The sequence below is a fragment of the Bidens hawaiensis genome, unplaced genomic scaffold, assembly GCF_021521415.1.
Source record: "Bidens hawaiensis isolate Kalapana, Puna unplaced genomic scaffold, B.hawaiensis_p1.1 tig00002323_1, whole genome shotgun sequence".
NCBI classification, from domain to species: Eukaryota; Viridiplantae; Streptophyta; class Magnoliopsida; order Asterales; family Asteraceae; genus Bidens; species Bidens hawaiensis.
Window position 1 is genome coordinate 908,558 of NW_027491125.1, and position 72,089 is coordinate 980,646.

Consider the following 72,089-nt stretch of genomic DNA (forward strand, 5'->3'; position numbering starts at 1 on the left):
AATAAAGGGTGTAACCCTTTAGCCGATTACGTTAAACGCTTAAAGTGCCGGTCACATGACAATTTCCACCATGATAGGGAATCTTGTCACACTCCCTAGTTTTAAATGAAAATGAGAAAAAACAAAGCTAGTAAACTCTTAAGGAATTTTCCAATAATGAATAACAATTAACTAACATTAGAAAAAAAAATTTGAGAATGAGACGTTGTACCGGAGTAATAAAATATTTTGAACGTGAAGCGTAGCTTAGAAGTTGTGTGTACATAACAATAAAATAAACAATTAACCAAGCAGTTAAACAAGTACAACACATCATGTAAACAAATAATCACGTATGGGGCTCTTAACCATGTTGCTAAAGCACCACTAATGACCTATCTTAAACCTGGCTCTGATACCAATCTGTCACGCCCCAACCTAATGCGGAAATGCCGGGGCGTGAGCTGATTGCTCACAGCTCTAGGTACTATCATGCATTAATTTAAGTTATAATATCTATTATTTCAAATTAAATAATCCAACCATTTTCAAGTACCACAATACATAGTCTATCAATAAAATAAGTAAAGAAAAAATAAAATCTAAATTCTTGTTTCTTCTCTCTTGCATGCGATCCTAAGTGTCTTTAAACAACTTGAGAATCCCATCACGTGATAACCTGCATATGGGTTAAAAATACAATAGTTTTATCAGCACTAGGTTGAGTGAGTATAACACTAGATTTAAGATACTATAATAATAATAATAATAATAATAATAATAATAATAATAATAATAAAAGTGCGAACAGTTCCCGTGAGATAAATAGTTAAGCAACAACACATAAACAATCAATCAAACCATAAACAGGGGCTCAATCATTTCCGTATAAATGGATATTGGTTACCAAGCAAGTACTAAACCGTTGTCATAAAAATGGACATCGGTTGCCAAACAAGTCGTATGATCATACTATAAATGAGGAACTTCACCAAAATGCGTTCAAATAAAGCAAGTAAACAAATAGCAAGTTAGGCAGGCTGATATACACAAAAGGATAAACAAATGCGGTTTATTACTATATAATATAAAAATAGCTAGTTACGTATATGTCCCCAAAAGATAAAATAAGTAAAAGAGGGGAGTGAATACTCACCTGATCGGATGAACGAAATATAAGTGATGATGTGAGAGAGATGAACTCTTCGGGATATACCGTTAAGGATTCCTAGTTAAATAATATAATATTAAATTTATTATAAGAGATATAACATGATTTGATGAATTAAGATTTTGATGTGATTAAGTTAGGTTTGGGATTAGAATGTTTATTAATTGATCGATGTAACTCTACGACGACTGTTATGGGGAACTCATTATTATTAGTTTAAGTATATATATATGAGTTGAAATAATTATATGATTGTTTAAATAATATTTAATTAATTATAATGCAATTATAGATGTGTACATATATAAATATAACTCGTAATATAATAAATAAATTAAGACAAGCGTTAAAATATGTATATATTTATCATACAATATATATCTTGGACTAAGTAACGAAAATCTAAATTTATAAATATAATTAATACGTATAAAACACAATTGTTATAATTTTTAAAAGAATGATACACATATATTTATATTTTTTATATACAATTAATATAAGCAAATTTATAAAGATGTTCAACGACAAGGAAAATACAATAAGGGTGTCAGGTTCAAATAACGATGATTTATTATATGTATATATATATATATATATATATATATATATGTACTTATAATGTATTACTATATATCATAGATTTAAAAGAGCGAAAATTAGAATGTTGAAAAATAAGACTTGTACAAGTATTTTTTACATGTGATACCAACCCATGTTGCATAGGAAATGTTGACCTCCTTGAAAATTTGAACAGAGCGCCTATTTCCATCGCTTTCTTGCTTTCAAAAACCACGGTCACTCTCCATTTTCCTTTGTTACTTACTTCCTTCAGTTCATATCATCTAAGTTTGGAAACTCATAACTAAAATCCCACATCAACTTCTAAGAACTCGATTTTAAGCTGTGCTTCAAATCTCGCTCATGACTCTTTCATCCTAAATCTCAATATTTGTCCATTCTTGAAGAATTTCTGAACTGAAATCGTTTTAGGTGGTACAATCAAACGAAAAAAAGGCTGAGAGGTCTCACTTTTCGAATAACTGAAACAAGGATGAAAAGATTGGAGATTCAAGGGTAAGTTTTTTCAATTTTCTTTTGCCTGTCGACTTTCTTGAAACCCGAATCCTTATTTTTAGTTATGGTTTTTTTAATAATCTCTCAAAAACCACTTTAAGCTTATTCAGTTGCAGGTCTGTAACGTATTCAATTAAATGTTTTTACACTTTATTTGTGTTAGTTTTGTGAAATAATATTGTGTCCAATAATGATTGTTACAAAGATTTAGCAATGGAATACACCACCAGAACCATGGGCATGCGAGCATGTCGTAATCGATGAATCTTGGCATCTGGTGAGTCTCTCAGTTCTAATCGTGATTTTAATAACATTTATAATGATACGCTTTTGATAGAAATATGTGTGTTTTCATTTATTTTATAAGATTTTTTTACAGATGTTTATATAAGACAAAAAGACCTTTAGATGCAGATAGTAGTTGGTGGTCATTGTTTCTTTCGCGCAGATTCATGGGTAGCAGCTACTGATTCGGAAAGAAATATTGCATATCAAATTGAGTAATGTTTTTAGTCTCCTCTTGTTTAGAAATATTACTTAATGTTTTGTAAGAATAAAAAGCTAGAAGTTCCTAATGTCTTTTAAACACAAATTCGTACTAACCTGATATGTTTACCAGTTTGATGGATTTTTGTTTATATCTGCAGATGGAGGTTCAACTTGAGGAAATTGGGTCGTACTGCTGTTGGTATCATTAAATACTTTTTGATAGTATGTTTTGAGTTTCTAAGTTGATAGTTTGTTCTTTATTTGCAATCAGATTTCTAACCAAATAGTTAATATTGCTACAGGTTGTGACCTAACGACTTGCTAACAAGAAGAGAAACATAGTAACACATATAGAAGTAATACTTTTTTATATCAAAGTAATAATTTTATATTTGCAGTAATTTTTCAGTTTTGATTGCGAGGTTTACAATTGTTATATGTTTGTGCAGAGTGAGTACCGTTTTTTGTCGAGGCTAAAGTGAGATTACAAATTTAAGCTGAGTTAGCAAAGTTTTTCGGCTCATATCAAGGTACAAAGTCGTGAGGTTTACGATTGCTATCAGTTTTGGTTCATATTAGAATAATAATTATTTTATATATGTCATGATAAAATTAAATAAATGATAAACGAGTCGGATTCGAGCTTTTGTAAGTTAAATGACCCTGGCTCAACTCAAGCTTAAAAATTATTAATATTTTATACTTTAAGTGCATGTTTACATAATAATAATTATTATATATAAATTATGATAAAAATTACTAAATGATAACAAGCTGAACTGACTTTTTTAAGTTACGCAAGCTTGGGCTCAACTCGAGCCTAAAAATAAGTTGTTTAACAAACGTGCCTTAGATTCACTTATTGAGCTTGAGTAGGATCACGAGCCTAAATGAGCCAATTTATATATATAACTATTGTTTAATGTTTTAAGTATTATTTTTGAATAGTAATAATTATTATGTATAAATTATAATAAAAATAACCAATGATAATCAAGTCGGATTCAAATGTTTGAAAGTTAAATGAGCTTAGACTCAGCTCGAGCCTTATAAAATAAGCTTGTTTAATAAACAAGGCCAATTACAGTTTAAACGGGTTATTCTGGTACAGTTTAAATTGTTTTAATTGACTCGTGGTTACTGAGTCTTGATAAATGAATGATTTGTATCTGATCAAGAGAATAAAAATGTTTTGAGTGTATAAATAGATCTTGATTCAAAAGTGATTTAGGAAGTAACAATTGATTAATTGCATAACCAAATAATAGAATAATTGAATAATTAAATCAAATCATAAATTGTTTCGTATAAAATCAAATAAATAAACAAATAAACAAATAACGAATGTTCTTCGATGTGTTGGGTTTCTCATGAGCTTTCCATGTCATTTTGTTTCCCCAAATTATTAGCATACCAAAACCAAAACAAATAGGTGAGTTGGCCTCCCATAAGCGTTACATGGCAATTTGAATGGCCCAACTTAGCTAATGAATTAACGAATCAATTGAGTTTGTCAGCCCATGAGTGTTACATGACGATCTAACCGACCAAACTAAGTAACGAATGAACGAACTCAAGCATAAGTTGTTGGAACATCTTGTGTATCACCACAGATGATATGTTCCAACAAAGTATCGCAAATATAACAAATTGTGCAAATGTACAATTGGCGTGTCCATGGCGTCCCATGGGTTTTACACCCGACTAGAAATTTTAAAAATAATAAAACCCAATAAAGGGTGTAACCCTTTAGCCGATTACGTTGAACGCTTAAAGTGCCGGTCACATGACAATTTCCATCATGATAGGGAATCTTGTCACACTCCCTAGTTTTAAGTGAAAATGAGAAAAAACAAAGCTAGTAAACTCTTAAGGAATTTTCCAATAATGAATAACAATTAACTAACATTAGAAAAAAAAATTGAGAATAAGACATTGTCCCGGAGTAATAAAATATTTTGAACGTGAAGCGTAGCTTAGAAGTTGTGTGTACATAACAATAAAATAAACAATTAACCAAGCAGTTAAACAAGTACCACACATCATGCAAACAAATAATCACGTATGGGGCTCTTAAGCATGTTGCTAAAGCACCACTAATGACCTATCTTAAACCTGGCTCTGATACCAATCTGTCACGCCCCAACCTAATCCGGAAATGCCGGGGCGTGAGCTGATTGCTCACAGCTCTAGGTACTATCATGCATTAATTTAAGTTATAATATCTATTATTTCAAATTAAATAATCCAACCATTTTCAAGTACCAAAATACATAGTCTATCAATAAAATAAGTAAAGAAAAAATAAAATCTAAATTCTTGTTTCTTCTCTCTTGCATGCGATCCTAAGTGTCTTTAAACAACTTGAGAATCACATCACGTGATAACCTGCATATGGGTTAAAAATACAATAGTTTTATCAGCACTAGGTTAAGTGAGTATAACACTAGATTTAAGACACTTAATAATAATAATAATAATAATAATAATAAAAGTGCGAACAGTTCCCGTGAGATAAACAGTTAAGCCACAACACATAAACAATCAATCAAACCATAAAAAAGGGGCTCAATCATTTCTGTATAAATGGACATTGGTTACCAAGCAAGGACTAAACCGTTGTCATAAAAATGGACATCGGTTGCCAAACAAGTCGAATGATCATACTATAAATGAGGAACTTCACCAAAATGCGTTCAAATAAAGCAAGTAAACAAATAGCAAGTTAGGTAGGCTGATATACTCATAAGGATAAACAAATGCGGTTTATTACTATATAATATAAAAATAGCTAGTTATGCATATGTCCCCAAAAGATAAAATAAGTAAAAGAGGGGAGTGAATACTCACCTGATCAGATGAACGAAATATAAGTGATGATGTGAGAGAGATGAACTCTTCGGGATATACTGTTAAGGATTCCTAGTTAAATAATATAATATTAAATTTATTATAAGAGATATAACATGATTTGATGAATTAAGATTTCGATGTGATTAAGTTAGGTTTGGGATTAGAATGTTTATTAATTGATCGATGTAACTCTACGACGACTGTTATGGGGAACTCATTATTATTAGTTTAAGTAAATATATATGAGTTGAAATAATTATATGATTGTTTAAATAATATTTAATTAATTATAATGCAATTATAGATATGTACATATATAAATATAACTCGTAATATAATAAATAAATTAAGACAAGCGTTGGAATATATATATATATATATATATATATATATATATATATATATATATATATATATATTGGACTATGTAATGAAAATCAAATTTTATAAATATAATTAATAGGTTTAAAATACAATTGTTAGAATTTATTAAGAATGATACACATATATTAATATATACTTTTATATAGTTAATATAAGCAAATTTATAAATATGTTCAACGACAAGGAAAATACAATAAGGGTGTCGGGTTTAAATAACGATGATTTATTAATATATATATATGTGTGTGTGTGTGTGTGTGAGTATACATATATGTAAACGAATGCTTTTAACGAGATTTAACCAGAAACATAAACTCCAAGACGTCGGCGTTAATAAAATAATATTTTATTAATGATTACTATTATGTAATATTGATTTAAACAACTTACAACAATTAAAAAGAAATAAAAACTAAAACTGCCATGGACAGGACTCGAACACGCACCATTTGGCCGGCTCAATGGTTTAACATACACACATGCAACCAACTGTGCTACCAAGTCAATTGGTTATCATCTCAGAAGAATAATTTTTATTCAGACACTCAAAATAACCCTAATTAACCAAGAACCATAGAAAATAAATTGCTTGATCCCGTTTGTTTTAGATCGATTAATCAAAGGGTTATTGGAGCAGACATTAAGACGATCATATTGGTATAACTAATTACCTAATACATTGCCGAATTGTTGTTGAACCATAAACGAACCCGATGCCCTGAATGAGACCGTGGTTAAAGGTCTGCACCGCTTGATTAACCCATTTGATTGAGGGATTTACATCGTGGCATGGTGAAGAAGGTGCAGGTTGGTTCAATTGAATTTTGATGATGTCTAAATAGTATAAAACGAATTTAGTTTAGGCCTGTTTCATTAATCTGTAAATCAGTATAGTTTTAGATATTATTCCTAAATTAACTATGTCACTAAAGTTCGTTTACGCTATACAAACGATTTGGTGAATCATATTGTCACACCCCATCTTAGGCCTGGGTGTGTGACCAACAGTTGGTACCACATTTGTAAATTATATCAGAGTTAGCGGATTAAAGCAGAAAATATATTTGCGTGGATTAAAATATTATATATACATTACAAAAGACAAGATTATAAAAATACCCGTTTAATGTTATTACAAAATATTACTTGTTCGTACAAACCACCATTTATATATTTTAAAGTTTTATCAAAAGATCTGAGCCATCAAATCATCTACCATCACTTCGTCCTTCCAAGCTTCTAACCTTTGTTACATGTAAAATGTTTAGAAAATACGTCAGCAACACATGCTGGTGAATAAGATGACGCATAAAAATATTTTATTTACTTGATTACCCTCGAGAAATAACTTATATCCGGCCCATCGTGGCTTAGGAATAATCAAGTTTTAAAAAAAAACACAATTATAAATTTAAGTTCTACACAAACCACTCAGCAAACACCGCAGCGTTTGATATTACTTAGGTACCATACGTATACACATGATCACCCTCACTCTGACGTGACTTAGGTCCGGCCCATCATGGCGGAGGCTCATGACCAGGTGTGGCACGGTGTGCCCACCGAATTTTACCACATATGTAAGGATCCAACAAACGTACACGACAGCCTGAGAGCAAGCGATTACCTTTGTTTAAAATGTTTTAAAGATACGTAATCTCATGTAATCGATTTGTTTAACACGTTTAATTATACAAGTTAAAAGTTAGGCGTATTCACCTTTCTTTTGAAATGATCAGCTTCAATACACTGATCGATTCTTCATTTCTTTGGTATCTCGCACCTATAGTACGAGTATAACCTTTTGTTAATACCAGATCTTTAATCAGGCTTAAGATCTCTAGTCACTTTTGTATAATTTTTACTATTTTCTTTGTTATGTTTTCTTTTCGTTTATTATCGAGGCGTCAAGTATATCATTGACTTTAGGTTTAAAGCCTTTTAATATTTTATTATTATTGTATTCAGGCATTATGCCTACCTTTCTTTGCCTATAAAAACCCTAGATACTTTGGGCAGCACTTCGACGCCGCTTTGTTTTCTTGAGCTTCTTGATCAACACCTCCTTGGCATGCAAAACAATGTTCGCCAGTCTTCAGTACTCGTCGGCATGCTTATCGAGATGGAACTTCGGGTCGTCTCGGGATAGCTCGGCCTTCAATATAATGTTGTCAGTTTATTGAACGTACTTCGAGGTATCGTCGGTTTGTGGCATGGTTTACGAGAAAGGTCAGGTTTTTGGCATGAATATCGAGGTAGAGCGAGAGTGAGATATCTAGAGAGAGAAAGAGATGTGTGAATTTGGTGTGATGAAATGAGGGTTCGTTTCCTTCTATTTATAGGCTGACTCGCAAGACCATCGCCATACGCGATGATCACAGGACTCCCCCGTCGCGTATCGCGACGTAAGGTTGCTAAATCACCACTATCCTTGCCACGTGGCGGACGCGGTGCCACGTGCTGACACGTGACGGACTTTGTGCCACGTGGGGACACGTGGTGGGACACGTGTCCCTGTGTCAGACCACGTCATCGCGATACGCGATGACGTTGGTTTTCGATCCGTCGCGTATCGCCCTCAGCCTGTTTATTGGGTTTTGAAAACATTCCCACCGCGATACGCGATGGGCTTCCTTCTGATCCGTCGCATATCGCGACAGGACAGGAAAAACATAATTTTACATTTTGGTACTTGGACTTTTGGAACTTGGTATTTTTGACCTGATATTTTCAGGATGTTACATCCCCCCACCTTGGAATGAATCTCGTTCATGAGATTCACTTCTTAGAACAAGTGAGGATACTTTTTCTTCATTTCGGATTCAAGTTCCCAAGTGTATTCGAGGCCTCTTCGTGAGTTCCACTTTACTTTGACAATTTTCAAGCTTCGTCTCTTGAGTTTCTTTGTTTTAGAATCTTTGATTTGTATTGGTCTTTCTAGAGATTTTAGATTTTCATTTATTTCGACATCTTTTAGTGGCATAGACAAAGATTCAATGGCTAGACATTTTCGCAAATTAGATACGTGGAATACATCGTGTATCCCGTTCATTTCTTTAGGGAGTCGCAAACGGTATGCGACGGTACCAATTCTCTCGAGTATTTGGACTTGTGAGCTTCGCATGTTATTTTCTTGCAAGTTTCCAACGATTGGTACCCAAATCCTGTTTCCCAGTCTATGTATACCATCGTCACCCTTGACTAGAGAGTCAATGGTGCCTTTACGATTTTCGTCGGAAATCTTGTTTTCATTTATTGCTCGGACTTGAGCGGATTTGATTTGCTCAACCAGATCTACTTGGAGTTCTAATCGTAGCGCTCGAACTCTTTTTAGCTTTTCAAGTTCTTTACGACTCAAGGTATCAGCCATAACGTTGGCTTTACCTTCTTGATAGACGATTTCACAGTGGTAGTCATTTAGAGTTTCTATCCAGCGTCTTTGACGCATGTTGAGTTCTTTTTGCTCGAAGATGTGTTTTAGACTAGATCGGTATACACGACAAACTTGACTCCATATAGATAGTGCCTTCATATCCTCAAAGCAAAGATTATGGCTCATAACTCTAGATCATGAGTTGTGTAGTTCTTTTCGTTTACCTTGAGTTGACGAGAGGCGTAAGCGATTACTTTCTTTCGTTGCATTAGTACGCATCCTAAACCAGAATTAGACGTTTCATTAAAAACAACAAAATCCTTGATACCTTCTGGCACAACCAGTATAGGTTCTTGGGTGAGTTTTTGTTTTGAGTATATCAAACGCCTCTTGTTGTTTGGTTCCCCGTTCATATTTAATATTTTTACAAGTCAAAGAAGTTAGGGGAACAGCGATATGAGAGAAGTTTTCAATGAACCTACGATAATAGCCGGTCAAACCTAAGAAACTTCGGATCTCGGTTGGCGACTTTGGAATTCCCACTTAGAGATAGCTTCAATCTTTGAGGGTCCACTTGAATTCCATTCACGTTTATGATGTGACCAAGAAGTTGCACTTCGTGAAGCCAGAATTCACATTTTGAGAACTTGGCGTACAATCTCTCGGTTCTAAGTAATTCAAGTAAGGTATGAAGATGCGAGACATGATCCTCTTTTGACTTAGATTAAATAAGTATGTCGTCAATGACGTTGGTTTTTGGTCCGTCGTGTATCGCCCTCAGCCCGTTTATTGGGTTTTGAAAACATGCCCATCGCGATACGTGATGGGCTTCCTAATTATCCATCGCGTATCGCGACAGGACAGGAAAAACATAATTTTACATTTTGGTACTTGGACTTTTGGAACTTGGTATTTTGACCCGATATTTTAGCGATGTTACATATATTATGTTTAAATGACGAAGATTAAGGCACAAGCTATTTAAGCGGGTATTCGGGTTGGGAAAAACGGGTTGGATCTTGATATATGGGTTTGGGTTTATGTATAATATTTTAATATAACTGTTGATTGGTCCCTAGAAATAGAGATGGAAACACTAACGGGTTAAACTATAGTTTTGGGTAAAACCCGAATATTATCCAAAATTATTATATATATAATATTTAAATGTAATAAACAAATATTTATGAAATATCAACTCAAATAACGCGATAGAATTTCCCGAACATCGAAATGGGTCGGGTATTTAATAAAAATATTAATTTGAAAGAACCGAGTTGTTACAAGAAGTTTGACGAAACACTATACCATTCTATGATTGGTTCCCTCATGTATCTCACTGCATCAAGGCCAGACATCATGTATCCTACTTGTTTGTGTGTCCGATATCAATCCAATCCAAACTTCTCTCACATGACGTCGGTGAAGCCAATACTTTGGTATCTAAAGGGATGTCCATGGGTCGGTCTTTGGTATCCAAAAGATGATGTATTTGAGCTGAGAGAATATTCTGATTCAGACTATGGAAGCTACAAGTTTAACGCTAAATCCACCACCGCCGGTTGTCAATTATTTGGTAGCAGGTTGGTGACATGGCAGTGTAAGAAGCAGACGACTGTATCGCTATCTACCTGTGAATCTGAGTATGTGGCTGCATCCGGTTGTTGTTCTTTGGTTTTATGGATACACTGCTATTTTTGAAATTCCTTACTAAAATCTTTGTAAATATTCTTTCTTTAAATAGTTTTTGATTTTAGGGGGAGAAATGGTTTGGGAAATTACAAAAACTTTTAAAAATCTTAAAATTCAAAAACATTGAAAAAGAATAAAATCCAAAAATATTGAAAAATTGTGAAAATTCTAAAACAATAAAAAATGTTCCTCAAAATGAGTTTTGAAGCATAAAAGGAAAATAATAGTACATTGATCGTCTTGTTCCATGTACATGTAAATTGAAGTATAAAAGTCAATTGCTTAATGTTCGGTGCATTGGAAGTCTTTTAAACAAACAAGGGAATAAATGATATAAACATAAATTGCCATGTTGAAAGATGGGCTAGAACTCTAGCAAAAGTCTTGGTAATGAAGGTAGAAATGTAATAGCCTGTCATACTCAAGCCTTATGTTTCAATAGATCACAAAAATAAAAAATTCATAAAAGTGTTTTAAGCATCTAGTACATAATCTACACTTTAACGATGTACGGTTTTATGGCCTTAAATCATGTATCTATGGAATGCACTAGGTTTCTGGAGCCATTGAGGTCTTTATGTGTTTATCATCCGGGTATTCGTTTCAGTGAATGTTAGTGCACAGAAATTTGACATTGTGGATACGTTATCCTGGCATAAGTTTCTGGATCAGTGATCCTTATTCAGAACCCGTCAGGATCAAGGATCCTCAGTACTTATTATTTACTAACGATTGTTTCCTGTGTATAACGTTATATATAACAGATGTAACGGCTAGAAGACCTGGTCTACCACCTATTTCGCAGCCTGAGTGATAGAGCACGTGGTCAAAATGGCTGTTACAAGTATATTTAAAATAAAGGCAGATTTTTAGGGAAAATAGTTAATTGTATTTATTATTAATAACTCCATAGAGTTATTATCTTTGATATATATTGAGATAATGATCAGTTAGGAAACACATGTATTCTCACACACACTAGAGCAGAACCATATATTCTCTCTACACACTAGCTTACTTGGTAATCTCGATCATCAACTCCACAACACTTGTAACCACCTTTTATTATCAATATAATCGATGGTGATAGTTTTCACCGTCCGGGGGTTTTTATGCCGGAGATTACTATAATCACGTACTACCCGACCAAAGGTTACCTCGTTGATCCTTGACCGAAGTGATTCGACCAAAGATTATCTCGTTAATCCTTGACCGAAGTTAATCGATCAAAGATTACCTTGTTAAGTTTTGACCGAAGTAAGATTATCGTATTCAAGGGCTTTTTCCCTCGTGATCAAATCATTGTGTTCACCAAGATTTCGATTACACATTCAATATTATCGTCATAGCACTAATCCTCACTAAACGAATTTGGATACATTATCCTTAAGTGATTTTTATCCAAAACAATTTGGCGCCCACCGTGGGGCAATTGGTGCTATAATCTAGATTATTCTCTATCAATTTCCAACCTTTCATACCCATATCACTTTCAATGGCCTCTCAATCAACCTCTGCTTCATCAACCACGCCATCCTCGGTTTCTCTCTCATCAATAACTTTGCCGCCGATGCCTCCTCCAAATACGGGAGCACCAAGGACCACCGCGGCTGGAAACAAGACACAAATTTCAGTCTTCCAAAGCTCAAAAACCACTGCTGCTACTACGGTGGTCAAATCTAACAATGATGTTTCTGCTATGTTTTCACAAGTTAAGGAATACATGGAGCAGCAGAAAAAAAACAACCAGAGGATCCTACGTGAAATTGAAGATCTCAAGAAAAGAAAGAGGCCAGCGGAGGATCAGACTCCCTTTATGCCTAGGGTGCTGGATTTCACTACTCCAGGATCCGTGGTTCAACATACTCAAGGATCCTCCATCCTTCAGCAAGGATCATCCATCCTTCAACCAGGGTCCGTGGGTCAACAAACTCAAGGATCCTCGTTCTTTCAGCCAGGATCATCTATCCTTCAACAGGGGTCCATGGGTCAACAAACTCAAGGATCCTCATTCGTTCAGCCAGGATCATATATCCTTCAACAAGGGTCCATGGGTCAACAAACTCAAGGATCCTCGTTCCTTCAACAAGGATCATCCATCCTTTAACCAGGATCCTCTGGGTTGTATCTTCAAGGATCTTTCAGCTCACAACCTCAAGGATCCTTCTGGCAGAATCAAGGATCTTCCGGAATTCACCATCAAAGTCTTCAGAGGTCCATGAAGGGGACATCATCCCCATGCAGACCATTGCCTCTGGTGGACCTGCTATTGTAGTAGATGCCTCTCATCTTAACTACACTTTTGGGATGCCAACGTTCAACCAACCAAGAGGTAACGCCTATAATCACATATCCTCATACACTAACCTTGGCTCTATGCAGGATACAGGTATCAATCAGGCTATGGCTAGGGAACTTCAGAAGCTTAAGGATATGATATCCAGCGTTCCAGGAGTGGTCCGTCCAATTCCTGAAATACCATATGGGAGCCACAAGCTGTCCAGATTTGCTCCACCGATATGCGATGTGGAGATCCCGAAACGCTTTCAAACCCCAACATGAAGATGTATGATGGGACCACTGATCCGGAAGAACACGTGGCTCAGTATAGGGAAAGGATAGAGATAAATCCAATTCTTGAAAGACTCAAGGAAACTTGTCTATGCAAGGGTTTCGGATCCACACTAACAGGATCTGCACTTAAATGGCTGCTAAGTCTTCCTCCTTATTCTATTGCATCTTTTTCACATTTAGTTAACTTGTTCAACAACCAGTTTTCTTGTAGTAGGAAATTTGAGAAGTTAACTAGTGATTTATATAGAGTTGTCCAACCTTATGATGAATCCTTAAGGGATATTGTTACAAGGTTTGGAAGGGAGGCCCTAGAGATCCCTAATCTTGATATAGTTACGGTTGTTGAAGCATTCAAGATGGGACTTCAAAGGAGCTCCCCATTTTATGATGATCTTGTGATGACTCTGTTGGTGCATGTTTTGTGGCCGTCGCTTGGCGAATAGTTTAGATTGTTTATGTTGTATGCTGTACACCTAGATAGTGGTCCACGCCGAAAGTCATCCATTCGAAAGAGCATTTTCAAATGGATACTCATTCGATCGAACCAGTCTCTGATTCGATCGAATGAGTCTGCTATTCGATCGAATAGGACTCATTCGATCGAATGAGTCCTGATCGAATAGCAGTGGGTATAAATACCCAGCTTTCAGGCGTGGTTTGTTAAGGATTTGCGTGCCCGGCGCCCAGGTGATGTCCGGATGAGGGGGGAGGCAATGCTCGACCTCCCCCTGCCATAGATCGTGATTTCAGTGTTTAACAAGCATGTAATCTTTCGTTTTTATCAATGAAATCGTTTGTTTCGTGTTTGTTTCTATCCGTCTTTGGTTATCAAACCTTCCGTCTCGAACCGGCTCAGATCGTCTCGGTCCCGACTGAACCAACAACAAGTAAACACACAAGTCCATGTAACGAATTGTAGTTTTAAGCGAAATTATAAATAGTTGGGTTTTGTTGGATACATATGTTACACCCAAAAGTAATAAAAGAGTAAAAATTTGTTGTGAGAAACTCACCTTTGAGATTTGAGATAACTTGAAAAGAAAAACCGAAAGTGCGTTAAGTGAAACCAAACGATCGAATCTCACGAGCTAAAATAATAATAACACGAGAATTACTAACTAATTTAAGGGAATAAAGTGTCGGTTTTAAAGTTCATACGTTTATATACACACACACACACACACATTTTAAAGTATATTAATATTTAAGTCTAATGGATTTCAACGATTTATTACAATAATATTACTTACAAGATTAATATTAAATTTGAATATAATAATGTTTATGACATTTATCGTTACCGGTAAGTTTTATTTTAGTATAAAAGTCTGTTGTAAGGCCCCGAACCCGGTAGCCCTACTTTAGCGTCGGATTTACTCATAAACACAGTTCTTGCAATCAGAGTTAATTAAAACTTTCGCGGAAACGTTTACTTGAAGCATTCGTTACAAAACATTCAATCTCTTCTTCGATACCATAAAACAAATCATTATATTTAAAACATCTTTTCTACCATCTTAAGATGCCAGCCGTTCAATCCATGCCATGTGCCATCCTCATGCTAGTTCTTTGGTCTGATCACCTGCGTGCATACTAAAAGTCAGCTACGCTGAGTGAGTTCTAGTTAATCAAGCAACTTATCATACAACCACTACATGCATCATATACGTATCCGAAGACACGTAGTCCACTATCTAACCTTCTCACCTTACCACTTAGCCTCTTATTTACACCTACAACATTGCCACTTTGCCACTTTAAAAACGTATAACGTTATGCCACTTTGCCACTTTGCCGCTTTAATAACGTATAACGTTATGCCACTTTGCCGCTTTAATAACGTATAACGTTATGCTACTTTGCCACTTTGCCACTTTAATGACGTAGTCACGTATAGGCTTACCCTACCACGTACTATCGTCATGCCACTAACACTCTTACTAGACTCTTGCCACTTCTAACACGCTCTACCCCTACTTGTCTACAACACGCTTCATATCATTTACATAATAAACAAGTCACATCATAGCACTCATACACACTAATAACCACTTGGCAATCACTATCCTTGGCGATGCGTGCAATATCCGAAGATCGTTCACGCACCGACAAGTATTATATAATAGCTACCTCGTATAACATATATAGCATACACTTACCACTTAAGGTAAGTGTATTCACACTTCACATCGAGTATGCACACAGCCCCGAAAACATAACAAGGAAATGGGGCTAGAAACTCACCTGAACTCGGTTACTTCTTCTGCTAACGGTTACTCCTTCTTGAGCTGTGCGCGTCTAACTGTTTAATAATTACAGTATTAAGTACCGCTCAAGTCATCTCATTGCTACTTAATTAGTCTTACACGTCTAAGCTGTTTTACTTCATTAAATCATTACCTGGTTAGTTAATCGTTACTCATTAACCTTTAAAGGTATCTTTCATAAATTGCCAAACTCCAAGGGCTGTTATGTAATTATATAATTCTTTTCTAAGTCCAGGGACCATTCTGTCTTTATATTAAACTCTTAGTTCGTTACTTTGCCCTTAACGAATTGGGTAAAGAATCATCCGCTGATTCGCTAAGCTCCCAAAACGAACTAGCTAACGAATCACCCTCTGATTCTCTAAGCTCCCATAACGAACTAGCTAAAGAATCATCCTCTGATTCGCTAAGCTCCCATAACGAACTAGCTAACGAATCACCCTCTGATTCGCTAAGCTCCCATAACGAACTAGCTAACGAATCACCCTCTAATTCGCTAAGCTCCCATAACGAACTAGCTAAATAATCACCCTCTGATTCGCTAAGTTTCCTTAACGAACTAGCTAAAGAATCACCCTCTAGTTCTCTAAGTTTTCTTAGCGAACTAGCTAACGAATCACCCTCTAGTTCTCTAAGTTTCCTTAGCGAACTAGCTAACGAATCACCCTCTAGTTCTCTAAGTTTCCTTAGCGAACTAGGGTTAGGTCAGGGAACATTCCCTGACACCTTTATCTTTTCCGGCACCGCCTTTCCGGCGCCGTCATCGCCGGAAAACCGCGTTTTCGCCGGAAAAACGAGATCTCACTCGTTCTTCCACCGTTTTCATCGTTTTTCGTCCCGTTTGATCCAGATTTGAGCTAGGGTGATCCCTAAACTCATCTTAGGTCCGGTTTATACCCGATTCCACCCGGATCTTGTGATTTAAACGGTTTAACGGTGTCGGCTCGTCGTTACGCGACTATAACTAACGTTTTAGGCTCGTACAATATTAAACTATCATTACCTCGGGTCGGAAATCGATTATCCTTCTTCTTCCTCTTGATTTCGGCTAGAGAGAGAGAGAGTAGGATGAGAGAGAGCTAAGTGTGTGTTTTGGTGGTGTATGGATTATGTGTGAAATGAATGGAAAATGGGGATTAAGGTTTATATAATTACGGATCATAGGCTTAAGCCCAGGCCTCTTCCTTCCTTCCCAAGTCCATAACCCATATCCATTACCCAACACTAGCCCGACCCATACTAGCTTCTACTCTTTTAATTATTTTCCGACTAACCCGAGTAAACTTTCCCACTGATATTAATTTATTTAATTATAATATTCTTAAAAACTTCGGGATGTTACAAGTCTTCCCTCCTTAAAGAGGTTTTGTCCCCGAAACCTAGCTTATTCATTGTAAAAGGAAAACTTCTTATATTTACACACTTTATTGAATCGCCTTTGCTTTCTGGGTTATCCTTCTTACTCCTGACTTGTAGTCATCGAGCGGTGATCATGTGTTTTAGCTATTAAGGTAGCTTGTCCATGAGGCCCTCAATGTGCCAAGTCTCATCTCACCTTCCTGAGGAACCTTGTTTTATATAATAACGCTAACTCCTAAGGCGACGCTTTACCCTCACACAACTATTTATCATAACCAACACGCATTCAAGATAAATCATAGGTCGTTCATACAAAATCACAAGAAGTCACAAGTACTTCATAACATAAAAGGAAATCATTCAAGCTTGCTAAACAAACATAGGTTCAACTGTAACATAAAACACTCTTTAACTACTAAACATAAAACAACTGTGACATGCCACTTATTCTCCTGCAACCTCCTCAGCAGCTAATAGACCATCCTTTCACGCGTCTCCTCTTCCTTCCCCCACTGCCATGGCTTCTCCACACTCCCTAGCTATGTGACCTGACATACCACACTTGTAACACTTCTGGTCCTTGGTGCATTCACGGGAGATGTGCCCCTTCCTCCCACATCGGTAGCACTGATTTCGACCAGCCTTGCATTCCCCCAAGTGCATCTTCCCGCACACCTTACATGCTTCCTTTCCTGCCATCTTCTGTGTCTTTCTCCCTGCACGCTCCACGACATCCCCAGCTCTTTTAGTTCCTTTCCCTTCTTCCTCATCTTCCACTTCCACATCATCCGCCGCCAGATCAACATAGACCATCTCCGCCAACTCGACCGCAGACTCAAAGGTAACAGGTTTGTTGGCCCTGACTAACATGCGGACCTTCTGAGGAAGTCCTCTAACGTAGCACTTGATCCGTTTCGCCTCGGTGTTCACCATGTCAGGAACCAGCCTAGACATGCGGTTGAATTCAGTGGTGTACTCACGATGTGTCATATTGTCCGCCTTCAAATTCAGAAATTTCATCTCGGCCCTCTCAACCTCAGCATCAGCACAGAACCTTTTCATCACTAACTCCTTAAGGTCATCCCACCTAATGGCCTTAATCTCCTCTCGGGTCTTCCTTTGTTCCACAGTTTCCCACCAGTACATGGCCTCATCTTCAAATGACTAAGTGGCATAACCCACTGCTTGGTCGGGACGGCATTCGCTAATTCGGATTTTCTTGTCCATTGTGGTTATCCACTGGAGAGTAGCGATTGCGTCTCCCAACCCAGTCAGCTTTGGCGGGTCGCATCCTTTGAAGGACTTATAGTTGCACCCATCTCGGCCTCTTTTCCTATCATCGACCTTCACAGACTTATCCTCACTCGAGGCCTGTCTTTCTCCTTCCCCATCCTTCATACCATCACCACCTGCCCCTTCAGCAGTTCGTTCACGGCTTCCAGCAGATCTTTCGGGATTCAGGTTCTTCACAGCAACAACTACAGCTTGAACAATGGCTGTTTGAACTGCAGGGCTAAGTTGAACCTCTTCGTTGTTGTTGTAGTCTCCTCTAGCTGCGCTTCCTTCATCTTCGGTGTTAGAAGCTGTTTCCACCGAAGGTTGCTGGACACGACGAGGCCTGCCACGATGTCCAGTGCGACCTCCCGTTCCCACATTTCCTCCCGTTCCAGCCATCGTAATCTAAAAGGGAAAACACAAACATCATCACTCGATGAATTATTTAGCACGTGATTCGTAAGGTAGGTAGTTAATGACGTTGATCAAGTGTAATTAACTATTTGCATTGCTCCTCAGGTTCAAAATACTTCCCTTTATGATTTCACTTGTGCTGGTTTCTACTCTTAAACAGTTAATCAATCAAAATCAATTAATCCTATCCCTAACCTACGCTCATTCTTCATTTAGCAATTAAGCTAACATTAACATACATTATTTACCATACTCTTTACTCTTACAGAGCTTGCTTGAGTGACACATGGCTATCTTGAACTGGCATATTCTTTCTTTTCTTACTTTAATCCCATTCTCTGTTCGAGTCTAAGCATATAGGATGCTTAAATCTCTCGAAATTATGCTCTGATACCAACTTGTAAGGCCCCGAACCGGTAGCCCTACTTTAGCGTCGGATTTACTCATAAACACAGTTCTTGCAATCAGAGTAAATTAAAACTTTCGCGGAAACGTTTACTTGAAGCATTCGAAACAAAACATTCAATCTCTTCTTTGATACTATAAAACAAATCATTATATTTAAAACATCTTTTCTTCCATCTTAAGATGCCAGCCGTTCAATCCATGCCATGTGCCATCCTCATGCTAGTTCTTTGGTTTGATCACCTGCGTGCATACTAAAAGTCAGCTACGCTGAGTGAGTTCTAGTTAATCAAGCAACTTATCATACAACCACTACATGCATCATATACGTATCCGAAGACACGTAGTCCACTATCTAACCTGCTTACCTTACCACTTAGCTTCTTATTTACACCTACCACCTTGCCACATTGCCACTTTAATAACGTATAACGTTATGCCACTTTGCCACTTTGCCGTTTTAACAACGTATAACGTTATGCCACTTTGCCACTTTAATGACGTAGTCACGTATAGGCTTACCCTACCACGTACTATCGTCATGCCATTAACACTCTTACTACACTCTTGCCACTTCTAACACGCTCTACCTCTACTTGTCTACAACACGCTTCATATCATTTACATAATAAGCAAGTCACATCATAGCACTCATACACACTAATAACCACTTGGCAATCACTATCCTTGGCAATGCGTGCAATATCCGAAGATCTTTCACGTACCGACAAGTATTACATAATAGCTACCTCGTATAACATCTATAGCATACACTTACCACTTAAGGTAAGTGTATTCACACTTCACATCGAGTATGCACACAGCCCCGAAAACATAACAAGGAAATGGGGCTAGAAACTCACCTGAACTCGGTTACTTCTTCTGCTAACGGTTACTCCTTCTTGTGCTGTGCACGTCTAACTGTTTAATAATTACAGTATTAAGTACCGCTCTAGTCATCTCATTGCTACTTAATTAGTCTTACACGTCTAAGCTGTTTTACTTCATTAAATCATTACCTGGTTAGTTAATCGTTACTCATTAACCTTTAAAGGTATCTTTCATAAACTGCCAAACTCCAAGGGCTGTTATGTAATTATATAATTCTTTCCTAAGTCCAGGGACCATTCTGTCTTTATATTAAACTCTTAGTTCGTTACTTTGCCCTTAACGAATTGGGTAAAGAATCATCCTCTGATTCGCTAAGCTCCCATAACGAACTAGCTAACGAATCACCCTCTGATTCGCTAAGCTCCCATAACGAACTAGCTAAAGAATCATCCTCTGATTCGCTAAGCTCCCATAACGAACTAGCTAACGAATCACCCTCTGATTCGCTAAGCTCCCATAACGAACTAGCTAACGAATCACCCTCTGATTCGCTAAGCTCCCATAGCGAACTAGCTAAAGAATCACCCTCTAGTTCTATAAGTTTTCTTAGCGAACTAGCTAACGAATCACCCTCTAGTTCTCTAAGTTTCCTTTGCGAACTAGCTAACGAATCACCCTCTAGTTCTCTAAGTTTCCTTAGCGAACTAGGGTTAGGTCAGGGAGCATTCCCTGACACCTTTATCTTTTCCGGCGCCGCCTTTCCGGCGCCGTCATCGCCGGAAAACCGCGTTTTCGCCGGAAAAACGAGATCTCACTCGTTCTTCCACCGTTTTCATCGTTTTTCATCCCGTTTGATCCAGATTTGAGCTAGGGTGATCCCTAAACTCATCTTAAGTCCGGTTTATACCCGATTCCACCTAGATCTTGTGATTTAAACAGTTTAACGGTGTCGGCTCGTCGTTACGCGACTATAACTAACGTTTTAGGCTCGTACAATATGAAACTATCATTACCTCGGGTCAGAAATTGATTATCCTTCTTCTTCCTCTTGATTTCGGCTAGAGAGAGAGAGTAGGATGAGAGAGAGCTAAGTGTGTGTTTTGGTGGTGTATGGATTATGTGTGAAATGAATGGAAAATGGGGATTAAGGTTTATATAATTATGGATCATGGGCTTAAGCCCATGGCCTCTTCCTTCCTTCCCAATTCCATAACCCATATCCATTACCCAACACTAGCCCGACCCATACTAGCTTCTACTCTATTAATTATTTTCTGACTAACCCGAGTAAACTTTCCCACTGATATTAATTTATTTAATTATAATATTCATAGAAATTTCGGGATGTTACATTTGTCGCTTTAGAATTTATAAAATTACAACGTTATTATATATATATATTTAAATAAATATTTTACAAGTTTTAACGAACGCTTCGGATTTGTAAAAGTTTGATTCTAGAATGAAAATGCTAAGGTATTCTAAAACAACTTTTATTTAACTATAAAATGATTGTATTTATTTTATAAACATTTTATAAACATATATATAATTTATTATAATTAATAAACATGGTTAAAAAATACAAAATGGATATGCAGTGACCCGGGTTCGAACCTGGGTCTCCATGACCACAGCCAATGTACATAACCACCAGACCTAACTGTTTTTGTGTTGTGAAATCAGAAACAAAAAACATATATATAATATGTCTCATGTTCATTATCATCCTAACAATCCCTAGATTCAATTCTCAAAATCCGTTCCATGTTTGCTTGTTTTATATTAAAAGTTTTGTTAGACGGCCAAAAACAACACGAATACATATTTTACTTACTTGATTTGGTGCTGGAATGTGGGTAAACGTTGCTTGGCCGGAGTAAAACTTCGACAAACGATTGGATTATAAAGAGTGTTTGTTTATGAAATTATATGTTTGCAGCAGGTTTAGACTATGATTAGCATCTTATTTATAGTTTCAATTGGATGGTTTAATGTTTAATACGAGTTATTGATATTCTAATATAATCCGACGGTTTAGTGAATTAATACGAGTTAATTAGATTATAAACGACGAAATAAATTACATAATAATGTTTAGTAATAGTAGAGAAGTCGTTTGGTAAAAAAATAATCATTAATGAAGGTTAAAGAGACGGTTTTAAGGGTTGCCCGAATAATGCGCTGCCGCCGGCGACTGGTAGCATGAGCAACGGGGGAAATGGGAAGGTGTCACACCCCAACCTACGGCGGAAATGTCGGGGCGAACTGATTGCTCACAGCTTTTCTAAGGTTACTATCAAGCAACATTATAAGTTTTAATATCTATTTAATAATTTCAAACAAATATTCATGTACATCAAAGTTATAAATAAACAATTACATTAAACATCCAAAATTAAGTTCTTGTATCTTTTCTCTAACATGCATCCTAAGTAGCTTCAAACAATCTGATAATCATGTCACACGATAACCTGCATATGCGTTGAAAATAATATAGTTTGTCAACACAAGGTTGAGTGAGTATATCACCAGATTTGAGACACTATATAATAATAATAAGAAAAGCGCAAACTGTTCCTGTGAGATATACCGATAAGCCATAGCACATAACAGTCAAACAATTATAAAGAAATCAACCAAAAAAGAAATCAACCATAAAGAAAGGGCTCAACGAATCCATATAAATGGACAGTGGTTACCAAGCAAGGACTAAACCGTGCCATAAAATGGACATCGGTTGCCGAAATAAGCAAGTAGCATTCAAACAAAGCAAGTAAGCAAATAGCAAGTTAGGCAAACCGATAAACACACAAGGATAAACAGTTGCGGTTGAGTAATATATAATATAAAAATATATACGAACGCATATGTCCCCAAAACGGTTAAAATAAGTAAAAGAGGGGAGTGAAATATTCACCAGATCAGATGAACGAAATACAAATGAAGATGATGAGAGAGATGAACCCTTCGGGATATACCGTCAAGATTTCTAGTTAAATAATATAATATTAAATTAATTATAAGAGATATAACATGATTTAATGAATTAAGATTTCGATGTGATTTGAATTATATTTGGGGATTAGGATGATTATTGATTGATTGATTAATCTCTACCTTTATTGTTATTAATAGTCTTATTAATTATAAATTCCTCAATAATTACCCATGATATAATATATAATTAAATACTTAAATAATTTAATTAATATAAGATATGCTTGAAAAAATAGAATATAAATTAAATATACAAATTAAATTAATTATAAAGTGAGATACACCTTTAATTATGTTTTTGCTAAAAAAAATTCATATATATAATATGTATAAATATAAAGAATTTGTAAAAACGATTAACGACGAGAACGTCAATAGTGATGTTCAGGTTTTTATAAAATTAACGATGGTTTATTATTATTAAAATATTCTTAAATACATATATATATATATATGTTTGTATGTATATAATATATATACGTATATGTATAAATACGTAAACAAAAGCGTTTAACGAGACTTGACAAGAAATATAAACTCTATCGGTTTTTAATAAAATAATATTTATACAATAAGTAATATTAATTTAGCAATTACTTATAATTAATTATAATGATTAATAAGAAAACTAATAAAAATAATATCTAAAATATCGGTGGCCGGGTTTGAACCCGTGACCACCATGTTCTAAGCTCACACACAAACCATCTGTTGTAGCATGTCAGATAGTTATAAACTGGAAACAAAATAGTAAGTATGATAACTGATTTAACTCAAATAAACTATAAACCATAGATAGACAATCGATTAATCCCGCGTATATAAGTTTAATCAACCATAAGGTTATTAAAGTATGGTAAAAGAGGAACTTGTTACACTATTTAATTACCTGATACGATTAGGTATTGATGGTCAATTTGATTGAAGCAGAACCGATGAAACACGAACTAATATCATCCATTAGAAACTGATACAAGGCAATTAGTGTTGGGGTTAGGTTCGTGAGAGAAAGATGGTAGTGCAGGTCAGACTAATTGGGTTATTACGAGTTCAAGATCGTCTGTCCGTAAATTAATAAAGCTGGTTTGTATAAAACGTTAATTCATATCTTGCAGATTATAATTTCCTAATTAACTTCGTCGGTGGAGTCGTAATAAGCATAGGAAACGATCTAGAGAATAAACTTTGATTTTAGTGTGAAGATTAAGGATCAAGAAACATTAACGGGTTACGGGTTTGGATGTAAAACTGGTTATGGGTTAACGGGTATTTGGTTTATAATATTATAATATATTAATATATCATATTTGCAGAATAGCCCCTAAAGTTATTGATTGAATACAAAGTGGGTTAAAACTTATGTTTAGGGGTTAAAATCGCCATAACTTGAAAGATATAGTTATATACTACATAAATAATTAAGCAATAGTATAATAATAATTAATAGTATTAATAATAACATTTACTCGAATGACGTGGTATTTATTGGTAAAACTTCCTGAGTATAAAAGTAGGTCGGATAACGGATATAAAATATTAGTTCGAAAACCCGAGTTGTTGCAGTCTCCCCAACTTTAGGGAATTTCGTCTCGAAATTAAAGAATACTATAACAACCCCATTAGATTTTGAGGAAAGGAAAATGTTAAATATAGTTTCAAAATTTATCATAACACATAACTTTAAATATAGTCAAAACAACGCTCCAAATGAAAATCCGATAATGACACTTATATATAGGATCTACCAGCGGTGTATCCACCATGTCCTTATCATCTTCACATTTGTACCATTATCTCAGCTATTTTCGATCCTATATTATGACACACAATTGCACGCATTATGATTTCCATGCGAGGACTTTAGTAATTACGTATGTATCCATAATTACTTAGATCGTCGGATGGTCCACATAACGTGTCCCATCGTGTGGATTACAAAACATTTAAAAGACATGATTCTTAGAGAAAATAAGAATCTTAATACATTTTGGTTATAAATAGAAGATAGTCATTATGTAAAATATTGCTAAAAATGATTTAAATTTTTATGTTAAAATTAAACATCTTTTGAAAGGATACTTTTGCAACCAGTTGTCTTTGAAAAGATAGATTTTATGTATAAGCATAATCACTTAAAATTAATAAATTACTAGAGATGAAAACATTTTGATTAGATTGCAAAGTAGGGTTTAATATAATAAGTTTGGAATTCTAGAGCTTGATGATCATGATCGAATCGAGAACACACATGGCGTAGATAATTAGAATTTCCATGGTTGCAGCAATTACATGTGACGGGGCATAAAGTTTGAGCAAACGTCGTGGCATGGGGTTTTGAATTAGACGGCAAAGATTGTTGTGGTACGTGGCAAGTATTAACAAAACAGCCGAACGATTATTAGGTACAAAACAATATGAGGGTTAAATTGAATAGTGATGGCAAGTGAGGCATATTGAGTGAATTTTGGCGTAGAGTTTCTTGTTATAGGCGCTATGATTTTTGTTATGATTGATTGTTTATTTTCTTGACATATATAGTTGGTGTTTTAGGCTCGCTTTTGTTACTGTTGTTGTTATGAGAATGGGTAGGGGTAGATGAATTAAATTTATTAGCGAAGAAGTTAATGAACAAGATTGAATTGATTGCATTTATGTTTTGGAAATCGAGTTTAGATTTTAGATATCACATGAGCTATCTCTTTGACTAACATGTAGGCATGAGGCAGTTATAGCAAATAAATGATTGATGTTGTTTGATGTTGAGAAAAACATTCTATGATTAATAAATGTGTGATTTAATGAAAAGATTGGATAGTTGCGCAAATCCCATAAGAGTCCTTGTGTTAAACGGAACTTAAATATGTCATACTGATGTTTATTTATAACTTAAGGATAAGTTAGAATCCAAATTAATAATCAATGAGTTAATTTGATGAGTGAAGGAATTTTATCAAAGTTTAACATGTTTTAACAAACTAAAATTTGAAGTTGAATACTTGAAATACATTTAATAGTTTATGTATATGATATCATGAGTATTAGATTATGCTATATCATTTAAATTACTTGAGGTATTGATATTATAATAACGTGATAAGATGAATAGTTGAAAACCAATTTCAATAATAGATCGTAAATTGTTTTGATTGGCTCGTGATAACTGAGTCTTGATGAATGAAGAGTTTGTATCCGATCAGAAGAATAAAAATGTTTTGAGTGTATGAATAGTTCGAATCAATAAATCTTGATTCCAAAGAGATTTAATAAGTGAATAATTGAGTAACTGAACAATATAATAATAGAATAATTAAATAATTAGATCAAATCATAAATCATTTCGCATAAAATCAATTAAACTAACAAATAAACGAATGACGAATGTTCTTCGAGGTGTTGGGTTTCCCATGAGCTTTCCATGGCATTTTGTTTTCCCAAGTTATTAGCATACCAAAACAAATGTGTAAGTTGGTCTCCCATGAGCGTTACATGGCCATTTGAATGACCCAACTTAATTAACGAATTTAACGAGTCAATTAAGTTTGTCAGCCCATGAGCGTTACATGGCGATTTGACCGACCAAACTAAATAACGAATAAACGAACTCAAGCATAAGTAGTTGAAACATCTCGTGTATCACCACGGATGATAATGTTCCAACAAAATATCGCAAATATAACAAATTGTCTAAATGTACAGTTGGCGTGTCTATGGCGTCCCATGGGTTTTACACCCGACTAGACATTTTAAAAACAATAAAACACAATAAATGGTGTAACCGTTTAGTCGATTTCGTTAAACGCTTAAAGTGTCGGTCGCATGACAATTTCCACTATGGTGGGGAATCTTGTCACACTCCCTAGTTTTAAATGCAAAAGAGCAAAAACAAAGTTAGGAAATTCTCATGGAATTTTCCGGGAATAATAGACAATCTAAAAAAAATTAAATAGAAATATTTTTAAGATTAAGGCATAGCCCCGGAGTTATAAAAATATTTTGAGAATGAGAAATAGTCTCGGAGTAATAAAATATTTTTCGAGTAAAGCATAGCTTCGGAGTTGTGTGTGTGTGAATGACAAATAAAATAAACAATTAATTAAACAGTTACACAAATACTAAATCTAACAAGTAATTACGTAAGCTATAAACAATCAAATAGAACACATTAGGTAAACAAATAAGCACGTGTGGGGTTCCTAAGCATGTTACTAAGACACCACTAACGACCTATCTTAAACCTTCGGCTCTGATACCAATTTGTCACACCCCAACCTAAGGCAGAAATGCGGGGGCGAACTAATTGCTCACAACTTTTCTAAGGTTACTATCAAGCAACATTATAAGTTTTAATATCTATTTAATAATTTCAAACAAATATTCATGTACATCAAAGTTATAAATAAACAATTATATTAAACATCCAAAATTAAGTTCTTGTATCTTTTCTCTAACATGCATCCTAAGTAGTTTCAAACAATCTTGATAATCACGTCACACGATAACCTGCATATGCGTTGAAAATAATATAGTTTGTCAACACAAGTTTGAGTGAGTATAACACCGGATTTGAGACACTATATAATAATAAGAAAAGTGCAAACTGTTCTTGTGAGATATACAGATAAGCCATAGCACATAACAATCAAACAATTATAAAGGAAGCAAGCCATAAAGAAATCAACCATAAAGAAATCAATCATAAAGAAAGGGCTCAACCAATCCATATAAATGGACATTGGTTACCAAGCAAGGACTAAACTGTGCCATAAAATGGACATCGGTTGCCAAAATAAGCAAGTAGCATTCAAACAAAGCAAGTAAGCAAATAGCAAGTTAGGCAAACCGATAAACACATAAGGATAAACAGTTGCGGTTGAGTAATATATAATATAAAAATATATACGAACGCATATGTCCCCAAAACGGTTAAAATAAGTAAAAGAGGAGAGTGAAATATTCACCTGATCAGATGAACGAAATACAAATGAAGATGATTAGAGAGATGAACCCTTCGGGATATACCGTCAAGGATTTCTAGTTAAATAATATAATATTAAATTAATTATAAGAGATATAACATGATTTAATGAATTAAGATTTCGATGTGATTTGAATTATATTTGGGGATTAGGATGATTATTGATTGATTGATTAATCTCTACCGTTATTGTTATTAATAGTCTTATTAATTATAAATTCCTCAATAATTACCCATGATATAATATATAATAAATACTTAAATAATTTAATTAATATAAAATATGCTTGAAAAAATAGAATATAAATTAAATATACAAATTAAATTAATTATAAAGTGAGATACACCTTTAATTATATTTTTGCTTAAAAAAATTCATATATATAATATGTATAAATATAAAGAATTTGTAAAAACGATTAACGACGAGAACGTCAATAGTGATGTTCAGGTTTTTATAAAATTAACGATGGTTTATTATTATTAAAATATTCTTAAATACATATTTATATGTATGTATGTATATAATATATATATACATATATGTATATATACGTAAACAAAAGCGTTTAACGAGACTTGACAAGAAATATAAACTCTATCGGTTTTTAATAAAATAATATTTATTCAATAAGTAATATTAATTTAGCATTTACTTATAATTAATTATAATGATAAATAAAAAAAACTAATAAAAATAATATCTAAAATATCGGTGGCCGGGTTTGAACCCGTGACCACCATGTTCTTAACTCACACACAAACCATCTGTTGTAGCATATCAGATAGTTATAAACTGGAAACAAAATAGTAAGTAGGATAACTGATTTAACTCAAATAAACTATAAACCCTAGATGGACAATCGATTAATCCCGAGTATATTAGTTTAATCAACCACGGGGTTATTAAAGTATGGTAAAAAAGGAACTTGTTACACTATTTAATTACCTGATACAATTAGGTATTGATGGTCAATTTGATTGAAGCAGAACATACGAAACACGAACTAATATCGTCCATTAGAAACTGATACAAGGCATTTATTTAGGGTTGGGGTTACGGTTCGCGAGAGAAAGATGGTAGTTGTGACATCTGCCCCGATCCGACCCGACCCAGGTACCCGTTTCTCTGACCCGATCTCTTTCTTTTATGATTTAATATTTATTTATACTTATATTTTACTTTTAATAATAATAATATATTTTCCTTCCCGCCTCTTTTTCTCTCTTTCTTTCCGCCGTCCCGTCCCTCTTCTTCTCTCTTTCCGCCTTCTTTTCCCTCTTGTCGCCGTCCCGCCCTTAAGCCTTGTTTCCCTCTTTTTCTTCTAACTCTTTGCTTGTCCTTTGTTCCTTCCCGCCTAAGGTTGTCTGCGCAGCTCCACGCGCCAGACTCCTTTCAAGGAAGCCTGCGTGAAGACCATCTGTTCCAGCGATACGCAAGACGAACTCTTCTCGCAGCGCGCTAAGAATTGTAATTCTTCTCGCAGCGCGCGAAGAACGGTAGTTCTTCCCGCGACGCGCTAAGGATTTGTAGTTCTTCTCGCAGCGCGCTAAGAATCGTAGTTCATCCCTCGACGCGCGAAGAATTATAGTTCTTCCCGCGGCGCGCTAGGAATTGTAGTTCCTCCCGCGGCGCGCTAAGAAATGTGATTCTTCCCGCGGCGCGCCTTAGCCTTCTCGCGCTTAACCCTTGTCTTTCTTCTGTTTAATCCAGCCGTTACTTTTGTGTTGTCTTATCTTCTGAGCTGTTGACCTAACCTATCTTATGTCTGAAAAGTTACTTTCGGCGCAGCATGCGCACCAACCCCATTGGTTGGCAGAAAAAGTGACTGACATTATCTTTTGAGATCTGCTTTTCCATGCCTGACCAGTACCTTTATCTGAACCGCTCATGCCTTTTTTTTCTGTTCCCTGTCAGCTTTATCTTGCCCCCTGCAGCAACCATATCTTTTGATATCTTTTGCTTTTGGAATCTTTTGCTTTTCGAGATCTTTTCCCCCTTTTCTAGGGATTGTGTTCCCTAGGGTTTCTCTATAAATAATAATGTTATTTTCTTAACACTACACACACCAACACTTAATTTAACCTCCTCCTTGCTCTCTCTGCCGTCCTCCTCTCTGCCTCCGTCTTCCTCCCTGTTCTGCCCTGCTTTTCCGGTAATATGTATTATAATAATTTACTTATTAATTATGCTAACTTATAATCAAGACTTAAAACAGATCATTAAAACAATAATCTTACTTATAGGTTAACTTGTGCTTGTTTAAAGTTGGTTCTTGCTTTATCTTACACCGCATCGTTTATCAAGTGAGTAATCTCGTATCTAATCCCTTTTTATTTTTAATGTTTTGGGATGTTCATGTGTTCGTACAAACTTGAGTCTTAAACTGGTTTATGAACTTTAGTCGCGCAGTATCCCATGTGTTGAGGACGTTTACTTGGCTGTTTATTTGTATGTGTGTATCATTAACCGCTTTGTTCGGCCTATTCCGAAGTTTTCATGGATCCATTAGATGAACACGGGAGACCTATCGTTTACGGTTTTCTTTGTTTACACTTGCACAGATGTTTTCTCGTTTTTGTGCTCAATTGGGAGCACGGATTGAACTATGAGCTATGATCTATTTAGGCTTGATCACAATCTGATTGCACCCTTGTTAAACACCAGACATACACGTGTTGCGCGCAGATTTATTGTTATCTATTATTATCTATTAAACTTGATTTCTCACCAACACGCAAGTGTTTGACGTTTATTTTAACACATGTTCAGGTTTGCTGTAGCTACATTTGGAGCTTGTGGACACGTAGGACGTTTTTACTTTTGGACCTAGATTAAAATGTATCAAGACAAGTTATTGTTGTTCGAATATTTTGTTTTATAATATATTGATTTATGATGATTTATGTTATCTTGTTTACTTTGCGCGTGCGCGAATGAATGTATTTATTAAATATTGACACCCAATAGTGTCACGAGTAATGAAACAATATGTGGCGCCCCGATGTATAATCCGCCTTTGGTCGGGGTGTTACAGATTGGTATCAGAGCTCGTTGACTTTAGGATAGGTGGTTAGACGTAACGGCCTAGAATACCTAAGAGTCCCTTCTCGCGCATGAGAGAAATCTCATGTTTGCACGCTTATTGTTAATTACTCGTTATTTATGAATATGCCCGCGCCTGCGAAGTATATGATTTTATGTTTTATTTCGCGATATTTCGATTTTTGTTGAATTTCGATTTTTATTGATTTTACTTACATATTCGTTTGTTGGATTTGAAAATCCGAAAAGTCATGGTGGTACATGAATAGTTGATTTTCAATTTCCATTTACGATTATGTTCTGAGGTTGGAGACTTGAAAAGTCATGGTGATACATGAATTGTCAACCTCCAATACTCATTTTCTTGTATATTTTATATTGAAGATTGAAAAGTCATGGTGATACATGAATCGTCAATCTCCAATACTCGTTTGCTCGTATATTTTAAATTGGGAATTCGGAAAGTCATGGTGATACATGAATTGTCGATTTCTGATTCGAATTTGTTACCTTTATTAAGTCTGCATTTAGGGTCATTTATTTTACTTTAACTTTTGACAGTAACTAACTTCGCGAAACAAGCTTTACGATGACATACTTTGCGCTAAAACCAAGATATTAACTAAAATTAAAACTTTTATAGAATGCCTCCGCTATCAGCTCACCATCTCAAGAAGAAAGAAGCCGCGCACAGACGTTCGCAGCAACGTTCCCAGGAAATGGCCACCGCAATAGCCCAAGCTTTGAGCCAAAACAATACCAACACCTCCGGTTACAACATTAAATCCTTCAATGCGGGTAACCCTCCAAAGTTCACAGGCCTTGAAGGAGCCACCGTGATGCTCCAGTGGCTTGAGAAAATTGAAAACACTTTCCTCCACACCCAATGCCCCTCAGACAGACGAACCCTGTATGCTTCCAGTGTCCTGGAATCTAGAGCGCTTACATGGTGGAATGGAGTAGCTCATGCGCGTGGCGCAGAAACTGCTTCTAGCATGCTCTGGGAGGAATTCAAGGAAATTCTGACGCGAGAATTCTGCCCTCCCAACGAAGTTAAGCGCCTGGAGGAGGAATTTTGGAATCTTAAGCAATACAGCGGTGAAGCGCGCGAGTACGCGACGCGTTTCCATGAACTAAGCCTGCTTGTCCCTCACCTTGTTACCCCTTCCCGCCGAGCCATAGAGAAATTCCTTGGGGTCTCCCCATGGAAATTCAAGATTCTGTATGGGCCAGAAACCCAGTTACCCTCTCTGACGCCATCGAGTTGGCCGCTGTGCTCAGCGACAACCATGTCAGAACAGGAACCCTGTTCCTGCGGGGAACTGAGAAGACCAAACTCACCAAGACTGCCCCTGAACCAACAGAAACCAAACCTGAACCCTCTAACCGTAACAACCTCAAGCGCAGGCGCAAAGCCTATGCGCTTACCAACCCGCCCATTGTCCAGCAACCCATCTACCAACCTCCAGTTTACACGCCTAACCCACTGACAGCCTACCCAACACCTCCTGTAGTCCATAACTATGCCTTAACCAATCCCGCACTCCCTGCCCCGCCACCTAAGAAACCTTACACAGGAAATCAACCCTTTTGCCCAACCTGTAGACTTCACCACCCAACCCAAACCCCGTGTCGACAATGTAACCGATGTGGCCGCGTTGGTCACTCTGCCGAATACTGTAGAGTCCCTCCCGCCAATCCAATTGCGCCAACACCACCAGTCTACCCGCAGAACCCACAACCAACCTACCAAAACCCACGACCCAGGTCGTGCTTTAACTGTGGTGATCCCAGTCATTTCCGGAACGCGTGCCCGAGACTACAAGTTCAGATTACGCAAGCGAATCCGGTGAACCAGATTTCGAACCAAGTAACACGCGGACGAGCTTTTAACATAACCGCGCACCAAGCGCAAGCGAATAATGACGTAGTTAATGGTACATTTTCGCTTAACGGATTTTATGCTTCTGTACTTTTTGATACTGGCGCCGATCGAAGTTTTATCTCTCGCGCGTTTGAGCAGAAGCTTGCGCGACCGCGCGTTAACTTAAAAGAAGATTTTTCAGTTGAATTGGCTAATGGTGAAACTATTTTAATAAACTCTGTGATCAAGGATTGTACGCTTAACCTTAACGAAAACGATTTTCTAATCGACCTCATCCCCATGCCTCTTGGAAGCTTTGATGTTATCATTGGTATGGACTGGCTTACGCATAATCGCGCCGAAGTTATTTGCGCCAAGAAGATGATTCGCATACCTCGAGAAAATGGTGATCTTCATATCTACGGCGAAAAACCCTCCCGCGGTCTTAAGCTTATGTCTTGCGCCGAAGCCCAAAGACTCATGCGGAAGAAGTGTATTGCATTTCTAGCACATGTGGTTAAACCTGCTGAAGAAAAGAAGCTTCGCGATATCCCTGTTGTGCGTGATTTCCCTGAAGTTTTTCCTGATGATCTTCCTGGTATCCCTCCCGCTCGTGAAGTCGAGTTCCGTATTGATCTTGTCCCTGGTGCTTCCCCCGTAGCTAAATCTCCTTACCGTCTTGCGCCCGCTGAGATGCAACAATTGGCAAGCCAACTTCAAGAGTTGACTGCTAAAGGATTCATTCGCCCTAGCTCTTCGCCCTGGGGTGCTCCGGTGTTATTCGTTAAAAAGAAAGATGGATCGTTTCGCATGTGTATTGATTACCGCGAGTTGAACAAACTCACCATTAAAAACCGGTATCCCTTACCGCGTATTGACGACCTCTTTGACCAACTCCAAGGTGCCTCTTGTTTTTCCAAGATTGATCTCCGCTCTGGCTATCACCAGTTGCGCATCTGAGATGAAGATGTTCCGAAGACTGCTTTTCGAACTCGTTATGGCCATTTTGAATTCTTGGTCATGTCCTTCGGTTTAACCAACGCACCCGCCGTTTTCATGGATCTAATGAATCGGGTGTGTAGGACTTTCTTGGATAAATTCGTGATTGTGTTTATCGATGACGTTCTGATTTATTCTAAGACCAAGGCCGAGCATGAGCAACATCTCCGATTGGTATTGCAAAAGCTTAGAACCGAGCAGCTCTTTGCCAAGCTTTCCAAGTGTGAATTCTGGTCTGATGAAGTACAGTTTCTTGGTCATGTTGTAAACAAGATGGGTATTCATGTCGACCCATCCAAGATTGAAGCAATCAAGAACTGGATTACGCCGACCACTCCTTCTGAGATCCGTTCCTTTCTGGGCTTAGCTGGTTATTACCGGCGCTTCATTTCGAACTTCTCGAAGATCGCTTTGCCTTTAACAGCTCTAACGCACAAAGGTAAACCGTATATTTGGGGCTCGAAGCAAGAAGAAGCCTTTCTGACGCTCAAGCGATTGTTGTGTGAAGCTCCTGTTCTTGCGCTACCTGAGGGTAATGAAAATTTTGTCGTGTATTGCGATGCATCCAACCAAGGTCTCGGTTGTGTTCTTATGCAACGAGGCAAGGTTATCGCTTACGCATCAAGGCAACTCAAGGTTCACGAGAAGAATTATACAACTCACGACCTCGAACTTGGTGCAGTTGTTTTTGCCTTGAAAATCTGGAGACACTACCTTTATGGTACTAAGTGTATCCTCTACACTGACCATAAAAGCCTTCAGCATATTTTTGATCAGAAGGAACTTAACATGAGGCAACGCCGATGGAACGAACTCATCAGCGATTACGATTGTGAGATCCGGTATCATCCTGGTAAGGCTAATGTGGTAGCCGATGCGCTCAGCCGAAAACCCTGCCAGCTTAACTGTATCTTGCCGCGCACGCAGCTTCACTTCGCGCCGATCCAAAGCAACCTTGCATCGCGCATTCGTGACGCGCAGCGCGCATCCTTCAGTAATGGTAACCTTCGCGCCGAGTTAGCGTGTGGCGCGGAAGCACATTTTGTGCCTAATCTGAGTGGAATTCTCTGCTATCTCAATCGCATCTGGATTCCCTTTGATGAGAATCTTCGCGCTGATATCCTGAGTGAAGCGCATAAATCTCGGTATTCTATTCATCCCGGCGCTGATAAGATGTACAAGGATTTGCGCATTACTTATTGGTGGCCCGGTATGAAAAAGGATATTGCTGTGTTCGTAGCTAAATGCCTGACTTGTTCTAAAGTAAAAGCTGAACACCAACGCCCATCTGGTTTGCTCGAACAACCAGAAATTCCTACGTGGAAATGGGAATGTGTAGCGATGGACTTTATTACCAAGTTACCTTTGACAGCAAGCAAACATGATAGCATTTGGGTAATAGTGGATCGTTTGACTAAGTCTGCTCACTTTCTGCCCATTCGTGAAAACTACCGTGTTGAGCAACTCGCGCAGCTTTATGTCAAGGAAATTGTCTGCCGCCATGGTACTCCTTTGAGCATCATATCCGATCGCGATGGCCGTTTTATATCTCGCTTTTGGAAATCTCTCCAATCTGCGCTAGGAACTCGCTTGGACATGAGTACGGCATATCACCCTCAGACTGACGGTCAGTCTGAGCGAACTATTCAAACTCTTGAGGATATGCTCCGATCTAGTGTTCTTGATTTTGGAGGTAATTGGGATTCGCATCTGCCTTTGATTGAGTTCTCTTATAATAACAGCTATCATTCCAGTATCGGTATGGCCCCATTTGAAGCACTTTACGGTCGTAAGTGCCGCTCCCCGATCTGTTGGAGCGAAGTGGGTGAAACTCAAATCACAGGACCCCAACTTGTTCAAGAAACAACCGATAAAATCGCCAAGATCCGTGATCATCTGCTGACTGCCAGAAGCCGACAGAAGAGTTACGCAGATCGCAGGCAAAAGCCTCTCGAATTTCAAGTTGGTGATCTTGTTCTCCTCAAAGTGGCGCCCTGGAAGGGTGTTGTCCGCTTTGGGAAGAAAGGTAAGCTTGCTCCTCGATATGTTGGACCATTTAAGATTCTCGCGCGTGTAGGAAAAGTTGCCTACAGATTGACCTGCCGCCCGCGCTCAGTAATGTGCATCCAACGTTCCATGTATCCAATCTCAAGAAGTGTTTAGCTGACGAGAACCTTCACATTCCACTTGATGAAGTTCAAGTTGATGAAACTATGCATTTCATTGAGAAGCCTGTTGAGATTATGGATCGCGAGGTTAAGCAAACCAAGCGCAGTCGCATCCCTATCGTGAAGGTTCGCTGGGAGTCCAAGCGCGGAGCCGAGTTTACATGGGAAAGGGAAGATCAAATGAAGATCAAGTACCCGCACCTGTTCTCTGCGCAACCTACTTCGAGATAAATTTCGGGACGAAATTTCTTAAAGTAGGGGAGACTGTGACATCTGCCCCGATCCGACCCGACCCAGGTACCCGTTTCTCTGACCCGATCTCTTTCTTTTATGATTTAATATTTATTTATACTTATATTTTACTTTTAATAATAATAATATATTTTCCTTCCCGCCTCTTTTTTTCTCTTTCTTTCCGCCGTCCCGTCCCTCTTCTTCTCTCTTTCCGCCTTCTTTTCCCTCTTGTCGCCGTCCCGCCCTTAAGCCTTGTTTCCCTCTTTTTCTTCTAACTCTTTGCTTTTCCTTTGTTCCTTCCCGCCTAAGGTTGTCTGCGCAGCTCCACGCGCCAGACTCCTTTCAAGGAAGCCTGCGTGAAGACCATCTGTTCCAGCGATACGCAAGACAAACTCTTCTCGCAGCGCGCTAAGAATTGCAATTCTTCTCGCAGCGCGCGAAGAACGGTAGTTCTTCCCGCGACGCGCTAAGGATTTGTAGTTCTTCTCGCAGCGCGCTAAGAATCGTAGTTCATCCCTCGACGCGCGAAGAATTATAGTTCTTCCCGCGGCGCGCTAGGAATTGTAGTTCCTCCCACGGCGCGCTAAGAAATGTGATTCTTCCCGCGGCGCGCCTTAGCCTTCTCACGCTTAACCCTTGTCTTTCTTCTGTTTAATCCAGCCGTTACTTTTGTGTTGTCTTATCTTCTGAGCTGTTGACCTAACCTATCTTATGTCTGAAAAGTTACTTTCGGCGCAGCATGCGTACCAACCCCATTGGTTGGCAGAAAAAGTGACTGACATTATCTTTTGAGATCTGCTTTTCCATGCCTGACCAGTACCTTTATCTGAACCGCCCATGCCTTTTTTTTTCTGTTCCCTGTCAGCTTTATCTTGCCCCCTGCAGCAGCCATATCTTTTGATATCTTTTGCTTTTGGAATCTTTTGCTTTTCGAGATCTTTTCCCCCTTTTCTAGGGATTGTGTTCCCTAGGGTTTCTCTATAAATAATAATGTTATTTTCTTAACACTAACACACCAACACTTAATTTAACCTCCTCCTTGCTCTCTCTGCTGTCCTCCTCTCTGCCTCCGTCTTCCTCCCTGTTCTGCCCTGCTTTTCCGGTAATATGTATTATAATAATTTATTTATTAATTATGCTAACTTATAATCAAGACTTAAAACAGATCATAAAACAATAATCTTACTTATAGGTTAACTTGTGCTTGTTTAAAGTTGGTTCTTGCTTTATCTTACACCGCATCGTTTATCAAGTGAGTAATCTCGTATCTAATCCCTTTTTATTTTTAATGTTTTGGGATGTTCATGTGTTCGTACAAACTTGAGTCTTAAACTGGTTTATGAACTTTAGTCGCGCAGTATCCCATGTGTTGAGGACGTTTACTTGGCTGTTTATTTGTATGTGTGTATCATTAACCGCTTTGTTCGGCCTATTCCGAAGTTTTCATGGATCCATTAGATGAACACGGGAGACCTATCGTTTACGGTTTTCTTTGTTTACACTTGCACAGATGTTTTCTCGTTTTTGTGCTCAATTGGGAGCACGGATTGAACTATGAGCTATGATCTATTTAGGCTTGATCACAATCTGATTGCACCCTTGTTAAACACCAGACATACACGTGTTGCGCGCAGATTTATTGTTATCTATTATTATCTATTAAACTTGATTTCTCACCAACACGCAAGTGTTTGACGTTTATTTTAACACATGTTCAGGTTTGCTGTAGCTATATTTGGAGCTTGTGGACACGTAGGACGTTTTTACTTTTGGACCTAGATTAAAATGTATCAAGACAAGTTATTGTTGTGCGAATATTTTGTTTTATAATATATTGATTTATGATGATTTATGTTATCTTGTTTACTTTGCGCGTGCGCGAATGAATGTATTTATTAAATATTGACACCCAATAGTGTCACGAGTAATGAAACAATATGTGGCGCCCCGATGTATAATCCGCCTTTGGTCGGGGTGTTACAGTAGTGCAGGTCAGATTAATTGTGTTATTACGAGTTCAAGATCGTCTCTCCGTAAATTAATAAAGCCGGTTTATATAAAACGTTAATTCATATCTTGCAGATTATAATTTCCTAATTAACTTCGTCGGTGGAGTCGTAATAAGCATAGGAAACGATCTAGATAATATACTTTGATTTTAGTACGAAGATTAAGGATCAAGAAACATTAACGGGTTACGGGTTTGGGTGTAAAACTGGTTATGGGTTAACGGGTATTTGGTTTATAATATTATAATATATTAATATATCATATTTGCAGAATAGCCCCTAAAGTTATTGATTGAATACAAAGTGGGTTAAAACTTATGTTTAGGGGTTAAAATCGCCATAACTTGAAAGATATAGTTATATACTATATAAATAATTAAGAAATAGTATAATAATAATTAATAGTATTAATAATAATATTTACTCGAATGACGTGATATTTATTGGTAAAACTTCCTGAGTATAAAAGTAGGTCGGATAACGTATATAAAATATTAGTTCGAAACCCGATTTGTTACAGAAGGGAGGCTGGTGGGTTTTTATTATTATATTATATTTGGAATACAGATGTTACATTTAACCCCTAAACTTATTAAACCTTTAAATATGTTTTTAAACCATAATTACTCATTGAACCTTGAACTTTATAAATACACTTAACTGAATTAAAACTTATTATATCTTTAATATTTTTAGATTGTTTACGCTTTATGCACGAATACTTTTAAACCTTGATTATTATTTTATAAAATTTAAAGGCTTAGAGATTCGTTAATTGAAAAATATGAATAGAAAGTGAACATAAACGAACTTTAAATCATTGAACATGATATAAATTGCTAACTTTCAAAAACAAATACATTGAAATGACAAAACGAGTCAGTTCAACGAATACAATACAAATACAAATACGAAAATTGACAAATGTCAAATAAGATAGTAAGAAAAATAAAGTTAAAATATTGATAGAAATTTAAAGATTAAGAAAGTAGAAATAGGAAAGTCAAACAAGTTAAAAATAGCTAAGAAGACTCTTTTTTATGGTTGGTTTGTTCCTTTATTTTTTTTATCTTTAGACCACGCGTAGTCAAAATTAAGCACACCTGGACATTTTGAAGTCATGTGGAACCTAGTCAGCTTTTGGGCATTTTGCAAAAAGTGGATATAGTGGGAAAAAGACCCCGAAACGTCTCTCCCTCCTCCCCTTTTCTCTACCTCTCTCTCACAAAACCCCAAAATTTGTGTCGTTTGAGCGTTGTGTACCAAACGCCAACCCAAAAATTTGTGTCGTTTGAGCGTTGATGTAATTAATTGATTTCTTATTTTTAATTTTTATCGAACTGTTAAGGCTCTAGTTGGTTGGATTTCAATACAAGAGTGCATTTGGTCATGCATAATTTGTGCAGAAATCAAATCCATGAAAAAAATAAATATACGTAATTCTAGCTAATACATTGTTTTAATATGGTAACCATAAATACATTATTATTAATATTTATTACATGATCTTTCCATTTTACGATAGTCACAAAATACCAAAGATGAAGAAACCTCCAAATTTGAAATTTTTTGAAAAATACATTAATTTTAGGAAATTCACATAATTTGTGCAGAAATCAAATCCATGACAAAAATAAATATACGTAATTCTAGCTAATACAATATTTTAATATGGTAACCATAAATACATATTATTTATATTTATTACATGATTCCATTTTACGAGTCAAAAACTAAAGAAACCTCCAAATTTGAAAGTTTTTGAAGAATACATTAACTTTAGGAAATTTATATATTGTGTCTTAGACTAATAGGTGTGGTTATCATTTTACTTCTTATTTTTACCGGACGTCAGCGTCACATCATACCCCACTCCATCTCATTCTCTTCCACAACATTGAGGAAATGGTTACCAATTCATCACTTCTCATCACTTCTCATCTTTTCAAATAAAATAATTAACATAACTAAAATTAATTAATATCACTAAAATAAGTTTATAATATCTAAAATTAAAATTACATTCATTCATAATAAATGAAATAACAATAATAAAATTTACTTAATTTAAAATCAAAAAAAAATATAACTGCTATATATAAACTTAATAAATAAATATATAAGAGTACATCCTTTTGGACATAACACCCCTGCATTCCCTACCAAACCCCCCCTATGCCTTCGTTCCCAATTATCAAATCCTACCATCTTTGAAACCAGTCATCCCTTACCCAGAATACAAAGCATGAAAAAATTTAGTTTAGTTTATCAAGTGTGTTGTAGCTAAATAAATTAAATAGAAAATACAAACTTCAACGGCAATTCTATCGGCAATTTCACCACCAAAAATTCACCGAGGACGGCGCCGACGTGACCGGGGCAGTGTTCACCGCCGGCACCGACAGCCACGTAGGCTCCTTCAACGGCATCCCGGCATCCACACCTTACAGCCTTATATTTTTTAATATATATATCAGTTTTAAAATTTCTGCTTCATGAATGATAAAATGAAAATTATGTTTTTGGTTGGAATCGAACTCACTACATTTTTTTTTAAGTGTTTGTGGCTTACCAAGTCAACTAAGATTAATTGATGTTAACCTTTTTTTTTTCCCTAAATTGGTATAAATTCATAAACTTTCATTTTAATTTATTTTAGAATACAAATTATTTTTAGTAATTTATATGTTTTAGAAAATTATTTATATCTTAAATCTATAGGATGCTATTATGTATATTATTAAATTTTATTTTTGTTTTTATTTTTTTAACCACACGTGTATCATACGGGCTCTATCCTAGTATAATATAAATGATAACCAAACTGATTTTTTTTTCTAAATAGATGAAACTAATTTTTTTTATCCAAGAAGTGGGGCTCCAATTTTGGTCGGATTTCAATACATGTGTACATTTGGCCATTCATAATTTGTGCAGAAATCAAATTTCTTACAAAAATAAATATATGTAATTTTGACCAATATATCGTTAATATATGGAAGCAATTAGCATATTATTATTTATATTTCAATACATGTGTACATTTGGCCATTCATAATTTGTGCAGAAATCAAATTTCTGACAAAAATAAATATATGTAATTCCGACCAGTATATCCTTAAAATATGGAAGCAATTAGCACATTATTATTTATATATATTACATGATCATTCCATTTTACGATCGCCACAAACTACCAAAGATGAAGAAACCTCCAAATTTGAAAATTTTGAAGAATTCATTAATTTTAGGAAATTCATAAAATCGTGTCGTACCTTTTTAATTGACAAAAATTTGAATTACAGATGTAATAATTACTAAATATGAATAATAACCACCAAATTGATTTTTTTCCCCAAAAGCTGTTTGTTTTAATTGATACAGATTCGGTCTTATTTTAATACAAGAATAGCAAGGTTTTACCTTATTTGTGAAGAAATCAAATCCATGACAAACATATGTCGTCTAACTTATTGTGTAATATACCATGTCTCTCTCTCTCTCTCTCTCTCTCTCTCTCTCTCTCTCTCTCCCTATATATATATATATATATATATATATATTGGGCTACGTACCCTTAATGCATTAATATAATTTTACATTCTCCTCTTTTTCCTAGCTTGAAGTTAACTAAAATGGAGAGCGTTGATACAAGCCTTTTAAATATTGTAATTCCTTCATCTTCAGGAGATGAAACGGAACTGAATACTAATACTGAACTGGTCACTAGAGGGCCAAGTGATCCGAAAGCTGCTAAAACTGAAGAAGGACGTGGCAGTGTTAATGGGAAACGCAGAGATCCTGGCCGTCAAAAGAAAGCTAAACTTGAACAGAATACCAAGCAGACGATTACTGATGACCAAAGTGATGGGAAGAATATTAATACTGAGCCGGTCATGGCTGAATCGGGCACAGTCATACAAGGGCCAAGGGATCAGACTGAAGAAGGCGGTAGAGAAACTGAAGCTGGGGACATAAAGAATGTTAGGCGTGTGAGTGGTCCTCATTTGGATCATGTTGACTTCTTTAATCACTACCCGAACATATATGCAAATGTTAGCCGGGCTGTTCCGTTTCGTCATACCCCAAAAAGAGGCATCATAGAGGCCCTTATGTTTGTGTCACCAAAAACCCTTGACAACTTGGAAGACGAGTGGATGAATTACTATAGGGAAGGTTTGAACGTTGGTCTGCGAAGATTGGCACTCAAGAGCAAAATGATGACTTTGCTATATCAGGCCCAGCATGCATACAAAAAGCAATCCTAGGAAAATCATTGTTCGCTTATTAAGTTTATGTTCCTTTAATTAATTTTTGTTTTCCGTCTATCTACATTCATCTCCTGTTTTATTTCAACGGTTGAATATCTATAAACAATATTAAGTTATATGAATTAGTTTGACTGATCATCTATTTATTTCATATGTATTTTTCATCTATCTTTTTTCTGTTTCTGTCAACGCATATATGTATTTTTCAGATTTGGATGCGAATATCATCAAATTCTTACTTAGGCTAGGTGAAAAATTTTAAATGCAAAACCATCAACAGTTTGGGTCGGAACCGCAAAAAACATATCCGTATGACAAGCTGAACTTTGAAAAATTGATCCAGGAAGGACCCAAAACGTTTTGTTGGTTGTACAGAACCTCCAAAAATTAATTAGGGCCATATGATAGAAATCAGTTTCGGTTCCGGCTCTGTTTGGACGTGTTGGAAACGAAAGCTCACCCTAACATTATGTTAAGCAAAATAACACAAACAATATGATATTAATATATTATATTAAGAATTAAGAACTACCAATTATACTTTCTTGATATTGAATCGATCTGAATGTTTACTAATGTTATACTAATCCATAACAAGTCTAAATACACTCGCACACCCTCATCAAGACGTGAAGCACGCAACGCTTTAGAAAGATATCACTAAAAGTAAAAATAAAGATATGTGAGGCGAACAAATGTTCTCAGCAAAAACATGAATAAGCAATCAGAAAACATTCCACATACCATGATTAAAGTTCAAAAGATGAAGACGCTATACTACAACAACCATAACGTGCGGTGAATATGGCCAAATGATGTCTTCCTAGTACCACACCAAATAGCATCGAATCTTTAGATATACGAACCACACATTTTAAGAAAGCGCATCATCTAACCTGCATGGCCCTAACCGTATCTTTTACAACCTAATCTGAATAACCAAACCGCATCATTTAACATATGAAATAACGGCACCTTTCACCTTATTTTTTTTTTCAATTTCCTGGTAATAACAATATACAAAACCAAATAATATATACAACTACAAAGCTTCAAATATACATCTACAATTCTACATACGCATATATACATTATTTTATTGATGCAAAACCATATAATATATTTAAAAATGGTTTCAAAATATACAAAAATCATATTTCAAAGTATCACAAATGCAATCTGAATATAAATCTCGTGTTTCAAATATTCAGTTCACAAACTCTAACTTTCATCCTTGCAACCAGAAAGAGCTGTCTTCAATCTTCATTCATGCAATGCTATCTGATCCGAAATCTTCATACTTGCCTAACAAAACAACATATCCAAAGTCTTGATATATGCATTTACACTAGCTAACACAATCATATATGTTTTATACTACATGTGACACATATATATACATATAACGCCACACCTAGGTGTTTATTCAATAAAACAAAGAAACTAGTAATAAAGTTTAGCTTATGGCAGTTTACGCATCAACCATCCAATGCAGTTGGAACTTAACCCTATAGTTGCATGCATTTGTCCACTGAAAGCTAAACTCAAAAACAATAATGTAACATTCTGCTTTTGAAAATAATAAATAAATAAATTTCGTTTATTTAATAAAGTGTTGTTAGCTAGTTCAGATAAATAAACTAGCACAGGCTTAGACATTTAAAAGATGGAATAAGGGATTGTTATGGACCTTAGGTCCATGGGCTTAATGGTAGGTCGTTAGTGGTGCCTTAGTAACATGCTTAGGAACCCTATACGTGCTTATTTGTATACATGATGTGTTCTATTTGGTTGTTTACAGCTTGCGTAATTACCTTCTAGGCCAAGTACTTATTTAACTGCTTAGTTTAATGCTTATTTTGTTGTCATGCACACACAACTCCGAACTCATGTCTCACTCTCTAAATATTTTAATAATTTCGAGGCTATGCCTTACTCTCAAAATACTTTTATAACTCCGAGGCAACGCCTCATTCCATTGATATATATTTACATTCAAATTTTTGTTGGTCGTTTTCGTTGACGGGAAATTCTTTTAGGATTTCCTAAGTTTTGTTTTTACCTTTTAAGCGTTTAACGTGATCAGTTAACGGTTACATCTTTTCATTTCGTTTTATTGTTATTATTTTATTACTTTTTAAATATCTAGTCGGGTGAAAAATCTCTGGGACGCCATGATCACGCCAACTATTCATTTTCACAATTATTATATTTACGATATCTGGTTGGAGCATTATCACATGAGGTGATACATCGATAAACTTACGTTATTTATTATTATTTGTTTATGTATTTGATTTTATTTGAAACAAGTTATCAAATTGACTTAATTACTTAATTGAAACTTTCGTTACTTGTTTAGTTGTTTGTACGTTTGATTTCATTCTAAACAACCTATTATATGATTTAGTTACTCAATTACTTAATTATTCAATTACATTGGATCAAGACTTATTGATTCAATTCATTCATATACTCACAAATATTTTTATCCTCATGATGGAGCACAAATCATTCACTCACTATCACAAGTCCATCTAAACAACTTACTATTTAATTATATAATCAGTTATCTCGCACTCATATTATCACATTTACAAATTATCAAAAGCAATTAATAGCTATTTTCTTATACGCATATTACAATATCATCAAACTATCAAATATAATAAAAGTATTATTAAATACCTTAATATTTAAACAATATCCCTCATGTTCATAATTATCACATTATCAAATAACGAACTTATCACAAGTAACTCAATACCCCCAATAACTATCAATTATATCTCAGTTATCACCCTCAAATTTTAAGTATCAACATTTTAATTTGTTATGCTTCGATAAAATCTCATATCAAATCATCCCATTGATTATATCACCTACTTAACAAATTATCGTATAGATTACCTCATTTAAATTCCGACTTATCCTTAAGTAATGATTAACGTTAGCACAACTTATGCCAAATTTCACTTTTCCTTTAATAACTAATAAGAAATTTACACAACTTATTATTTATACTCATTTAATCTCAATTTACATAATTATAGAATGATTTCTACATCAAACAATAGAGGTCATATATTCTCTACACCCGCTTTATGACCACAAGTACAGTCAAGGAGATAGCTCCTACAATCTCTAGGGTATAAATTCTAACTCAAAACACTAATACAATCAATTTAATCTTGATTCACTAATTTCTTTTCGAGAAATTTCGATTCATTTACCCTTACTCACCCTCATAACAACGATAATAGCAAGCGCAAGCTTAATAATCGAGTTTTGGTTATTAAGTAAACCAATTATCAATCTCAACGAAATCATAGTGTCCCAAACAAGAAACCTTACACCGGAATACGCTCGTTACGTCTTATTTGTGATTTTCGTCATCCGACTTAATCCTTGTATCATTCTTACACTCACTATAACCGTTATGGTTATCCCGTTCAGACTTTTCGTACACTGCCTACGACACAAGACATTCCTCAACGGTCTATGTCGTCGACTTAGCTTTATACACCTGCTACACGTGCCTTCTACAATTATGGAGACCCTAATCACCTTCGCAACGCATTGCTCCTTTACTCATACACGCCGAGATTAAATTATACCGGCACCGTACCGTACTACCCATACTCATTTAGCTTAAACCTATCAATTCTATGCCTTTCAGGCTTTCCTCATGTAACAAGGCCGTTCTCGCTTATTCGATTCTAGACCCGCAAGACTTAATTTCATCAAGCTTACCTTAGTCAAACCTCGTTTTCACAAAACCTATTAGAGGTGCCCCAAATCATTCGATCTCAATTAATTAAGTTTTCATAAGCTCAGTTAAGAAAGGTGTTTTGAATTAAACCAATCATAGTTATGTTTTCACAAAAAAGATTTTTATTGTCTTCATCATTTTCGTCTAACGTATTTTGTATTCAATTATACCTTAAGCGATTATTTGTCTAAATTAGTTATTTTGGAACAAACCCAACTTGGAAAATCCATCATTTTAAGTATCTTTTTCGCATACAATAAAATTTTTCTTATCTTTCCAAAGATCAATATCGTTGGTTGTCGTACTTATCTATACGTTTGGTTTTATTTAATCTAAAATTATAGGATTTGGTCCATTAACATTTCGTCAACTGATCAAAATATTTAGATCCTCATAAATCGAAACAAATTTTTCTAGAAAAAAAATTATAAAAGACACAATTTCGACAGTCAGTTATTAGTTGACCATATTATTCAATTTGTCTTTTCTTATTTACCTTGTTTGCTTATTAATTTATTGACAAAGTGTCAACTTCTACTCTCAACTTTGATTTTTAACATTTTTGTACGTTGTGTATATAATGATCTCATGCATTACAATTTACCTTTCATCTTATATTTTTTTTTATTATTTATCTCTAAAATATAAACTCAATTTGCGAAACATAAAATACAATCAACTAAATCTTGTTCATTAAACTAATTGTTGGTAATTTTAATTCACTTGCCCATACTTATTCTCATAATAACATCAATAACAAACGCAAGTCCTAACATCAACTATATGCCATTAATCAAATTAACAATCAATCTCAGCCAAAATCTTAGCGTCTCAAACAATAAACTTTACGTCAAAATCCACTCGTTACGTTTCACTTGCCACTGTCACAATTCAAATCAATCCTCATATCGTTTTGCACCCAATGTAATCGTCCAGTTATCTTGTTAATATTTACCTCGTACCACAAGACGTTCCATAGCTGTCTATGCCGTCTAATTCTAAAACCCATGCTAAGACGCTTTCTCAAAATTGATACCCTGCTACCTGTACTTACTACAACAGTGAAGACCATAATCATCTACGCCACATGTGTTCTCGATTCAATCATGTGCATCAAACTCAAAATTACCAAATTTATTCTGTTATACCCTGCTTTGTAACTTAATCAAAATACTTTAATTCAATCAACTTCAATTATTCAAATGTTTATAAGATCTAATTAATCAATTTATTATTTTGAATCAAATAAATCAAATCAATCATAACTAAGTTTATCAAAGAAGATGTTTTTATCATTTTTATCTAAACGCATTTTATCTTTCTTAATCATATATTATAACAAATCTTTATTTGATTTTTGGATTTAAACAATTTAAATTCTAATAATGTATTAATTTTAAGTGATTATGTCCATACAATAAGATCTATATTTTCAAAAGACACCTCTTATAATACCTTACTCCCAGTTTACCTCTAGTCCTCATTCATCTCAATTCGTTTCACCCTCAAACCTAAGGAATCTTTTCTTTTTCAAACTTTCAAGATTTATAACTATTAGCAAAAGGCATTTTAGAAACTTTAATATTTTATTAAATCAACTCCAAGGATTTATTCAGTTATAGCAATGTTTTACACAATGATTATCTTCTAATTATGACCAAAACGTATTATGAATCTAGTTTCCTCTAAAAATCATGTCTTTCAAATATTTTGTAACCCACATGATGAGACGAGTTATGTGGACCATCCGACGATCTAGGTAATTATGGAGGCCTACATAATTATCGAAGTCCACGCATGGAAATCATAATGCGTGAAATTGTGTGTCATAATATAGAACCGAAAGTAGTTGGGATAACGGTACAAATGTAAAAATGATAAGGACATTGTGGATACGCCGCTGGTACATCCTATATATAAGTGCTCTTATCGGATTTTCATTTGGAGCGTTGTTTTGACTATTCAAGGTTCTGTGATATGATAAATTTTAAAATTATATTTAAAATTTTCTTTTCCTCAAATCAAATGGTTTTGTTGTAGTTTTCTTTAATTTCGGGACGAAATTCACTAAAGTAGGGGAGACTGTAACAACTCGGTTTTTCCAAATCTATATTACCTGACCCGTTTATTTGTTCGGGAAATTTTTTATCATTTAAAATTATCACGTCTATCGAGTAATCTATTTGTTGTAATATAATTATTTTTTTTATTTAAAACATATATGTATAACTTTCAAATCTTGGCAAAAAGTACCCAAACTAAAACAATTACCACTTTATGTTTCCACCTTCAATCTTCAAGGACTAAAATGCAATTAATGATTATTAGGATCATCAAACCCGTTTACCCATTTTGCAGCCCAAACCCGTGACCCAGTGTGAACCCGAATACTCAATTGTTTGGCTTGCACCTAAATCTTCACCCTAATCATGGAATTGATTATGTTGAATCGTTTTTACGCATATTTTGAATCCACCGACGTTCATAATTATGCTAACTTGACCTATCAGATCCGTATTTCTCGTTTTCTTGGCCGACTTGATTCGTTTCTTGTTATACATGCAAACGAGTATTATAATTCAATTAAAATTGCAAACACTATCCTTAGATAATCGCTATCTTAACCTCCATCATTAATTGGACTATCATTGTCGTTAGATGAGCGTTCATGACCCTCCTATTGTCACCGCTGTTCGTATGATTACACCATCAATACCTCATCAATTCAGGTAAATCTAATATGTAATAAGTTCGTTTTTGAGCACTGATCAATAACCCTAACATCTATTAGACAATCGTTTGACGTATTCAACAATTTCAGAAACTAGGGTTTATTCGTTTTGGGGGTTTTGGTTCGTGTCTGCATGTATTGTATTGTTTTCGTTTATTGATCGACTGAGTTCTAGAACAGGTGGTTTGATCTTTGAGTTGAGACCCGGTGGTCACAGGTTCGAACCCAGCCACCTTGTTTTTGGGTTATATATATATTTTTAAACAGTTTTATTAAATATCATAAGTAACCTTAGTAAATGATAAAATTTATAGTTAGCTATAAATAGCGTTATTTTATTAGACCGGCATCCGTAAGCTTATGTTTCTCATTAACCATTCCTGTTATAAGTATTTTTAAATTTGTAAGTATTATAAGTATATTATAATAATAGTAAACCTTATTCTTTTTATTTAAAACCGACACTTTAATCCACGTTCTACGTCGTTGAATGTTTTTACGAATTTGCTTATATTAATTTTATGCATAAAAATATATATTTATATATGTATCATTATTTAAAAATTGTAACAATCATATTTTTAGACGTTTTAATTATATTTATAAATTGTTTTCCGTTAAATATTCCAAGATATAAATTGTATTATAAATATATATATTTGAACGTTAGTATCAAATTATTTAATATAGTACAAGTTATATTTTAAGGTTTGGTTTTCGTTAAAGATTCTAAAACATCAAACTTATTATAACTAAGTATCTAAACGTTTATTATTATAGTATATCGTAACTCATATTTATTTAAATTAATTATTATAACTTAGATTATATAAGAACCATAAAATTCTTTTAATTTAAATAACGAATAATGATATTGTTTTCATAATAACAATTACCGATGGAATCAAACGTCTAATTAATAAACATTCTACACAACATAACCCAAATAACATCGAAATCCCAAATCTATTATACGCATTATCTCACTTGTTAATAACTCATAAGATTAAATTATCTTAAATCATTTATAATTAATTTATAATCCTATATAACTAGGAATCCTTGTCGCTATATCCCGAAGGGCTTACTTCTCTCATCATCCTCATTTGTATTTCGTTCCTCTTATCAGGTGACTAATCACTCCCCTATTTTACTTGTTTTCAAATGTTTTGGGGACATTTGTGTACCATTTATTAGAATTATTTATCTTATTATTTCTCAAACGCAAACTGTGATCTTTGTGTTGTGTATCAATTGAATGACTGTTTGTTACTTGTTATTTGCTTACTTGAATCGCATTCAGAGAGGTCCAACATAATTTCATTATAGTATGATCATACGAACGTCGCAGTGGCAAGAGCCCGATCGCATTGGCAATGGTTTCACCGACACTCGTTACTTGCTTAACACTTTCATTGTTTATACTCACAGATAACAGTTTTGCTTATTTTTACTCTATTATTTATATCATTATATATTATCATTTTGTTTGTGTCAAAACTGGTGAATCTACTTACTCAACATGTGTTGTTGACAAATATATATATTTTGTACGCATTTGTAGGTTATAGATTGGATTTCTTATCGAACTGAAGCTAACGTAGAGATGACCTTAGGATGTTAAACATAAACAAGAATAGTTGGTTTTGTATTGTAATTTTCTCTATTTTTGTTGTACTTAAATGTTAGTTGACAACTAAATTAATTAGATATTGTCGCTTTACAATTGCATGATAGTAACCTTGTGAGCTGTGGCAATCAGTTCTCGCCCCGGCATTTCCGCCGTAGGTTGGGGTGTGACATATAAATCCTTAAACTACCCTAAAACCCTAAAACCCTCATTCTTATCGTTGGTCTCCATACACACTCTAAAACACACACAAACACCCTCTTATATCCCCGAACCAAGATCCGAAGGAAAATACCTGAAATTGTGGGTGCTAGAACGTCATGACGAACAAGACCTACATCAAGCTTAGATCGTGTACGTGAAACGATTCGTTTAAGGTACATTCTATAACAAAAACTTGTTCGGTTCGTTTAGTGTTCCTAGATCTATATATAAATGGTAAAAATGAATCAAACGCAACGATTTCTGTTGAAATTCGTTAACATCTGTTAGGGTAATTAATCAAACATTGAGTCGTATACTAATATCGATCAAACACACTATTTAAACATGATGTATGGATGTTTGGATGATCAGGGTTTGTAGGCGCCTTGTATACGAATCCATTGATACGAAATTTGTAACACTCCGAGCTCTCGTACCACCAATATTGTCCACTTCGTCCCCGATAGGTTGCCTGGAACTCATGGCTTTGTTTTTGGTTGCCTAGGTAAAGACTTCCCAGGTGGTCACCCATCCTAGTACTACTTCCACCTAAGCACGCATAACCGTGGAGTTTTCTTGTGCTCCACAGCCAACAAGCCCAAAACACTTTGGTGATGTTAAGAGGCAGGACATTACTTACGAACCAAGGATATCTCTTGTCCACGGCCGATGTGGGATAGCCTAAGAGTGGGACGATGATGTGTTTTCCAAGGGTGTTACAAACAACCCCTCTTTGGACTCATCGTCCTCGATGAGGCATGTCCCATCATCCCGAACGGCACAAGAGTGGCTCTGATACCACCTGTAACAACTCGACCTCTCATACCACCAATATTGTCTGCTTCGTCCCCGATGGGTTATCCATCATGGAACTCAAGGATTTGTGTTTGGTTGCCCAGGTAGAGACTTCCCAGGTAGTTACCCATCCTAGTACTACTGCCACCTAACCACGCTTAACTGTGGAGTTTTCATTTGCTCCACAGCCAACTAAGCCCAAAACGCATTGGTGATTTTAAGTGGCAGGACATTACTTATGAAGCAAGGATCTCTCTTGTCCACGGCCGATGTGGGATAGCCTAAAAGTGGGACGATGTTGTGTTTGCCAAGGGTGTTAAAAAATTCATGTTATTTCGTCAAGATTTGAAGGTTAATTGAAAATATGGTGTATGTTGACTGTTATTGTTCATATCGATTTTGACTTTGACATTCGAGTCAACAAATGGATAAGTCTGATGCTCATTCATTTTGTCAAACGAATCCTTGGTCATTCGTTAAACAGTTATAATGAACAAGATACATTCGCGTGTCTTCATAATGAATAAACCTCCCATTCGTCTTGCAGAATTAACGAATGGCACTCGTCATTTGTTATCAATCCATTCTCCATGATAAGACAGCGAATCAAGTCATTTGCTATAAGATACACTTGCACGCTCTTGTAATGAATGAGCCCTCATTCGTCATATAGAAATCACGGATGGCCTTAGTCATTAGTTATGCACTCATTTGTCTAAGATCAAACCATTCGCCATAACGAATGGAACCATTCATCAAAACAGATGAGATAGCGAATGATGCTTAAATAGAGACCATTCGTCATAACGAATGAGTTAGCGAATAAAATAATCAATTAGAATTCTAATTAAATTTGTGTTAAGGACTGTTAATGAAAATAATCATCAACCCCAGCCAGGGGCTCTGCCCCTTGGACCTGCTAGGGGCTGCTGCCCCTAGATCCCGCTGCCTCTGCCCCCGGACCCCTGTTCGTGCAGGGTTATATTAAACTAGAAATATGATATGGGTAGTGATAGTAAATTGATGCGTGTAATTGTGTGACAATCGTCAATTTTAGGTTAACTCCGTTAACTCAACTCCGTCAATTCAAACTTAAGATCATTGAATCTATAACGCACACTTCATTACATTTAAACTAGGGCTTAAATGACGCTTAACACTTACTACATGTGTAGTCTTTCGGAATTTGCACCGGAACGCAAACGAGTTGACGCAAACGATTGAGGAATAAACGAAAAACGTCAACATAATAATTATGGGATAATTATGTGTTAACATATGTGTTACTTGATTATATGGTGTGTAATGCTAGACAAGAAACAAGAACTAAGTTAGTTAAGTTAGAAAAACAACACTTGAAAGTCGAGGGGCCAAAGTGTAACATAGTATTCTATAAATAATAATAATAAACAAACCCTAACTTATTTTCTTTCCCCACACCACAAGTCCGATCGGAACCCTCTCCCACTTCATCCTTGGCTGCCGTCCACCTTATACACACATACAAACCTCAATTCAATGTTTGATTGAAAAACTAGGTGCTAGGAAGGTATAATTGATCATCCTTTACATTCTTGTTGATTGATTTTGATGTTTGTTGGGTTAATAACAAACCCTAGGCTACCGATTTTGAGTATGTACATAGCTAACATGATTGTTGTTATTTGGATGATGATTTGATACCTAGATTGAATCTTGTTGTATGGTGATTGTTGTGTCTTTCATTTGAATTAAAACACAAACCCTAATCTTGTATGTAATGTGAAATTGATGTGCATGGATGGTGTTTATGGGTCTAGAGGGTTATATGGATGCATGATAGTTCATAGATTGTTATTATGTTGAGTTTGGATGCAAACAGATTCTGGACAGAATGTGTATACGATGTTTAAGTGACTGTAACGAAGTGTAAACGTAAAAGTTGGTTGAGATTGTGGGTACTGCAGTAAACTAGGTTGAGTCTAGTTTCTATAAAGTATAAGTTTGTAATTTTTGGACAGGTAGAAGTTAACTTTTATGATTTTACAAAAACATTGTGCAAAGCTGAGCTGTTAGACCTGCTGTTAGGTTATGTTGTAAATGTTATATCTCATAAACTACGAGACCAATTGGGTTGGTTCCACTTCTGGAAGTTGACTCATTGAGTTAGGAACCAAACCCAAGTTGTCTTGCATTTATTGGATTTTTCGTCTAACGGGAATTGCAAATAAAATTCTGTTCTGCATGAATCTGACTGTTATGAGTTTATTGTAATGATTTGATGATTGTGAGAAAACTATGAGGAATAAAAATGTAATAAAATATGTTCTGGAAACCTAAGACGTATGTGCTTCTGTGATGATTTTTGGTAAATTAATTGAGATGCTATGATCGGTGAAGTAGTACAATCTTTCTAGTAGGATTTCTGTCTCGGTGAAACTAGCTGCTAAGTTTTGTGAAAATGCATGAAATATGATACTTGCTAATTTATTATCGTGTTTTGACCAAATTGCCCTTGAGGGGAATGATTGCAAGATAATTGTCGTGTTTTGACTAAAATGCCCTTGCGGGGAATAACTGCTAATTGATTGTCATAATTTGACCAAAATGCCCTTATGGGGAATAATGGCTAGTTAATTGTAAATTGTTGACCAAAATGCCCTTACGCGGAAGAATTGCTAGTAATGTACGTTATGAATACATGACACGTATATGGTTGCTTACACATGTGATGTGTCACAAAAACACTTGTTAAAGTCACACACGATTCACGAACGAAACACGAAACATGTTATGTGCATAGGTATTTTGTGCCGGGTCTAGAGACTCGATAATATTCCGACACTTAGAAAAATCTCTTTGTTGTTTTAGAACGTTAGAGAGAGTTTTTCGGTGACGCGCATCTTGGTGGTTTATTTTGGGAAATTCTTCGCAAACAGTGAGTTTCACTTACCCCTTTAAACTGTTTTAAACGCTTTTCACTTGGGGGAGATAACATACTCCGATAAACGCATTTAAGATTTTGTTAGTAAATTATATATCACTTGTAAAGGCTAGGTGGCAAACGAAACAATTGAAGTCCTACACATCGAACCGGTTAATATTTGGAATAGCGAGTCTCTATTGAGTAGTACTACTGGGTTTGACAAACCCCACCCAACGCTAAACTCGACTGGAGGTCGAGCGGGTGTAATTTTGGCTAACACGTACCATGGTCTGGAGGACCCGGTGACAAGGCACTTACTAAACGAGTCAGCTTCGGTGTCGAACACTTAGTAATACTTGTTGTATAGATTAGCTACCTATCGATATATAATTTGACATAACACTATCTGGTAACGCAAAACGCTTAACGCAAAACGCCGTAACGTGGTTACGCAAAACGCTTAACGCAAAACGCTGAACGCAAACGCTAAACGATTTATCTTTATATAACTTGTGAACTCACCAACCTTGTGTTGACACTTTTAGTATGTTATTCTCAGGTAGCCGAGGCGGGCGCGCGGTTTAGGAACATGCATTGATTGAAAACGCTTTTGTCCTGAAAACTTATTTTTAACGATTATCTTTGGTTTTAAGTCGTCATGCGTGATGCAACTTTTGATTAAAGGTTTTTACGCTTCCGCATTTAATTACTCGTAAACGTTTTCATGGTTTTGAAACTTTATTTTATGGTTTGATTATAACTGATGATTCCGATCCTGCAAGTTCACACCCTCTGACGGTAAAACTCCGTTAGTGGATTTTGAGGGTGTGACAATTTGTTTTACATTTAGCCGCGCCCAGTATAGAAAGGAGTTACCATTAACTCTGAAAGGAACCGAGCTCAGGTGAGTTTCTAGCCCCATCTCCTTGGTATGTTTTCGGGGATGTGTGCATACTCAATGTGATTAGCTAATACACTTACCTTGATTGGTAAGTGTATGATATGTGAATGCTTTATGAATGATATACGAATTATGTATGAATGATATAGAAAATGTTAAGAGTATGTATAAAAGTATATATAAACAAACATATGAAGAAATGTATGAATGGTCGTATGATTGTATGGTTAAGAAGGGAACATACCCTAATAATATATGCGAATGTAGTGAACAGACCCTAATAATATATGTGAATGTAGGGAACAAACCCTTATAATATACGCGAAGGTTATAGGGCAAAATGCTTTTTAAAACATATAAATAGGTAAAGTATGAATAAATATAAAAGTACGAAAGAAAGAAAGAAAGAACATATACACTTATGTATGTAAGCGGGTTATGTATATAATATATATCTTCAGATATGTATGAATAAGTATGTGAATGTATGGTATGTTACTTGATTAACTAGAACTCACTCAGCGTGGCTGACTTTAGTATGCACATAGGAGAATTGATTGAAGCAGTTGGCTTGAGAGAATGACACATGGCATGATTTGAAGGGACTGGTATCCAAAGAAGTTTTGTCATGATGTTTTAAATAAACTATTTATGTTTTGTTTTTAAGACAAGTATCGAATGATTGTAATGAATTTTTGGAGTTTTATTTATTCTTTGAAAGTTTTAGTTCACTCCGATATTTAGAAGTGTGTTTATGATTAAATCCAACGTCCAAGTAGGGCACCGGGACCGGGGCCTTACAAATAAAAAAGTTACCTAAAATATAAAGTATTCAGTTCACGACAAATGGAAATTTTGTCGTTAAAAAACAAGTACCGCTTAAAACCCAGAACAACAAGTCAAAAGTTAAACTAAACTCAAACCCTACATCTGCATACTGATATTTAAGCGAGTTTGTACTTGACGCGTTAAATATAAATGAACATAAAATGGTAGAATTTGGGATAATTACCTTAGGACACTTTATAAAGTTCATGGCTTCATGCTCGGCCCTCAAACAATCAAACTCCAAACACCTTAGTAATCTAGTGATCCATTAATTCTGCGCCCATAAACTCGATGTTCTTATAAGAAGTAATCTCTTTTATATTCCATAATTGAAATAAATAAACAAGGTATCTAAATTTGTGTATATATATGTGTGTGTGTGTATAGAAAAGCTTATATTTTAAATATTTGTAAAACACTTACCTTTTCAATAAAATCATGTTGAATGGTCTCAACAAACTCCCACATATGTTTAATAACCATAAAACCACATTCTCATGCTTCTTTTTGTATGTTGCATTGTAATTAATTCACAATTAATTATTTTAACACCTGAAAAAAGTTGATAAAAGATTAGAGAACATATATTCACCACTGTCCAAGTTAATTTTCTCCCGAAAGCATTATCAATGAGACCCGATATGGGGTAACTCTCCTTACTTTTCCCCCTCTTTAATGAATCAATAATATAGGTGGTTGAGGTGCCCGATTCAAAGATTAAAAGCGTCCAATGAACACTAAAAAGAAAAAAAAATGTAGAACATTAAATATGTATGTGTGTGTACTGTGAAAAATATATATTACCCTTCAATATATGGTGCAAGAAAATATTTTTTATTTCCATGATATTTGAATGTTTCTTTGATGTATTCTACAACAGCATCCGAACTTGTGTCACATTCTATAGCTTTAATATGGTCCGGATTAAAGATTGTGCATCCGGGTTTGGGCAAGAGAAAAAAATACCTTGAAAAAAAAAAATATATATATATACATGTCTAGACCCACCATATTGCGGCGGGGGTATGAAGTTGGGAAAAAAGTACGATTTTATGTTACGAAAACACAAAGAGTGAACACTCTGACACTTGTAGCTCCATTAAAAATGTCCAATACCAATCTTTCCTAATGATACTTTAAATTTGAAGAGGCTAGAAATAACTCTCGCCTAAAATTTGTATACAAACTCTAGAAAGGTCTAAACTATGAAAACAAAAAACCATATACCTTAGTAATAGCCCCCCCCCCCACACACACACACACACCAATAAGGCTATAGTTTACGGTCAAAACTAAAGTTGTTTGCATCCTACTACTATGACATACAAAAAGTAACTGAACTTTTAAAAGATAAATATATACAACAAATTGTGCTAAAATTACAATGAGAACCTCCTCCATTTTGTCCATTTCCAAGATGTCTCGACTTCATTATTCATGTCGTCTCAAATCTCTAGACATGTTGTCTTAAAATGCTCCTATTCCACACCATCAAATTGTTAATTAAAACGGTTTTTATTGTGAGACGATGAAGCATGGAAGTGTTTAGTGTTTCTCCAAAACATCACTTTCTTAAAGACACCATTTCGGCACCATTTAAGTAAACATAATCAGTTTACCTTTCTGATCAAAAGAAGCCAAAGAAGATCCTCTGCTAATGCTAACGGTCCTATGTTAGCCTGCATAGCACGCGGTAACTTATCAACTTGTTTTCTTGTGTAATATATGAATATGAATACTTAAAAGAGATAAATTACAAATAATTAAGATCCAACCTCATCATCATAGCCTTTATTATCCAAAAATGTTAAGAATTTACTATAACATTGAAAAAATAATTACGATCTCAACTTCCAATTCTCACGGGAGCTCCGCCTAAGTCTTGATAAGGGAATCGCACGGTTGATAAAGTAACTTGTATACAAACCAAGCTAAACGTCATATTCATACCCTGAGTTCCTAACAGAACTCATAAATGTAGACAATGAGTTCCTAATAGAATTCATAAATGTAGACAAAAAAAATCGTTGGTTACCTTAAAAAGGAGAGATGATGAAGTCTTGTAATCTATCACATATTTTAACTTGTAGTGGTCCATGTTATCTATATCTATATCTATATCTATTTTACTTATAAAACATATTAGGTGGACAAAAATGGTAATTTAACCAATTTCGGGGAGACGCCGTAATATTTATGATGGTCGGCCTGAGAATGTGAATTCCGGCGGTTTGGTTGTTCGCCGACCTCCAATTAAATGCAATTGAATGGTAACTCAATGCGAAACCACTCCTGACCACCGATTAACGTTGTGAGTCAACCCAGTCATATTCGATTGACGTTAAATGAATTTAATGCTCATTCCATTTCATATACACCCTAATTTTATGGTTGTCTCTCCCTCACCACTCTCCTCCATTACAATTGCAAAATCTAAATCGATTGTGAATTACAGGTGAGCTGTCTTCATTCTAATTTATATATTACATTGTTTTTAGTGTCTCTATTTACAATTTTTGCATGCCTAGATTCATTCAAAAACAACTATTTTGCGGGTTTTGTTTAATTTCATTCAGCACTGCATATTTTTTTTTTCATTTAACAACCTATAATTTTGACCAAGTGTAATTAATTATTCGCATTACTCCTCAGGTTCTACATACTTCCCTTTATGATTTCACTTGTGCTAGTTATAACTTTTAAACAGTTAATCAATCAAACAATCAAGAAATCCTATCCCTAACTTGCATATATCCTTCCTTTAACAATTAAGCGAACATCTTTATATATTATTTAGCATACTTTACCGTTACTGAGTTTGCTTGAGTGACACATGGCTATCTTGAACTGGCATCTTCTTTATTTTCTTACTTAAATCCCATTCTCTGTTCGAATCTAATCATGTAAGATGCTTAAATCTCTCGAACTTTGCTCTGATACCAACTTGTAAGGCCCCGTTACCGGTGCCTTACTTTAGCGTCGGATTTACTCATAAACACAGTTCTACAAATCAGAGTTTATTAAAACTTTTCGCGGAATGTAAAACATCAACCATTTGTTACAAAACATTAAATCTTTTCTTTGATACCATAACACAAAACATTATATTTAAAACATCTTTACTTCTATCTTCAGATGCCAGCCGTTCAATCCATGCCATGTGCCGTCCTCATGCTAACTCTATAATCAGCTCACCTGCGTGCATACAAAAAGTCAGCTACGCTGCGTGAGTTCTAGTTAATCAAGCAACTTATCATACAACCACTACATTCATTATATACGTATCCGAAGAAACATAATCCACTGTCTAACCTGTCCACCTTACCACTTAACCACTTGACTGCCCCTAACCACTTAGCCACTTGTTTACGGAAGCACATAGAGGCTTGCCCTCTCACGTGCTCACATTATGCCACTTAATAACATGGGCACGTATAGGCTTTCCCTATCACGCACTCACGTTATGCCACTTAATAACGAAGACACATATAGGATTTCCCTATCACGCACTCACGTTATGCCACAACACCCTTACTAGACTCTTGCCACTTCTAACACACTCTACCTCAACTTACCTATATCACACTTCATATCAGTTCATTATTTACATAATAAGCAAGTCACATCATAGCATTCATACACACTAACAACCACTTGGCAATCACTACCCTTGGCGATGCGTGCAATATCCGAAGATCATTCACGTATCGACAAGCATTATAAAATAGCTACCTCGTGTAACATCTATAGCATACACTTAACATTTACGGTAAGTGTATTCACACTTCACATCGAGTATGCACACAGCCCCGAAAACATAACAAGGAAATGGGGCTAGAAACTCACCTGATCTCAGCTACTTCTTCTGCTTACGGTTACTCCTTCTCGAGCTGTGCGCATCTAACTGTTTAATAATTGAATATCAAATACCAGTCTAGCCATTCTCATCGCTACTTAATTAGTCTTATGAGTCTAAGCCGGTTTTACATCATTGAATCATTACCCGGTTAGTTAACCTTTACTCATTAACCTTTAAAGGCATCTTTCATAGTTAATCGAAGTCCAAGGGCTATTTTGTAATTCTCTCATTCTTTCTAAGTCCAGGGACTGTTCTGTCATTCTGCCAATCTTCTAGTTCGCTACAGTCTCTTAACGACATGGAGTTCATTCGTTGCTTCCATCTCTGGCTAATTCGTTACTTTATAACGAATTGAACTTCGTAGAGAACCGAACCTTATAACGAATTAGACCCTTCATAACGAATTGAACCCTATTAGTTCGTTATCTTCTTTTAACAAATGACCATAATGAATCGACGTTAATTCGTTATCTTTTCCCCTTAACGAAAAGGACACGAACTGAGGCTAGTTCGCTATGCCTTCCTTAACGAATCACCAGACGAATTACCCCTAGTTCGTCAACTTCCCGTTAACGAACTAGGGTTAGGTCAGAATGTCAGAGAACATTCTCTGACATCCTTACCTCGTACTCAACATTCTCCGGCACCGCCATTGCCGGAAAAATGTGTGGTGGCCGGAAAAACGTATTCCAGCACCGTTTTCACCATTTTTCGTCCCGTTCGATCCAGATCTGAGCTAGGGTAACCCCTAAGCTCATCTTAGGTTCGGTTTATACCCGATTCCACCCGGATCTCGTGACTTCAACGGTTTAACGGTGTCGGCTCATCGTTTCATGAATAATCTAACAGGTTTGAGTATAAACAACATCATACTATCATTACCTCGGGTCGGAAACCGATTCTCCTCCTTCTTCTTCTTGGTTTCGGCTAGAGGGAGAGAGAGAGTAGGATGAAAGAGAGCTAAGTGTGTGTTTTGGTGGTGTATGAAAGAGGTATGAAATGAATGGAAAAATGGGAATTAAGGTTTATATAATTATGGATCATGGGCTCAAGCCAATGGTCTCTTCCTTCCTTCCCAAGTCCATTACCCAACACTAGCCCGACCCATAGTAGCTCCTACTTTATTTAATATCTCCCCGCTAACCTGAGTAAACTTTCCCACTAATGTTAAGTAATAAAATTAATCTTATTCTTAGAAATTTCGGGATGTTACAAGTCTTCCCCCCTCAAAGAGGTTTCGTCCCCGAAACCTAATTTATTCCTTGTAAAAGGAATACCTCTTATATTCACACGCTTTATTGAATCGCCTCCGCTTTATGGGTTATCCTTCTTACTTCTGACTCGCAGTCATCGAGCGGTGTTCATGTGATATAGCTATTAAGGTAGCTTGTCCATGAGGCCCTCGATGTACCAAGTCTCGTCTCGTCCTTCCAAGGGCTTCCTCTGATGCTCTGGTGACAATTTGGCAAATCTTTTGGCGTATCTGACTACAAGCTCCAAGCGTGATCCTTCTTCATTACTTTCTGCAGTTGGAGTCATGCTGTTTTCGTATGTCGCTCTGCCACCGATTCTTCTCATTCCCGCCTCTTTTGTAACAGTCATCTATCTTATCTCTAAGGAAACACAAATGTTATCACTCTAGGAATTATTTAGAACATGATTCGTAAAGTAAGTAGTTAATGATGTTGACCAAGTGTAATTAACTATTCGCATTACTCCTCAGGTTCTACATACTTCCCTTTATGATTTCACTTGTGCTAGTTTCTACTTTTAAACAATTAATCAATCAAACAATCAAGAAAACCTATCCCTAACCTGCATATATCCTTCCTTTAACAATTAAGCGAACATCTTTATATATTATTTAACATACTTTACCGTTACTGAGTTTGCTTGAGTGACACATGGCTATCTTGAACTGGCATCTTCTATATTTTCTTACTTAAATCCCATTCTCTGTTCGAATCTAATCATGTAGGATGCTTAAATCTCTCGAACTTTGCTCTGATACCAACTTGTAAGGCCCCGTTACCGGTGCCTTACTTTAGCGTCAGATTTACTCATAAACACAATTCTACAAATCATAGTTTATTAAAACTTTTCGCGGAATGTAAAACATCAACCATTTGTTACAAAACATTAAATCTTTTCTTTGATACCATAACACAAAACATTATATTTAAAACATCTTTACTTCTATCTTCAGATGCCAGCCGTTCAATCCACGCCATGTGCCGTCCTCATGCTAACTCTATAATCAGCTCACCTGCGTGCATACAAAAAGTCAGCTACGCTTAGTGAGTTCTAGTTAATCAAGCAACTTATCATACAACCACTACATGCATTATATACGTATCCAAAGAAACATAATCCACTGTCTAACCTGTCCACCTTACCACTTAACCACTTGACTGCCCCTAACCACTTAGCCACTTGTTTACGGAAGCACATAGAGGCTTGCCCTCTCACGTGTTCACGTTATGCCACTTAATAACAGGGGCACGTATAGGCTTTCCCTATCACGCACTCACGTTATGCCACTTAATAACGAAGACACATTTAGGATTTCCCTATCACGCACTCACGTTATGCCACTAACACCCTTACTAGACTCTTGTCACTTCTAACACACTCTACCTCTACTTACCTATATCACACTTCATATAAGTTCATTATTTACATAATAAGCAAGTCACATCATAGCATTCATACACACTAACAACCACTTGGCAATCACTACCCTTGGCGATGCGTGCAATATTCGAAGATCATTCACGTATCGACAAGCATTATAAAATAGCTACCTCGTGTAACATCTATAGCATACACTTACCATTTACGGTAAGTGTATTCACACTTCACATCGAGTATGCACACAGCCCCGAAAACATAACAAGGAAATGGGGCTAGAAACTCACCTGATCTCAGCTACTTCTTCTGCTTACGGTTACTCCTTCTCGAGCTGTGCGCGTCTAACTGTTTAATAATTGAATATCAAATACCAGTCTAGCCATTCTCATCGCTACTTAATTAGTCTTATGAGTCTAAGCCGGTTTTACTTCATTGAATCATTACCCGGTTAGTTAACCTTTACTCGTTAACCTTTAAAGGCATCTTTCATAATTAATCGAAGTCCAAGGGCTATTTTGTAAATCTCTCATTCTTTCTAAGTCCAGGGACTGTTCTGTCATTCTGCCAATCTTCTAGTTCGCTACAGTCTCTTAACGACATGGAGTTCATTCGTTGCTTCCATCTCTTGCTAATTCGTTACTTTATAACGAATTGACCTTCGTAGCGAACCGAACCTTATAACGAATTAGACCCTTGACGAAAGGCTTTTCATAACGAATTGCACCCTATTAGTTCATTATCTTCTTTTAATGAACGACCATAACGAATCGAGGTTAATTCGTTATCTTTTCCCATTAACGAAAAGGACTCGAACTGAGGCTATTTCGCTATGCCTTCCTTAACGAATCACCAGACGAATTACCCCTAGTTCTTCAACTTCCAGTTAACGAACTAGGGTTAGGTCAGAATGTCAGAGAACATTCCCTGACATCCTTACCTCGTACCCAACATTCTCCGACGCCGCCTTTCCGGCGCCGCCATTGCCGGAAAAATGTGCGGTGGCCGGAAAAACGTATTCCAGCACCGTTTTCACCGTTTTTCATCTTGTTCGATCCAGAGCTAGGGTAACCCCTAAGCTCATCTTAGGTTCAGTTTATACCCGATTCCACCCGGATCTCATGACTTCAACGGTTTAATGGTGTCGGCTCGTCGTTTCATGACTAATCTAACGGGTTTGAGTATAAACAACTTCATACTATCATTACCTCGGGTCGCAAACCGATTCTCCTCCTTCTTCTTCTGGTTTCGGCTAGAGAGAGAGTAGGATGAGAGAGAGCTAAGTGTGTGGAAGAGGTGTGAAATGAATGGAAAAATGGGAATTAAGGTTTATATAATTATGGATCATGGGCTCAAGCCCATGGTCTCTTCCTTCCTTCCCAAGTCCATAACCCATATCCATTACCCAACACTAGCCCGACCCATACTAGCTCCTACTTTATTTAATATCTCCCAGCTAACCTGAGTAAACTTTCCCACTAATGTTAAATAATAAAATTAATATTATTCTTAGAAATTTCGGGATGTTACAGATTGGATGGTGGTAGTCGAGATGTCATTAAAGAGTTTTAGGTGATAGGTTATTTGTGATTAATAGTTTGTAATAATGAATTTGATAATATAAAATACTAATATAGTGGTTTTCGCAGACTGACTGTTGAATAAAATTCAATGCAGTCACTTTGCTGGGATACTATGTTCATGATGAAGCATGGCTCTTGTTTCCTAATTGATGCATAATGGATCTTTGGAAATTCTATTACAAGTTGAGAAACTTTTTCATGTTATTATTCCTTACGTTTTTAGTTGGGTCAGTTTGTTTACCCTACAAGAGTTGAAGCTCGGCTCGTTTCGAGTTCTATTTGTAAAAAAAGCTTATTTCTATTCGTGTAGTGTCGGTGTCATCACGAACCGAACTGCTACCGTTCAGTGTTCGCAATAATTATCATTCATTAACTCGCCGAGTGAGCTCAGGTAAGTATTTAACTATATGTATTTACTAATTTAGAAATACTTTATTTTAAACTAAAATATGGCAGTTGATATTTGTTCCTAAAGTAATTAGATTTTACTTACTAATGTGGTTTTGAAACCATGTAAGCTTTGTTGTCTCCCGTTCATGCTTGAGGGAATTGAACCAGAAGACACCAATGAATTTCGAAAGTAATAAATTTTATCTTTTTTTTTCTTTAAATTTGTAAACGAACCAAATGAACATGAACCGGGCATGTTTGTGTTCGTTTCTTTAACTTTGGTCGAACAAATGATCGAACATGTCCTAATAAAATAGACTTTTCTTCTTCATGTTCTAATTAGAGGGCTGATTTGGTTCAAGCTTACAAATATTTTCACCATTATAAGCATTAAAACATTATATTTGTATGTTTTCGTGCATGCATGGTGCGTTTTTGAATGTTGTCGGAGATGATTATAGTAATATAATACAGTTTATCGTTTTTATTATAGGCTCCGGGAAAGAAAATAATCCGTGACAGTGTTGCTTTGTGGTACAAGTGGATGTGGCAAATCTACATTATCCCTTTTGCTGGTAAATCCATAAATTTACAATCTTTTTCTATAGTAGAAAATGATTAATGACCTTAAAACGTCTTTTATGCATCAAAACACCATAACATTTGTTTTTCATTTATTGCTTCATGGTAGCTTTTATTATTCAGATTTTGAGCCTTAAAACTGATTATTCAGGCTGTCAGATTAGGGATCACAACGGTTGTATCAACGGACTCCATTCATCACATTATCAAAACTGTCACACCCTGCCAATAGGGGGCTGGGAGTTTCAAGGACAAATTGGTACCTTGTGTAAGCAACGGAATATTATTGATAAAAATAAGTTACAATGTTTGCACTAAGTATTTATGACAAGGTGTAACTACACAACTGACACTGCTACAATCCCGAGGTTGGTTCTTCTAATCTTCTTGGCATCTAATCTTCATCGTTCATGTTCGGCATACGCCTCTATCCTTAAGCATTCTCATTACAAAGCTAATCCAAATTGCTAATCCCCCTAGTACCTGAATACATGCTAAAAAGTGTCAACTAAAAAGTTGGTGAGTTCATGAGTTTAGCTCACATACACATAAAACAATTCATTTATAAAAGCGCGCAAGTTTGCGTGTATGTAAGTATAAAGCATGGTGCACATCAATCAAGTCCACAATCAATCTTGCATTCGATCATAAGCCTCCCCTCGACTTACAACCGAACGTCACTCTTCCCCGATTATTACTCTGCCAAGCAATAATCCAAAAGTTAGGTCATATGCAGCAACGGTCCACGGACCCTAGTATGGTTTACCCAACATAGGGTCACTGTGCGTGGGGGTCTCCCAAATAGTACTACCCATATGAGCCATAAGCTCACTCCCTGAGTTAATGATTGTGTAAATTTACACGGGATAAAAACATGGCATAAAACACTTCTTGATAAACATCAGACCATAAGTAAAACGAGCATGTATCCAGCCCAAAAGGTTTAAGTAAAAAGGGCAGAACGAAACTCACCTCAGTCCGTATGCAATATGTGTGTGAAAGAAAATCAATGAGCTTGCACTATGCTAGAAATCACCAAGCGTGCCTAGTATATATATATATATATATATATATATATATATATATATATATATATATTAATCACAATAAGTTATCTAAGAACAATGTCAAATTTGTTATTGATATTGATTACCAGTTAATTTTAAGTTTTGGCCAATGTGTTTGGTTCCCAATGAATAAAATTTCCTTTTATGGGAAGTTTGTACTTAAATAAGTTAATAAGATTGATATTTTGTGTTTCGGTATATAATTCAAGTTCCGGGAGTTTTAGTTACATTGGTTCATTCGTCGGGTTTTGATAAAGTTTCCATATTTTTGAAAGTTCGGGTTTCGATTAGGTTTCGGGTTACCATATGAAAATAGAGGTTATATATTGTATTAATTTCTGGGGTTTAATGATTCTTGTTTAAAACAACCATGTCTTGAGTTCATAAAAGTTGACATTGCCTGTTATTACCGGTGTTTTCGGTTTTTAACGATATGTCCTGAAAGAATAGTTAAAGTAAACGAATATGTTGTAATTAAAACCTCAAATTTTCCAGAAACATGTGGTATACAAAAACATATCATGTCCAGTACTGAGAATTTGGTAACTTGGGCGTTGTATAGTTTTAGCCCTTGTACTTTTGATTAACGCTCGGTTCGTCAAAAATCAAGTTAGACATTTAGTTAATTTTTGGAAAATGAGCAAACGCTCAATTTGTGGTTTTATCTTACTGTTAGAAACAGTCAATAATTTGTATTTTGAAACTACCCGTTCGGTTTATGTCGGTTCAATCGTAACTCGCGGTTAAATGCCAAATTTTGACAAAAGAGATGTTGTATCCATCAAAAGTTTCTTATACTATTATAATGAGATATTTTAAATAAAAATTTCTGGAAAAATATAAATTTATATTTTCAAAGTTTTCTTTATCTTTAAAAGTCGGCACGTTCGGTTTTAAACGACACAACACTCTTAAGCTTGTAAACGGGTCTGTTTTGTAAATCCATTTTCCCCTAAACATATCATAGCTTATATTTGGCTATTTAAAACTATAATCTTCTGTTTTAAAAGTTCAGCTTTATATTTTCCAGAATTTACTATTTAACTTGTTATTCTTTAGTTCCAAAAATACCCTTTTTAACAAAAACCCATTTTTGGTCATCATACATGTCATACCTGTTATGAAACATAAAAATAGGTTGTTTGGCATTTCATGGGTTTTGAAAATATCTTCACGGCTGCATTTTCGCTAACGGCCCAGTTTTTGGCTCTTTCGGGTCTTAGTTTGGTTTTAAAAAAACGATGATTCATGCAAAATGGCTCCAGGTCAGATTATATATCATTAAAACATTATATCTAAGGCAGCAAAAAGAGATCATATTATTACTTTGGTTGCATGGCTTATTTCTTATCGAACACATCACCAAAATGGCGCTTCGGTTAATTTTTCGTAGTCGGTTTATTATTAATTTTTGGGGCTGGTCTTTACCAATTTTAACACCTTAAATATGTATACTTAACTTCTGGAAATTTTGTTAAATATCCAGAAGTTAATAAGGTCGCATGTTGGTTTTCAAGTTAGTTTTCACTTAAACGAGTTATCGAACGCCTACAAGTTGGCTTTGGTTTTAAGGGTTGCACATTGTGAAATTTTAAGAGGTTCATGGTCATGTTCATATCAGTTTCCTTTCAGAACTTATTTGATTTGGGCTCAAGTTAACTTCCAAAAATACCCTTTTATGTAACATCCTAAAATATTATAATATTAAATAAAGGAAGATTTCGTTAAGTAGTTGAGCGTTAAATTATTAATTAGTATTAAATAAAGAAAAGTCATGGACTTGGATTAATTAAGATGGATTAAAAGGGTAATGGGCCTTAGATCCATGGGATTTAAGGGATATAAATACCCCTTAAACCATCCTAAAACCCTAATCCTCATTCCATCTTCCATATTTCTCTACACATTCAAAAAAACACACACATTCTACACCACACCATATACGGCCGAGAGAGAGAGAGAGAGAGAGAGAGAGAGAGAGAGACGAGCGAGATCCGAGAGCGAGTAAACGTTAGTTGTGATTAGATCTTTGTTATTCGAGTCTTATACAAGATCTAGAGTTCCTAAACAAGCTAACCAAGATCAAACGAACACGTAAAGGTATGTCTTTTACCTTAAAGTTTGTGTTTTTATAAACGTTTGGCCTTAAAACTTAGAACGAGAATATATCGGGTGTAAATTGTAAATGAAGCGTAAAGTTTTAAACTTGATGCTAAAACGAAACTAATGAACCCATAAACCCGTGCGGATCAATTAAATGAACCCTTAAAACTAGTATCGAACATTTTGAGCTTAAAGGTCCCAACTTTATGCGTTTTCGGGCCAAATCTTATCCAAAAACGACCATAAGATTGATCGCGAGTTGGTTAAATATCATATCCAAGAATTTCATGTTAAAACAGATATGATTGTGGGGGATTAAGATTGAACAGAGGCGGAAGCTGGGCAACATCGCCTGCAGCTAAGTTCGCCAAGCCATGTTCGCCAGGCCAAGTTCGCCAAATCAACTTCGCTGAGGTTATAAGTTCGCTGCTGTGTGAACTTCGCTGGTTAAGTTCGCTAATATATAACTTCGCCTAGTGACAACTTCGCCTGATATATGTTCGCTTAGGGTTAACTTCGCCCATGTTAAATTCGCTTAATTTTAAGTTCGCCAAAAGTCAAGTTCGCTGAGAAATAAATTAAAAACCTAATGAAAGATACGTTAAGACAGTTAATGGAAATAAAATTTTTCCAAGCTGACCTGGCAGCTCGACCCCAGCCAGGGACTCTGCCCCTTAGACCCTGCTAGGGGCTACCGCCCCTAGAACCCCGCTGCCAGGGGCGCTGCCCCCGGACCCCCGTTCGTTGTGGGTAATAGATAAGGCTAGAAAGATGATATAAGTAGCGATAGTTAATTGATACGTGTAATTATTATACAGTCAGCCGTGCACAACTGAAGAAAGGGATTACAATTAACGGTGAACGTAACCGCATTCAGGTGAGTTTCTAGCCCCACTTCTGTGTTATGTTTTCGGGGCTGTGTGCATACTCGATATGTTTGTTAATACACTTATCCTAAGTGATAAGTGTATGCCTTATGTGAATGATGTGAAATGTATGAAGAATTGCTTGATAGTATGTGAACAATCTTCGGATATTGCACGTACTGTCGGGTTGTAGTGTTATGTATAAGGTAAGTATAAAGTATGTGCTTATATGTATGAATGCGATAAAGCTAACAAACGAAGGAAAGGTATGGTTGTATGGTAACGAAGAGGGACCAGACCCTTATAATATCTGTGAGGTTATAGGGCGAAAGGCTCTTTAAAACATATGATTATGTATGTAAAGGAAGTATGAAGGTAAGAATGAAAGTATATGCACTTATGTATGTATGAAAGAAAGTTAAGAGGTTAAGTATGAAATGTAAGAAGGTATTGTATGATTATGTGATTAACTAGAACTTACTCAGCGTAGCTGACTTTTAGCTATATAATCAACATAAACTCAGTAATATTGATCATCAAGTCATTCATGACCTGCTATAATATAATAAAATATGTTGTCATATCATATATTGGTTCATAAAACAACTACTGCTTTGATTAATGTTGCGGTTTCGGTTTTTGGCCTGTTAATGACATAATTCGGTTCTAAATGATGATTCATGTAAAACAGTTCCAGGTCAGGACAGGTTATAAGTTATCAAAATAATATGTTTAGGGTTGTAAACATAAGTTGTAATATCAACTAGGTTTTTGGGTTTGTTTCACGGGTTACAAAAGTGACGGTTTAAAAGGTTTTTAATATTCGGTTTTAGTATTACCTCTGGGGCTGGTTTATACCATGTTTAGGGTGTGTTTGGGATTGCTTATTTAAATGAAAAAGGACTTTTTGCTAAAGAACTTATATACTTATGAATTCTTTAAAAGAAGTTTTCATAAAAATGTTTGGATTAGCTTATGTGTTGGGGAAAACCAAAATGACTAAAAAGTGCAATCTTTTTTAAAAGGAGTGTAATGAGTTTAGAGGGTTAGAGGGGTGTAATAGATAAATCAAACACATTAAGTTAATAAGTTACATATTCCTAACTTTTCAAAACCCCTTATTTTGCCTTTGTCCATAAGTTAAAATCCATAAGGCCTTATGGTTTGCCAAACACCTTATACCCTTTATTAACTTTTCTGAAAGTTTATAAGTTATAAGTTAATGAAAATAAGAAATCCCAAACACCCCCTTAATGACTTAAATAAGTATGTTTAACTTCTGGAAATCAGGTTTAATGTCCAGAAGTTAATGAGGTCACTTGTCAGGTTCGTTTCCAAGCTAGCTTACACTTAAACGAATTACCAGTTGGCCATAAATCTAGCCACGGTTACAGGGCTGCACAAGGTATAATTTTAGAGCATTAACCCGGTAATATTTCCTGCAAGTTCTGGAAATCTTGACAAAATTGGTTGGTTTAGTTCACGGCTTTGGATTCGTTTTTAAATCGTTTCACACATGAAAATGGTGGTTTTGGTGGTTCCGGATACCACCGGTTCTGGTATGTTATGGGTTTTACAAACGGGTCAAACTCTTGATGTACTTCTGTAACTTTATAAGATAAAAATGGTTCAACTTTGTATCTCGTTTGTTTGATTTTAAAAACTTAGTTCCTCGTTTGGGGTTTATGATTGTAAAACCAGTTTATAACCAGTAACGAGTTCGGTTTCTGGAAGCGATTTAATGGCCGTACATGGACATTATTTATCTTGTATAGGATGACTCATTTTTAGGACAATACAAGGGTTTTAAAACACTTAGATTTAAACAAAAAGAAAGATAAATACATAGTCACAGATACCTTGATCGATTGAACAGGGTTCACGGTTTTGGGCTTGCTTCCGGGAACAGAAGGACAATAGGTTTGGGCTAGGATTTTCGTTATAACATCATTAGAATCAATAGAAGGATTACAATGGAATGGAAATAGATTGGGTTGGATGATAACCAATTACCAAGCTTCTTGTTCTTGAACTGCATATTTGGATTCTTCAAGAGATAAAGCAGAGAACAATTTGGCATATGAATATGAGACCATGTGTAGTCATAAAGCCCCACTACCAGGCATTATGTGACACGTGGCGTCCAGTCAGAGTTATGACTTTATACAAAAACAGGGTGTAGTCATAAAGCCTTACCCCCCAGCCATTCTCGCGTTATATAGAAAACGCAGGGGAAAAAAATACCCAAAACGCCTACAAAACTCCCCGACTACGCATGGTTTGAGTGAGTTGTGATTGAAATTGAATTGAATTATTAGAAGACAAGTCCAGTTGCATCAACAGCAGGGTATTGGATGAAGAGTGGTGCATGAAAATTGATTGGAACTGCAGGTTTGGTGATTTATGAATGGAGGCAGAATCAGATTTGGAGATCTTATAATATCTTTATTTCATTTAGTTGTTTTGTTTTCCTTTTAATAAATTTTTATAAAATCTTACAATTCAAATATGACAGAAAGGAGAAAGATGTTACCGT

At 35.8% G+C, this 72,089-nt stretch overlaps 1 long non-coding RNA gene across 1 annotated transcript; it reads left to right on the forward strand.

Moving 5' to 3' along the window:
• Positions 1–21,677: 21,677 nt before the first annotated feature.
• LOC143617403 (uncharacterized) lies at positions 21,678–39,255 on the forward strand. The gene is made up of 2 exons (XR_013150825.1): positions 21,678–22,372; positions 38,962–39,255. It is a non-coding gene; the product is annotated as an uncharacterized LOC143617403 (long non-coding RNA).
• The last annotated feature ends 32,834 nt before the right edge of the window (positions 39,256–72,089 follow it).